This window comes from Acomys russatus, chromosome 30 (genome assembly GCF_903995435.1).
Source record: "Acomys russatus chromosome 30, mAcoRus1.1, whole genome shotgun sequence".
Lineage (NCBI taxonomy): Eukaryota > Metazoa > Chordata > Mammalia > Rodentia > Muridae > Acomys > Acomys russatus.
This window is the reverse complement of record NC_067166.1, coordinates 5814273-5886361: the sequence shown is the minus strand read 5'-3', so window position 1 is coordinate 5886361 and position 72089 is coordinate 5814273. Positions and strand designations below refer to the sequence as shown.

Genomic DNA, 72089 nt, shown 5'->3' with positions numbered 1-72089 from the left:
CTGAGCTCCCAAAGCCCACACTTCCTCCAACAAAGCCACACCCACTTCAGCAAGGCCACACCTCCTAATAGTGCCACTCCCTGTGAACCTATGGGGGCCGTTTTCATTCAAACTACCACAGTAGCCAAACAAAAGAGGACAGGAAATGTAAGGCTTTTCAATTCAGAGCATTCTGGGAGTCAGAACTGACAAGACCCTTGCCTTACCCACTTCACCAGAAGCTGCGCACCCAAGGGGGCATTCTATCCACCTAGGAGGGTTCAGCTCTGCTCTCTGAGCATTACAGTAAGGGAAGGTGCGAGATTTGAAATGTGTCACTAACCTTACAGAAAGTTCAGCTCTTCCCTCAGCAAGTGTCCTTTCCTCCACTGTCTGTGACTGTCTGGCCTTGCTCCTCTAGATCACATTATCTCTACTGCCTTTACTTACCTGGCCTGAGATGATAAGGACAAACTATGCCCCTAGGACCACCTCCATCCCTTATTTCCCCAGGGCACGATCTCATGTGTACTTTTTCCATATTTGGTGGTAAAGAATTTAGTTGATGCATACACGACATTACAACGTAGGAGACACATTTCAAGCCTGGCGTTGTATTTGGTCACTGCCAGAGAGCATTAGAGAGGAAAACCAAATATAGATAATGCACACCCCAGTTCCTCATCCTGCTTCCTGTCTTGAGGGCTGATCCCCATTTTTCTCCCAGACAGGGAACATCAGACAAGTCACCGCTTCAGAAGACTCATCTTTTTCCTACAGGGTTAGACCTGCCTTGGGCCGTAAGCACCTGTCTGTACGCCTCAGGGTGGGCTGATTGTGCAAAAGGAGCATCCAGAAAGGAGCATCCAGCCCAGCAGGTGCTCAGCTAGAAGCTTCCGTGTGGTTTCTCTGTCTATGTTCTTCCACCTTGCCACATGAGTCACTCTGTCTCCTTTTCCCTACCAAGTCCACACAAGTCAGACAAGACGGTGTCAGCTTCAAGGCACCTAATTCCTGGAAAATCCTTGTCTTTCTGTCCAAGTACTCAAAGGCCAGGGGAACAGGCCAATTGGATAGCGTTCAACATACCCTATTAACCCAGAGGTCTCCTGATATACTAGCGATCTGCTCAGCTGTCCCAAGCAGAGGTAGGGAGTTCGTCAGACGTGTAAATCACAATATTATATCTTTGTCTTTCTTTTTATAGTTTATCCACTGAGCAAAGGGCAAAGGACTCAGGCACATGGTCCAAGGTTATGTGTCGACCAAAAAAATTCAGTGCAGAGAAACACCAAAGCATTCCACTGGGCTACCCAGGATAGGCCTTCAAACACTCACTGGCTTTGGTTTTCTTCCAAGACCACCCATCAGTGTGAGACCAGGGTCTTCGTCTCCATCCTCCCAGGGTTAGTGCTGGACCAGGCACACGCCTCCCAGTTTGAAAGAAGAGAAACATCTTAGCTAAATGCTGCACTCTAACAATGCTGCTACCCTCAGTTCACAAGGAGGAGAGCCTCTCTACTGTTGGTTTTAGATCTGAGTTCACAACCATCCTAGGTCTTTGGCGAACAGAAATCTGGCCTGTTACCAATCCTGTCAAGCACAGCCTTGGACACCGACAGCCATGGCCCCCCTCAGGAAAGCCTCATTAAAGTGTTTTCACCTTGCATCAGATTATGTTTTTGTTGAGGTACCTTCCCTATTCATCCCCATAAACATGTTAGATTTAGGGCTCCTCTTGACCCAGGATAAACCTAAACAGTTCACGGAAGTTCTCTAAAAATGATGGCCCCAGGAGCCCAGAACCACTGTGATCGTGATAATGAACCAGGGCCTTGCTTCCCATCGACGATGAATTAGCAGCAGCGGGTCGTGGCAGTAGTAAGATGGCAGCCTGGAACACCCAGCAAGGACCAAAGACCTGAAACTTGACCTTTGACCCTTGAAGAGAGCTCTCTGGAGTCCCCATGTCAGAGGATCCATATGGAAGGAACACAATTGGGGGCCTTCTAATCCCAGCTCCTCAGCTTTCAAGCGGCATATTCTAAGGCCAAAGGAGACGCATTCTTTACATATTTGACTGAGCTCATAGGGTCTACAGTTCTGTATAATTTATTTTATTTAGCTAACAAATGCCAGGACGTTAAGTAATATTTTGATTCCCATTTTATACCCTAGAAAAGTTATGCTCTGGTATAAAGACTTGTGTAATGCTGCCCGGCAAAGCAAGCCCTGGCCTCAGATTTGCTAATCCAAAAGCCAGTGCGCCCTTCTTGCGCCATGGCTATTTGTGGCTCGTTGTTGTTATTTTTGTTTGGTTTGGTTTTTGTGAGACAGGATTTCTCTGCATAGACCTGGCTGGCCCAGAACTCTGTAGACCTGGCTGGTCTCAAACTCAGAGATCTGCCTGCCTCTGCCTCTTGAATTTTAGAATTAAAGGTTTCTGCATCACCATCACCCAACTCTTTTGTGGCTCTTAACAGGTGAGAAATTTCATCACAGCAAAGCTTTTTTTTTTTTGAACATGGTAAGCTCTGGACTGTGCCAACCCTGTGATCTTCCTGCAGTAAACAGAAGGCCAGAGGTAGACCTGGCTCCTAAGATGAGCCTTCAAGCAGGTACACAATGACGTCACTCAATGTTTATCAAGTTCTCATCCATATGCTCAGCCTCTGGGGTAGTGACAAGAGGACAATCTGAGAGCTCACTTTCTATGTCACGTCACCATCATGTGACTAACACATAATAGTGAGTAACACAGGGCAGCACAAAATGAGGGATATGTGGCACAGGACTGTGCGGCTTTTCTGTTTCTGTGATAAGACACCATGGCCAAGGCAACTTAGAGTAGAGAAGAGTTTATTTGGGCTTACGGTTTCAGCGAGTTAGAGCCAATGGTGGTGAGGAGAGCACAGCAGCAGGCAGGCAGGTACGGGGCCAGCACAGGGAGCTGAGAACTCACATCCTTTATGTCAAGCACAAAGCAGAGAGGGCACACCAGCCATGTGACCTTGAAGCCCATCCCCCAGTGATGTCTTTCCTCCATCAAGCCCTAGTAGGGCCACCAACTGGGGACCCAGTGTTCAAATATCCATGCCTGTAGGGGACATTTCTTGTTCAAACCACAATAGGTACTGTCTCCAACTTTCATAGAAGTTAGGGAGGAGGAGGCTATGGGTTGTGCCCATACAGCAAAAGCTTTATAAAGAACAGATCTGACCCTGTTCAGACTCTCAGGAATGAGCAGCATATGAAGAGACTGCATACTTACAAAACCCCTCCTGCCATCGATTACCGTGCTTGGTTGATTTCCCTCAAGGCCAGTGATAATGAGTTCTTCATTGATCTTTGTTTGTCTGTTTTTTCTTTTCTTTTTCCCACATTCCAAACAGATTCTATATTTAGACAAAAATTACATAAACAGAAAAAAAAAAAAAAAAACCCAAAAACATGTTGTCACTGAACGTATCCCCATCAATGCTCATGGGGTTTCCAGTTTGTGCTGTAACAGAGTCCACAGTTTGTTCAGGATGCAGTTGTTGGTCACCACCTGAGAGGTGGCTTAGAAATATAAGAAAGGAAAAAGGATCAAGATGCAAACCAGAACCTGTTATCTTTTCCTTGGAGTTTTACCTGTATACGGCAACGTTCCCCACGCCCTGCTTCTAGGCATCCTCCGACTGAAGAGCTGGGCCAGGATATGAAGACATAATCGATATCCAAACCGACTATGTTGGCACTCAGGTGCCCGCAGATGACGCTCTGCGAAGCGCAGGAAATGGTTACCCTGGAGCTCAGTCTGAAAAACGTGACCCAGCTGGGGAGGGGTACAGATGCCCTGTGTTTGCCCCACCCCCACCCCCACCCTGGCCACCTCTAGATGGGAACACACACTGGTGGTGAAATGTTTTTTCAAAATTGCAATTAGCTGACCAAACATCCGGTTTAATAAAACAGCTCCCACCCACTGTGAGGCATCATTTCCAGGAGGTTCCATCTCCGCAGGAGAGCCCAGAAACCATAAGCTGTCAACTCGCCTAGTGAGCCTTGGCTCTGCTGGCTGCTGGTTGATGTTAACTTAAAAGTTAAAACTTTCAGCCGCTGGGCATGGTGGTGGTGGCGCATGCCTTTAATCCCAGCACTCTGGAGGCAGAGACAGGCAGATCACTGTGAGTTCGAGGACAGCCTGGTTTACAAAGTGAGTCCAGGACAGCTAAGGCTACACAGAGAAACCTTGTCTCGAAAAACCAAAAATAAAAGATTAAAAAAACAACAACAAAAAAGACTTTTAAGTTTCAGTGCCCAAAACAGAAGGAGAGGCCAAATACCTCACTTACTCCCAAGCATGGTTATACTTGTTTTGTTTTTTGTTTGTTTGTTTGTCACATTTCTAAAACTCCCTTACAGCACTATGTTGTTTTGGAATATTTAGCCTCAAAACAATAACAACCCGAGCTCAATTCCTAAAATACTCATCCTCTTCCTAGACAATTTCGTTCTAACTTGGCCTGCCACTACCATTAGCTTCTTCCTTTTTCTTCTTTTCCCACACGGTGAAACTAAATTAATCTTCCCAAATATAACTTGATGTTTATAAAGGATTTTTTTTTCCATGTTACCCCTGACACAGAGTGAACACTGGGGACTAACGTGTAATTCGATGGTATACCACAGTTCGGCCAGCCAGATAGACTCTTTAGTCTGTTTTCCCACAAGGCTCTTGGCCTTACCTTGTGCTTTTTTGGGGCCAGCTTTCCTCCTCTCAGTGTTTTTAAGGCCAGTTCATACCCGGCATCACCATCCAGGCTGGCCTCCTCCAGTAGACTCACCTATATTATCCTTTCCTGAGGAACCCTCGCTTCACCTCATTTACCAGTGTGCTGGTGGGGTTTTGTTTGTTTGTTTGTTTGTTTTTGTCAACATGATACAAGCTAGAGTTATCTGAGAAGACAAATCTCAATTGACAAATTACCTTTGTCTGTAGACAAGTCTGTAAGACATTTTCTTCCTTCCTTCCTTCCTTCCTTCCTTCCTCCCTCTTCTCCTTCTCCTCCTCCCTCTCCTCCTCCTTCTCTTCTTCCTCCTTCTCTTCTTCCTCCTCCCCCCTTCTCCTCCTCCCTCCTCCTCCTTTTCCTTCTCCTCCTTCTTTTCTTTTTTAGTTTTTCAAGACAGGGTTTCTCTGTGTAGCCCTGGCTATCCTGGACTCACTTTGTAGACCAGGCTGGCCTTGAACTCACAGAGATTCGCTTGTCTCTGCCTCATGAGTGCTGGGATTAAAGGCAGTTTCTTGATTAATAATTGATGTGGGAGGGCCCAGCCCAGTACAAGTGGTGGTACCCTTGGGCAAGCAGCCCTGGGGATATGAGAAAGCAAACTGAACAAGCCGCAGGGGCAGGGAGTAAGCAGCATTCTTCCATGGCCTTTGCTGCAGCTCCTGTTCAGACTTCTCTCAGGGATGGACAGCTACCTGGAAGTGTTAGAAGTAAACCCCTCCTTCTCCAAGTTGCTTTTGGTCACGGATTTTATCACAGAAGTGGAAACCAAACTAAGATAACCACTGTGAGTGCTCTCTCAAAAGTTCCCCCAACACAAAGGTGAAACTATCTAAACTATTTCTTACTATGGCTGCAAATTGTTTTGTGTTTTTTAATTTACCCAGGAAACAGCTCAAGTTTCCATCGGGGCAGGAACACCGCTGGTGGACAGAGCTCTGCTGTCAGACCTATGCCTCATTCTGCTTGAACTTATCTTTGACAGGGTATTAAGATGTTTTCAGTGCAGGCCTTTGGGGAAAATAGAAAAAAGGGTGGCCATATTTTCCTGTTCTTTACCTACAATTTGTGCATAAGCCTCTTTATGTACCCTGTAAATGATAGAGAAACTAGCTGAACCCTTTTCACAGTTTCAAAGTGAAGGCTATACATGAATATTCTCAGCAATCTGAAAATAAAAAATATGAATATATATGTGTATATATACACATATATATTCATTTCTAGTCTGTAGCTAAATAGAAGACATGTGTTTTAAATGGCCATCAAATTACTAAACTAACTTAAGAGCAGAACTGCTTGGGCCTGTGGAACTCAGAACAATGCAAGTAAAAGATCAAATTGTGAATGAAAGCATCTACCAAAAACAAAACAAACAAACAAGCAAACGAACAAAAACAGAGAAGGAAGGAGAAACATGTCCTCAGGAAAAGTGCATAAACTCCATAAATTCCGTACTCAAAAAAAAAAGCCACCAAAACACACTTTTCAAGATGCTCTGCTAAATGCCACAAGCCTACAAGAGCACATAAGATACAGCGTAAGCTGGAGCGCGGGAGGGAAAGTGACAGAGGCTCGTGTTTGCTGGGGCAGGCCTTTATAAAACTGCTCCGTAACTGGGTTTTATTGGCCTGTGTTTTACAAGCCCCATCAGGCAAGGGGCTGACTCAGAATTCTTTCTCCCTCTTTCTCATTTTTTTCTTCAAAAACCCTTACTGTGCTTCGGCCGCTGGAACAGCAGTCAGGCTGTATGGATTCACTGCACCTTTTTATGAAATGCAAACACCTGTCTTATTCCTGAGGAAAACAGATTTCTTTCCTTTGGTTTTTTTCACTTTAAGAAATTAACATTTTCTTTTCAAGGACGAGTTCCTTGACAGGGGGAAGATGCATTTTAAGTCACAGCCTCCCAGGACTTTGCCAGGAGCATCCTCTTGGGAACACAAGGAAGCTTCTTCCCCATCTTGGATTAACTTTCTTTTCCAACCGCCAGCATTCCCAATGGCAGCTGTGGCTGAGCTGTTTCAGAAAAGGCCTCCTGTGGGTCCCTCACTCTACACACCAACTTACCAGACCCCTATCTTACCTTCAGTGGGGCCAACTCCAAGTGAACCAAAGACGGATGGAGTAAGTGAAGACGGATGGAGGAGGGAAAAAACTGGTTGGTTCCTTATTTCTATATTTATTTGCTGCTTAAGCATCATGACATAACTTGGCTAAAATACATCTGGTGCTGTCCCAGGTAATGTTAGAAACTGCAAGAAATATACGAACATGCTGAGCTCGCCAGTACAACCAGTCACCAGCAGAAAAAGGTAGCCTTGTGTTCTGAAGGAGTTTAGCAATGATTTCTTCTGCTTTTCTTTCCTTGTTTCCCCCTTTCCTTCCTTTCCTTTTCCTTCCCTTTCCCTCCCGTTGTTGTTTTTGTTGTTTTTCAACACAGGGTTTCTCTGTGAAGCCCTGGCTGTCCTGAAACTCTAGCTGGCCTCTACCTCAGAGATGCCCCTGCCTCTGATGCAAGTGCTGAGATTAAAGGTGTGCGCTACCAAGCCTGGCTTAGCCCCGATTTCTTATCTCGACATCCTAAGGACACCACAATCCCAGCTCTATCTCCGTCAACAGAGCTCTATCTATCTGCTCCTTTCTCCTTCGCTCCTTCTCAAACCATGCCATTTGCTCCTTTGGGGGTCCACACAGAATATATACTATGCACTATACCATCTACTATATAGAATATATATCATATGATATATATGGTGGGGGGAGGGGGTTAAAATTGGCCTTAATAGGATTTAAACACCAATATATTGTGAAATAGAATGTAGCACAGATACACATGTGTGAGAGTATGCGTCAGGTAGAGCATGGGTCATGTCTTGTTGGCAAAAGTTCAGTTTTAGGGTCCAGGTGGACAGCTCAGTAGCTAAATCCCTTGCCTGGCAAGTGTAAGGACCAGAGTTCAAATCCCCAGCACCCATGTAACTGCCAGGTAGGCACGGCAGTCTCAGAAGGTAGACAGAGGAATCCCAGAGCAAGATGGCTAACAAGACCAGCTGTATGTGCAAGTCTAGTTTTGGTTGAGAGACCTCGTCCTTGAATAAGGTGGAAGAACATCAAGGATGAGTCCCATCAACCTAGGTTTCCACACACAAGTGTTCCCCCACACAGGCAAACATGCATGCATACACACATGTGTGTGCTATGTGCATGCATGCACACCATACACACAGGCAAACATGCATGTACACCATACACAAACACACACATTGGCAAACATGCATATATATATACATACACGCATGCATACCATACACACACAGAGGTAAACATGCACACACACACACACACACACACACACACACACGCACGCACGCACGCGCGCGCACACACACACACACACACACACACACACACTACACTTACATACTAGAATAGAAAAAGCAAACCAAACCAAGAAGGAAGGTCAGTTTGGACTAGACGCTAGGGCTACAGCCAGCTACACTTCTAGTGATGGAGGACTTCAGTATAGAATTTGAAAAGCATTCATTCACTGCTTAGGATGACCAAGGGTCAAGAGTAACTTAAACAGCAACAGATGAGAAGTCAGGGAGCTGACTAGTGTTGACTGAGGGCTTTAGACACCAGAGCTTGTGACTGTGAGATGCCTTCAGTAGCTGCCCTGTGGTCACCTCCCGTGAAAATGAGATCATCAGGAGACAATCAATGACCCAGGGCTGAGCCAACATCCTTCATTCTTTCTCGGACCACACCACCCCAGCCATCTCCGCCTTTAAAAATTAAAATAATAAAATAATAAAAATACCAGAGTCCTGGTAACAAAAGGAAAGGACTAGATCTTGGGGAAAGACTATTGGCAGCATCCTTCCTGTTTACCCCAGCTTCATTTTTCTGGACCTACTTTAAAAAAAAAATGTTTGTCGTTTGTTGGGGAGCATAGCTGGCCACGGTGCAGGTGTAGTCTCTAGGAAGCCACGAACCCCCACGCAGTCTCTAGGAAGGGTCCTCCCATCCAGCGGGAAACAACAGAGGCAAAGCAATGGTCCTTCCTGTGCAAACTCAGAGCCAGCTCAGAGGCCAAGATGGCGGCTGTCCACCAGGTGCGGAGCCCATTTCCACTCCCATAGAGAAAGGGCGAGTCTCCGTGAAGGCATTACCATGGACCCAAGCTCCCCAAAACTCAGAAGGCATGAAAATCTCCACCCAGCCCAACAGTCGGCCGTCATTAGCACTTATTCATACCGAAAGGAGAACTGAGAATGCCCTTTAACCGCGTTCTCAACAGCTGTCTAGACAAGTTATTTCAGGGTAGGTAACGAGCCCTAGTAAACGGCCGAAGCGAGACCCGCACGGATCTCAGAGAAAAAGCTCGTTGTATTTTTCCTACAGACTCTTTCACAGTGGCTGCAGAGGGAGCAGTCTGCTGGCTGCCCTGACTTTCCCCACCCTAGGGACTGGGAGAGGCTCCATGGTTTCTCCAGGGCTGCCTCCTCCCACATTGCCTTCTGTGCAGAAAAGGCACAAAGGAGGCCAAGGAAAGAGACTTGCTCTGGAGAAGGAAGACCCAGGGGCCCTCATCCAACCCAACAACAGTAAAGAATGTGACCCAACAACAGTAAAGAATGTGGAGACGGCCGCGAAACACAAGGCCCGCTACACCGTGAGGATGTGCTTCTGACATTTCTGAGTCATTGCTTGACATTCAGAAAAGAAGCTCGGATATTTAAAACTCCGTTTCTCCTGTGCAAATTACATCTGTAAAGCATAGGTTTTAATCTTCTTGTACTATGACCCCCGTGTATTTACAATGGTTGATCACTGTAAGGAATGCTTTTTCAGGCGAAAGTTTTCATGTTCTCCAGAAGTCCCTTAAGCAAGAAGTTTGTGGAAAAGGATGACGGCTTCTTTAAATCCTTAATACCTTGAAGGTTTAGAATCCTTTCCTATAGCACTTGTTGATGACTGGCTTTTGTGTTGCCTAAGTATCGCTTGTGTCTGGTGACAGGCTGGTCAGTATGTACAGAAGGCTCACTCAACCACTGTGATCAGCCCTGTGGAGGAAACAGCGGGGGTCTCTGAGAAATTACGAGGTTTCCGTGCCACTGCAGAGATGATAGTGTCTCTCATGCCATCTCTTGATCTAAGATTGGCTCAGAGGGCTCAGTCTGTGGTCACTTGGCTTCCTGTAGTTGGGCATGTCATGGCAATAGGCCTGTGTGGGGTGGAGGTTGGCTGTTCCTGTCGAGGTAGGAGGCAGAAAATGAGCAGGAAGGGGCTATAGGTAAGAATCCCCCAAAGACTCCCCACCTGTGACCTTGCTTCCTCCAGCCAGTTCATACCTCCCAAAGTTCCCAGAGCCCCTCAAAAGAGCGCCAGCATCTGGAGAGTCGCATTCACGTCCAAACCATAGTGATCCGTTACTACTTCTTTGCTCACTATAACGACAGACGCAAAGGGGATGTCACACAGGGCATCACACAGCTCCCAGCTTGTTCCTGGGACACCCATTTCAGGAGCCTTGAAGCACCACCTAAGTCCAAGCACCCTTAGGCACGTAGGTTACGAAGAAGCCACAGGAAGACACCATAGTCAACATCTGCAGATGAAGCCAGGAATACAAGCACCAACCTACCGTTGTTTCCAGATCTGGAAGACTACTGTCATCTCTATGTTGCAGATAATATATAGGCTATTAATTTTTATTATTAAAAGCTTATAATTATTGTGGTGGTTATTATTAAACCGCTATCATATCAAATAAAAAGCACAGACACCTGTTCTATTTAAATAAGCCTTATTTCACCTGGTGCCGGTTAATCTACCTTGTCATCTCTCAGGCCCACATCCTGTGCCATTTGCTTTAATCTTTCCTATCTGGCTACTTACTATCCACATATAGACTATTTATGGAGTATTTATATCTCTATAAATACTTGTACATGCTCTCCATCCAGGCCACTTCTCTCCACACCTTTCTCAGAGTTCACTCCACTTAGACCACGTGGTTCTTTACGTACCCCCTGGTGGCTCTGGGTCTTTCTCCTCCACCTGTCTCTCCTCCACGCCCTGGAACTTTGGCCACGCCTACCTCTTTTTTTTTTTTTTTTTGCCCAGCCCAGGTGTGTAAGCATTTACTCAGCCAATCAGGGATAATTTGAAAGCAAGGATTCCAAACCTTATTTTGGGGCTGAATAGTCTGCTCCTAAGAGACAGCAAGCAGACCTCAGGAAGCCAAGTAATTAACAATCGAATACAAAGCACTGGGCCACATTGTTACATCTCTACCCACTTGCTTTCCTAGATGAGGCCCTAGACCTCACAGAGCTAATGTGTATTAACGCCCTTTTCTTCATCTCACCTCTCACACATGCAAGGTTTACGTGATAAAAGAAACCGGTTGCTATTTCACCATCCTGAGTTGTCACAGGCCTAGGGGAGAGGAATGGGATGAAAGGGGGGGGGGACAGGAAGATACAAGTGAGGGGACAACAATCGAGATGTAATCTGAATAAATTATTTAAAGAAAAACAAAGAAGTATGAATGTGATTGTTCCCCATTCCCCAACTTGGTTGCTGGAGGCCCTCTGCGCAGCAGCATTGGGTGTGTGAGCCCTGACGTCATCGCCAGTGACGAGCAAAGATGCTGACATGAAGCGTGTCTCTAAGAGCACGTCTTTTGCCTCCAGATTCGGTCCTGCCAAGAGCACAGGCACAGACCTTGGTGTGACAAAGGAGGCTTGGCCCTCGTGACTGACCATCCTTTAGAAACAGAGGGAAAGCAGGGACACGTGAAAAGGGCACAACTGAAAGGGCCAAACCTCGTGACTTGCACAGAAAAAAAAAAGTGTGTGTGGATGAGGCCAAGGCTGAGTTCAGCATTATAGGCATGGTTTCTACGGAAACTCAAAGCAAACAGTGCATCAGTAAGGGAGGTCCTCGTTAAGCAGAACAGAAGCCAGCTCTTCCCCTGCAGAGCATTGCAAAACAGGAGCACAGGCACAGTGGGCACTGGAAAGGTGGCAGAGACCAAGAAGGAAGTGAGTGCCAGTGCTCCCAGCACACCAAGTGGAGGTGAGATCTTTCTGAGTGTCCTCCGGGGCATAAGTCACTCAATTTCTTTCTTTCTTTTTTTGGTTTTTCGAGACAAGGTTTCTCTGTGATAGCTTTGGCTGTCCTAGACTCACTTTGTAGACCAGGCTGGCCTCGAACTCACAGTGATCCACCTGCCTCTGCCTCCCGAGTGCTGGGATTAAAGGCGTGCGCCACTACGCCCGGCTTTGTTTTGTTTTGTTTTGTTTTTCGAGACAGAGTCTCTCTGTGTGGCCTTGGCTGTCCTGTACTCGCTTTGTAGACCAGGCTGGCCTCGAACTCGCAGCAATCCACCTGCCTCTGCCTCCTGAGGGCTGGGATTAAAGGTGCACACCAACACCGCCCGGCAGTCACTCCATTTCTTAAACACATCTCTCAGCTGTGTCTTCTGGGCACACCCCTTGCCTGTTTGAAGTTTACTTCTTACCCGGGTATCAGTTTTCTGGAAGATGAGCAGGTGAAACCGCATCGCCCTCCAGCCAGCGCCTGTATCCCTCCAAGCACCAGATGAAGTGTCAGCTCTCAGGCATCATCGCAAATGCTCTGCCTGGTTTGGGTTCCTCAGCGTCACCTTCACTTGTGTGTGCTCAGTCTGTCACTTTTCTTTGTGCTACACGTCTCTTCAGCTTTTTCTGGGCCAGAAAAAAAACAAAACAAAAAAACCCTGACTCAACATATTTCATGTTGACTCTCATATCCAATTCTTGAGGTTCTGAGCACACCTTTCTTCACACACACACACACACACACACACACACACACACACACACACACACGCATGCACACATACACCTACACATACACATAAATGCACACACATAAGCATGCTGACACATACATATACACACACATATACCTATATACGTACACACATAAATGCACACACATGCTGACACATGCACACACATACACATGTATACACACACACAAACACACGAAAGTTATGCCTCTGCTCCAAATGACTATATTTATCCCTACAAGTAAAGTTATCCTTGCTCCCAAGCCAACAAGGGTTGGTTGTAGCAGCACAAATCTGATAAATCTGATGAAAGAGTGTGAGGTGGGCCAACGCCATCTCAGTTCCCACAAAAGACGTGAGCAAAAGAAGCAGACTGTGGCCGAGTGCCGCCGGTGAGCTGCAGTGGTTTCTGAGGCCAAGACCACACGGCAAACCCTCCCCGGAAGTGGAGATGCATGTGGAACATTTCTAGCTCTGTAGCAAGACCGGGTGGGCGGGAGAAGGCCGCTGTGGACCAACACTACCGCTTTCCTTGCTCCACAATAGTGAGTCACTAGCTGGGCTGGGGGCAGGGCCGAGGCTGGGGCTGGGGGAGCCTCCATTAGCAGGCATCTCTCCACCTAGGTCTGGCCGTGTGTGTGTGTGTGTGTGTGTGTGTGTGTGTGTGTGTGTCTGTCTGTCTGTCTGTCTGTCTGTCTGTCTGTCTGTGTGTTCCTCAATGAAAAGTGAGAGGAAACATCCCAGTTTCTGCCTTACCCTTAAAACAATGCACATGTATTTCACAATCTCCCCTTCCCAGGAATCGGTCCTTAACTTCAGTCTTCAAATGAAGATAACACCCCGTGACAGACGGAGAAGGAAACTTGGATTTCTCAGTGAGCATATGGAACAGAGGAACCTACCAATCTACCTCAAACCACCCATGTTTATTGGTTAATTTTAATAATAATTGTTTAGCTTATTTGATGATCAAAATTTCAAACAGATAAGGATTGTATATAGTTAAAAGTATAAAGTCGCTCCTCACCATGGCTGACCCCAGCTTTCCCACTCCACTGCTGACAAATTCAAGTCCCTACAGTTTCATACATGACTGCTTTTAAAACCAGATTTAAGCCGGGCGTGGTGGCGCACGCCTTTAATCCCAGCACTCGGGAGGCAGAGGCAGGTGGATCACTGTGAGTTCGAGGCCAGCCTGGTCTACAAAGTGAGTCCAGGATGGCCAAGGCTACACAGAGAAACCCTGTCTCAAAAAACCAAAAAAAAAAAAAAAAAACCAGATTTATAGTTTTATATATACAAAACTATGTATCTTTAAAACATGTTATAGAATATTAGCATAAACATACTTAGTATAAGATTATATACTTTTTACTTTTAAAAATTACTTTCTAGTATCCCAGTTTTTACATATAACTACATTTTACCATCAAATGCTTTGAAATTATAAAGAACATTGAAGTACACATCATTTATAACTATCTTTTTTTTTTCTAGCAACTCCTGTTTTTAACAAAAGTAGCCTAGCGAAATATCCTTGCAAGTGTGCAAGGGGTTTGTGAATTTAAATTATGTGCTGACATCTGAAATAAAACAAACTGATAACTTATAAATTTATACTCCTATAAAAGTACATAACTTTATTTCCAGAGCTGTCAAAACTCTATGTGAGGTGGAACTTTATTTCCAGAGGCCAAAACTCTATATGTGTGTGTGTGTGTGCACGTATATATGTAAGTACACTAGCATGTGTGTGTATGCATGTGTATGTGTGTGTGTTGTGTGTGTGTGTGTGTGTATTGTGTATGTGGTAATGTCTCTTTTTATTGCTCAACATCATGTTTTTGAGACAACAGCTTTCGCTGAACCTGGCTCTTACCGTTTCAGCCAGGCTGGGTGGCCAGAGAGCCCCAGAATCCACCGTCCACCCCCGGCACTCGGGTGCAGGTGTGCACTGCTCCATGCTCACCTGTGCATGGTGCTGGGAAGCCAAACTCAGGACTTGACGCTTTCACAGAAGATACATCTTCCCAGTTCTGTGTCCAGGCTTTGACACTGAGACATGTAAATGTATCTTTTGTTTTGGTTTTTGGTTTTTGGTTTTTCAAGACAGGGTCTCTCTGTGTTAGCCTTGGCTGTCCTGGATTCACTTTGTAGACCAGGCTGGCCTCAAACTCACAGCGATCCGCCTGCCTGCCTCCCGAGGGCTGGGATTAAAGGCTAGCACCACGACGGTAAATGTATCTTTTATTTGCCTGATGTAATTATCATCTTTGAGGCTCACTGCTGAATAAGCTCACCCTTTCTAGCTCTTACTGAATTCTGGCTGGTTGGTTCAACTCAGCTCTTCTGGCTCAAACTCCTTTCCAAGCTAATTGATTCAAACTGTCTTCTCTCAGCTTCTGACTTTTTGCTCTGCTTGACTAATTCTAGCAATCTGTTCTAATCTTATGGCTCCTTCTTATTCTCTGGCTTCAGCTGCCTCTGCTGACCCCACTGAACTGCCTGAACTCAACTCGAATCCAAGTAAATGTCCCTTTTCAAACATGGCTGCTTTCTTCTATAAATTAACCTTATGGACATTGTTTGGGGTTAAAAGTGTGTACTAAGGGTGTGCCTGTACTCCAGCCAGAGCAGACATATTGCTAGATTAAATTTTCTCTACAGAGACATGACTCTGTCATCTACAAAGATGTCAGCACTTTGACAGAATCTAGAATCATTTGAGAGACAGGTCCTTAGGCAGGCAGGCATGCGGGGACTTATCTTGATTGTTGAAATGAGGTTGGAAGATTCACCCTGTTTATTTGAATGTAGGAGAACTGGGTTGAATTTACTTCATCCTAGTTTCTTTCTTTCTTTCTTTGTTTTTGTTTTTGTTTTTTCAAGACAGGGTTTCTCTGTATAGCCTTGGCTGTCCTGGACTCGCTTTGTAGACCAGGCTGGCCTCAAACTCACAGCAATCCACCTGCCTCTGCCTCCCGAGGGCTGGGATTAAAGGCGTGCACCACCACTGCCTGGCTTAGTTTGTTTGTTTGTTTGTTTTTTATAACACATCTATTATAGTTGCAGAAGACTATAGTTTCAGAAAGTGATTATTAGCTATGGTGGCCATGCTCTTCTTTGTGAGAGTATGAATTCACAGTGGTGAAATCTGCTTGTCTGCTATATCTTGCATATTTCCATGCTACATTATCTTTTTTTTTTTTTCTCAGCTGGGAGTGGTTAGTCTTCGTGTCACGTAGCATACTATTCAGATTCACCACATAAACACAGTGCTGACCTCTGAGGATGAGGACAGGACGCCTCTCCTGGAGCTGAACTGTTTCAATATGCCTCTATACACTGAAACCCTGCAGCTGTACAATGCAGAGCTTCTTCTGTGTAAGAGATAAGAAAGTCTCTATAGAGTCAAAATGCCTAAAACAAAAAATATGTTAAATCACTGGGGCAGTCTTACGTAGAACTTATAGATGAAAAACGGTATTTGTATTTCCCGCATTAACTGTAAAGGCCTAAAAGCACATCGCTCGCCACGTGTGCTTCTCTGTACGCTGAACATCTCTGCTGACAACCAGGAGCCGTTGTGGAGGAAGTTGGAGAACACAGGTCACGGAGAGGCTTACTTCCCACCGTGTGCTTTTCATGTTCTGAATTTCCTACCACATGAAGACACTGCACTGATATTCTTGCAGGCCAGCAGGGTACTGAGAAACAGTACTGCTCAGTGCTACACAGTAGTGTGGTGGAGATGGCAACTCTTAAACTCCCGAGTGCAATATAAATGGAGAGCTATATTTGACACGGTAGCCTTTAAAGTTCCTCTGTGTCTGCTCCTCTGATTCTTTCTGCAGGTAAGACTGCTAGAAGAATTACTACTGTACGAGGGGTAGAATGGTGCCCCCCCAAGTGGTCCCCAAAATTATGAGCTCCTGTGATCAATGCTATGTCACAGAGTGAGAGGGAGCGAGGGTGCACGGAACTGAGGCTGCCAAGCAAGTGAGTTTGAAATTTGTTATTCATCCTGGATTATCCAAGTAGACCAAACAGAATCACCAAGGAGCTTGTAGGTAGAAAAAGAGGTCAGGAGAGTCAAGATCAGAGGGGTGCACGTGAGACGCACTTAACCAGACTTTGCTCGCTTCGAAGACGAAAGGCGGCCATGGGCCAAGCTGGCAAGCATAGGGAGATTCATTTTCCCATGATCCTGCAGTGGGAGTGTACCCCCACCAACACCTTCATTTCAGCCCAGTGACACCTATACCTGACTTCTGGCCTCTAAAACTAGAAAGCAGTATGTTCATGATGTTTTACACCACTGAGAATTTAGTACTTAAAAGCTAACATTCTATATAAAAAATTACTCATCTATACAAGTATAAATATGGGAAAGCTTAAGTATCCATTTGTAAGAGAATAGAAAGTGATCAATGGCACATTTATATGAATAAATATATGCAGCCAATAGATGCTTCATTTTTAAATTTGTGGAATGTTGATGAGAAAAATTAAAAAATCAAGCACGCAAATAAATATATACACATATATAATCACACATATATAATGTGTATATATACATACATACATAATATAAAATCTCTGATCAATCAGAGTTTAGCTTTAGAAAAGATGAATTACTCAAGCTGTTTCAAAGAGAAAGGATGATATAAAAACTCCAATCACACACGATCATGGGATGGCTGTAGCAATGGCTCTATGGTAATCCTTCTTCTACCTGGACAGAGAGGACTGAGGGTCAGGTTAGAGTCACCAGCCTGAGGACATACGCTAGACAAGGAACAGAGATGAGGTGCCGCCCCTTGCCGAGGCCCTTTCTCACAATCACCAACTGCACTCACAGGTACTGGTAAATCTAACCACTCCCTTTGCTGCCTCCATGTTTGTAACATATTTCCAAGGAAACTCAAGGGGGACACCCCGGAATCCATCCACTGTTAGGTTCGGAGACTACAGGAACTACATTAGACCCACTTCCGCCGCACTTCCTCCTACTTTGACTTTGTGTAAATCACTTCCTTCTTAGTACCCAACAATGGAGAGTGAAATGCTCCCCGCAAAGGGTGTCTGAGGACTAAGAGAGATGGAGGCCACGTACTCAGCAGAGAGTGTCATGAAACAAAATAGTTTAACACCATAGTGATTGATTTTGTGTCACCTGCCTATATTTACCAAGTATTACTTATCATGTATAAATTTTCTCATTAAAAAAAACTCCCCTTTAGAACAATACAAACAGGTTTTTAACTTTACCCCTCCAAGTAAAAATAATCATGATCTGATGAAAAAATCTTCAAATTTTAGAACTCATTTTCTTCTGTCCGTTTCTGTCAGCCATATCTACTTCCTGTTGATAGAAATAATAAAGATGTACAATGTCCACACTGAACTCAAGAGTCCAGAGGCCCTGAATATTCTGATTCTTAAACCATTAACACATCTATACAGTAGACATCCCTGTCACTCTGTCGCATTAAAAAGTACTTTGTCGCTGGGCGTGGTGGTGCTCACCTTTAATCCCAGCACTCGGGAGGCAGAGGCAGGTGAATCATTGTGAGTTCGAGGCCAGCCTGGTCTACAAAGCGAGTCTAGGACAACCAGGGCTACACAGGAAAACACTGTCTCAAAAAAACCAAAAAAAAAAAAAAAAGTACTCTTGTCTGGCGGGCCTGGTGGAGCTCACCTTTAATCCCAGCACTTGAGAGGCAGAGGTGGAGGCAAATGGATCTCTGTGAGTTTGAGGCCAGCTTGGTCTACAAAAAGACTTCCAAGACAGCCAAGGCTACACAAAGAAACCCTGTCTCAAAAAACAAAACAAAGCAAACAAAAACAAAATACAAAAGTACTCTGCCAAGACTTGGCAATAAGATGATACCCTAAAACTTCTGAGGCATAAAAGGAAACATTTATGATAATTAAGGGGGTATTGAAGAATACTGGTCTTCAGTGAATTTGGTTAGCTAGCTTGACTCCTGTGATGTCATCTATTCATAATGGCTGTTTGTAAATACCTCAGCCCTTAGTGATGGCTGCCATTTACAGCTTGATCCTCTTAGGAACATGAACTTCAGGGAAGGAATCTGTTTAATGGTTTGTCACTCAACTCCTAGTTTCTCTTTGGAACAGGCAGCTGTGGATTCTGGTGGCAACGTGGGAATACAAGTCTACTGCTGGACTGGGTGGTGGTGGCACATGCCTTTAATCCCAGCACTTGGGAGGCAGAGGCTGGTGGATCTCCATGAGTTTGAGGCCAGCCTGGGCTACAGAGTGAGTTCCAGGACAGCCAGAGAAAACCTGTCTCAGAAAAAAAATAAAACAAAACAAAACAAAAGTCTACTGCTGCTTTCACTGTCCCTTACTATAAGGAGATCAGCTTCAGAGTGTCACATGGTGATAGAGTTTATAACGACCACTACCCTTTTCAACCAGTTGTAAAACTTCTATACTGTCTGTCAGGACTTGCTTCAAATCTTCAGCAAAGTTGTGGGTTGGAACTACACCCATCAGCAAATGGCAACAGTCTCACTGTTTTTCAGCAGCGTATGTTCTATTTGTCCACTGTCTACATCAAACTACTGTTTTATTTTCCTCCCCAGAGAAGAGAAAACCAGCCAAACACATGACCTTTCAGGGTCATAAGTATAAACCTCAATAGGAAGTGATTGTACGTCTATTCTCAGATCCGACATACAAGAGTAAAGGAAGTGAGACCATTAATTTAGTGAGCATTAGAGATAAGGATCAAGCAGGAAATGACTTTTTGTATGATGTCATCCAGGGCCGGGTAGGAGGAGGAGCAGGAGGGGTGTGTCCTTTGTCTGATCTTGAACAGATCTGTTCCAGCCTTTTGAGCAAGACTCCACTGGTGGAGATAATGTAATTATAAGCCACCTTGATGCACGTTGCCCTGCCATGTGACTACTGCCATGTGACTGCGAGTCTGACAACGCTCTAACCCTGCTAGCAGGAAGGAACTGGAAAGGAAAAAGGGAGAGAAAGAGAAGAGGAAGGAAGAACTTTTTTTTTTTTTAGTAACATGAACTTTCACTGCAGATGTTGACTATTTCCAAGGCTGAGTAAATAAGCTTGTGGCGTTTTGTTGATGTATGTTGGGGAGGAGCCTTTTCCTTTGTGTTGTTTTGGTAGGGTTTTCTTGTTGCTTTGAGCGGCCTGAGGCTCACAATCCTCCCTCCTCCTACGTGAGTACTGAAGTTGGAGGGTTGGGAATTGCTGCACCCCACTCTGGGTACCATCTTCTTGTTGTTGCTCCATTTATCCCAGGCTGGACTCAAGCACACTACAAAGCCAAGGGTGTCCGTGAACTTCCCACCTCCTGCCTACCTCCTACCTCTTAAGCGCCTAGGTCACAGCCACGCATCAACAGGACCAGCTCGATTGTAATACGCTTCTTTCTGGCTTAGAGACCATGAAGGATGAGATTCCGTGTCAATCAGCTGGGCGCCTTTAGTTATTAATACCACAGGAGAAAAGTAAACTGGGATCGGTGCACTGACACGTTCAGGCTGGAGGGCAACAGGAATGGAGCTTGCATACAGCGGTGGTAGAACTCTAGACCTTCATAGGGGCAACTGAAATTTTGTGCAAATCTTCCACAATTCTGCAAGTTCATTTCTAGTTAATTTGTTTGACAGAGATCATCATACAAACACCCAAAGACAGATGATTATAGGAAACTGAATAATGCTGCTCTGAAAGAGGTTTACATCCTACATCTGAGAACCTGCAAATCTTTAACATTCATGGCGGGAGGCAAAGAAGGCTGCATAAGTGAAAACCGTGGCCAACCAGCTTACCTTCCCAAGAGTCTCCTAGACCACACCTGTTGTGCCCAGTGTAGTCCCAAGGGTCTTCTAAATGCGAACAAGGATTAACGAAGGGACTGTGTCACAGTGATTCAAAACAGGAAAGACTCAATCAGTGCGCTCTGTCAAGATGGAAGATGTCTGGAGCCAGGAAATGAAGGCAGTGCCACGACACTAGGAAAAGGCAAGGGAAGAGCCTCTTGTTTTACAGTCTCCAAAGAAAAATGTAATGCTGTTGACGCCTTCATCTCTATAATATCGATTTTGGACTTCTGACACCCAGAACTATAAAGTAATACATTTTTGATAACTTAAGTTGTAGAAAAAAGTTAATTCAGAACATGGCTGTTCTGGTAAGAGATCGCATCCAAAGATCTTCTAGGTTTGTGCGATCTGGCTGGAATACAAACATGCCTTTAATCCAGGAGACAGAAGTGAACAGATCTGAGTTCAAGGTCAGCCTGGTATAGAGCAAGTATCAGGTAAAGAAAAGCTTAGGTCCATGCCTGGTGGTACACACCTTCGATCCCAAACAAGGAAGTTAGTTTGTAGGAAGAGGCACCCATGTTTGAAAGTGGTCTAATTGAGTGGCAGAGAAGATTTGACAGAATAGGACACGCCCAACTCTCATGAGAAAAGAGAGGAAAGAGAAGCTACTTAAGAGGTAGTTTTTCAGAGAGAGGAAGCAGTTTTTAGTAGGACAGTAATAGAGAGATGGGTTGCAGAGAAAGAACTCAGGTAAAGACAGAACAAGCCAGAAAATGAGAAGAAGCCAGAAAATTATTAGAGCAGATTGTTGAGTTAGTCTGGGGCCAAGCGGAGCAATTATTGGCCAAGAGAAGCCAGATTAAATAAGTCAGCTGGGAGAAGAGTTTGAGCCAGAACAGCTGAGTTGAACCAGCCAGCCCAGAGCTCAGAAAGAACAAGTAAGGGTGAACTTATTCAGCAATAAGTCTATTTCTAGGCCTAGAAGCTTCCAGGACTAGGCCTAGGTTAGCAGAAGGAGGCAGTTAGCCTCCCAGATAACAATTGAGCCAGGAGAATAAGATTACTTTTACGTAAGCAACCGAGTTTGTGATGATTTATTGTAGCAACAGTAGGCAACTGATGTAATGAATAAAGGTGCGCCATTTGCAACAAACAAAACTGTAGGCAACTGTACTAGCGGACTTTCTATTGGCCCAACAAAGACTCGGAGCTAGGTGTTTTGTAAGGAAACAGTTTTAGAGAATGAATACTCAAGTCTGGAGCACTCCACCTGTTCAGCTGCTGGTGATGGACAGGGGACGAATGGCATCCCAATGGCAGGAACATGTGTAGAAGAGATCACATGATGAAACCAGGCCCAGGCTCATTGTCTTCATAACAACTGCTCTCATGAAAACCAGTGGCTCCCAAGAACTACAGTTTGCCTTTTCAGAGATCGTACCCTCCGAATGATTTACCCACCTTCTACTAGACCTCATCTCTTGTCGGTACTACCACTTTCAATACCACCAGTGAGGACCAAGCCTCCAGTATACTTAAGCCACAGCTGAACCACATCAGACGCCGGAACCCCCACCCGTAGGAGCCTGGCAAAGCATTGTGTTTTGACAATGGATACTGAGGACCGTGTCCTTTGCTCAAGAGAGGGGGTAACGTTTCTTGCCAACCAATTTGAACCAGAAGGGAGGTAGAGGAAGAAGGAAGGAAGGCTTCTGAGCTTTTAAATCATTCTGCTCACAACTACAAATAAAACCTAAGAGCGAAATTGTAGTATTTCTGAGTCATCCGCTCTTGGCTTCAATCTTATATGCCAGGCACTGGGCTGAACACTAGAAAATAAAGAACACATGAATAAAGGGGAGGTGGATGGGGGAAGCAGGGAAGAGATTCTATCAAGTATGACACATGCCAAAGCAGAGTAGAAGCATCCAAGGGGCGGGACACCTAACCAAGTACGACTCGGGGGACAGGACGGGGATAACCGCCCATGGGAGGTAGTGCCTGAACCCAGTCCCAAAGGAAAAGCAGGGTCCAGCCAGACAAAGAGGACCAGAAGGCCAGAACAGCAGAGGAAACAGCTCACAAAAGGCCAGCTGGCACAAGGTCTAATGTGCCGCGATGGGCGGGGTAGCACAAGGAGACCAGGAAATTCTACAAAGCTGCATGAAGGACCTGAACATAATTAACTTCATAAAACTTCCTGAGCCTCCGTCTTCCACCTTTGTAATAGGAGAAGCACGGACACGGGCCCTACCACTGGGGGAGGGTGCTAAGAGACCTTTCCAGTGTCTTGGGCCCTGGAAAATGATGATCCAAACTTCGGGAAATCTCTGTCTTCCTGGCTGGGTCCACTTCCCAGGCAGGCGAGGGCCACTTCTAGAAGATGAAAACCCCGAATGCACTAAAGGATAAGAAACATTTTGTTGTGATGTGCTGAAATCACCCGTTCTTAGCACCTTATCACCCCAAGCCTGTGCACACGAGCTGTAAGGCAGAATCGTGGTATGCAGGACAGATCCTAGACTGGATCACATTAACTCACAGTACACTCCAGGCCTTGGGTCCTGGTAATGGAATGGAGAGCTGTTTATATAATGAATGTTTTCTTCCGTTAACCCCGTGGTTCTCACCTGTGGGCCTTGACCCCTCTTGCGGGGGGGGGGGGGGGGCAGGGGGCGGGGTAGGGGTTGCATAGCAGGTATCATGCATAGCAGATATTTATATTATGGTTTTTAGCAGTAACAGAATTACAGGTATGAGGTAGCAAGGGAATCATTTCGTGGGGGCGAGGGTCGCCACAACATGAAGGACTGAATGAAAGGGTCATAGCATTAGGAGATTGAGAACCACTGCTCTAATCCCTTCCCCAACAGATTCTCCGTAAGACCTCACATCCAATGAATACTTTCGAGCTGTGGAGAAGTGTAAATAGTTTGTGGGGCCTGGCCGGCCCTGCTCATATTTATTTGAGGAAAGTGAAGTTGTATTCAGAATTATTTGGGAGCTTCACTCAGTACACTGATGGCCTGAGCCCATCCTCAAGATACCTGGTTTGGGCATTACAATATTTTTAAAGACTTCATTATTTTTAATTATGTATATATGCGCGGGTGTCTGTACTCATGACTGTAAGTACCTGTGGAATATGGACACTTCATATGCCCTGGAGCTGGGGTGACAGGTAATTGTGAGCTGTCCAATGTGGGTGGTAGGAACTGAGCTCAAGCCATTTGTAAGAGCCAGCAGTGGGCCATCTTAACCACTGAACCATCTCTCCAGCCCCACAAAATAGTATCTTAAAAAGCCCTTGGGTGATGTTGATGTAAAATCTTGCTTCCAAAACGACCATATCCAAAAGAGGGCACGAAGAGAGAATCTAGTTTTGCTAGCCCATCTGCAGGTAAGTAATGGTAAATACATAAAGAAACGAATAAATAGAGGAACCAAAACTACAGGGAGCCTCACACAGGTCCGTCTGGAGGAGTGGCAGCCTGGCAAGTAAGCAGGCAGCTGCAGCCCAGATGCTGCAAAAAGCTAGGAAACCAATGTCTGTGCACAAGAGCGTAGGAAGGACTCCAAGAGAATCCTGCAAGTTGGCTAATTCAGTTTGCAATGTCAAGTACCAGCATCCTGACCAGGCATTTATAAAGTCCCCTGGGCCGAGGAACATGCCTGGACTTACACTGGAGATCCCAGGGCTGACTGGAGTTTGGCACCTATGACAACTAGGCAGACTCAATTGCACCCAGAAGCAAAGTTCTCAGGAAACTCAATCGAAAGCTGAAAATAGATGTGGCACCTAGAAACCCGGAAGGCAGTTTTCTGAGTTCAGGGTGTACTTGGAGACAGTGGTGGGGTGGTCCTAGGACTTATAAATAGGACAGCCCTCTGGGCTTCCTTATAAAGGCAGTGCATAAGAAATCCTATTTAAGGGAAGGCAAGGCAGTACAATAAATCACAAATAAGTCAACAGTCAAAGACAGGTGGGCACCTATGGTAGGCGCCAAGGGAACTGGGGATATGGTGCCCTGGCCTAGGTACTCAGCTCAGCTGCCATCAGCATCCACTGCCACCATCCTGGTGTGGGCCATGGCCACGTTTGGAGGATCACAAAGCTTTCTGCAGGTCTCCCTGTGTCTGCCTTCCTTCACAGACTTGGCGGTCCTTGTTTCCCATCACACAAAGCAAATCCTGGTCTTTTCCGCTGAACTCTTCAGGGAAGTGTGTCTCATCTTGTGACAGCCATGCCTCTCTCTCCTCTTTCCTCACTCACCTCCAGGCTAATCTCTCACTCAACCCTGCAAGAATACCTCACCTCATGTAGCCACGCAGACCCCCCCCCCCTCATTCCATACCCTTCTTCAGCCATGCTAGGTGCGCTCCTGCCCCACGCGGCCTTTGCTTCTGCTGTGTATGTCTGGTTATCCAAGTGGCTCTCTCTCAAGTCCTTCATGTTGAAGACCTGTCCTCACCAGCTCGGAACAAATCCATCCCTCACTACTGTGGGAGGGGGTGTCTCTTCTCACTTCTGTACTGCTTGCTCTCTTCAAAATAGCACCCTTTATTTCACTCATGGATTTGTCCTCACTCTCCAGACGCTAGGAACGCCCAGGCCGGTGAGTGCTGCCCATTACTGCATCCCCAGTGCTTAGGACAGGGCCTGTAAGACAACAGGCAGTCAATTAGTTATGGTGAATGAATGAAGCACTTCACTGACCCACATCCAAGACGTCTCTACTGTATAGACAGGTGTCTTCATAAGCTTTTTGAAACTGATTTACTTAAACGTGTGGTTCACTGTAGGTAAATGTCCTCAGTGAAAGGGCGGCTTCCCCAAGGGCTTGTCTACAGGAGAGAAGACGTCGGTTTGACGTCTGCTCCACTGGACATTTTACACTAGGTAAAACAAGCAGCACAGCAAGTGAGTTCTTCTGGTGTTTAGGGCTGCCCACTCCAGCATCTCTCTGATGATGCTGCGTCTCCCTGGGCCCCCTCCTCAGAGGCTGCCTTTCTTGCCTGAGTCCTAAAGCCTTTCCCCAGCTCTACACAGCAGCAACTTAGCAGAGGAGGAGGAGGAGGATTAGATAGTCAAAAAACCCAACAGCCACTCACGAATGGCTCAAAAGGTTGTGATGTGTGGAGGATTTGTCACTCTGCAGGGTCACAAATCTGCATCGACAGGCTGGTGCACAGAGGCACTGCCCTGCTGAACAAAGCATCTCTGTGGCCATTCGCTCTGTGGCCAGCCGGCCCACCATTCTTCTGGAAGCTGAACAGAGGCCTGTCTTTGTGAAGGATGGCTCTCACAGGAAGGCGACTGTGTGTGCTGGCATTGCTGGTGCCCAGGGCTCAAATGTCTCCATTTCATTTGTTTCCTAAAGAGCCATTTAGTATCATTCGCCAACCTGGGGGGTCACACTCTGCTTTTCTGTGACTGAGGCTGCCTGTCTGCATTTACTGGCTCACATACAGCTGGGATCTGGGGAAAGTGTGAGACAAGGACAAGGAGGAGACTTGTCTTCAAGACAACAAGACCTCCCTACCATGTCGCATAGGACCATCCAGGTGCTTCTGGGTGAGGTAGACAAGTGATTTAGATCGCTTTGTGAGCTGTGGAGTCCAGCAGCCCTTGTTTGAATCCCAGCTCTGCTTTTCTTTCTTTCTTTCTTTCTTTCTGGTTTTTTGTTTGTTTGTTTGTTTGTTTTGTTTTTTGTTTTTCAAGACACGGTTTCTCTGTGTAGCCTGGGCTGTCCTGGACTCACTTTGCAGACCAGGCTGGCCTCGAACTCACATCTATCTGCCTGCCTCTACCTCCCAAGTGCTGGGATTAAAGGCGTGCGTCACCATGCCCTGCTTGCTTCTTTTCTAAATCTGTTATTTTCTAGGGTGACAACAAGCCCCCAGCTTCTTTGCTCACCAAACTGTTGAGGAGAGTGCTGCAGATAAAACTGGGACGTGACAGCCGGAAGGGGAAGTGTGACAGCTGGGAAAAGTGTGCCCATAGCAGCTACTCCACCTAACAGTTGGTAAAAGGTATTACTCCCAGAATCCCTGGTAACTATTTGCTAAATGCCATCATGAAAGTGCTAAGAGCACAGAGAAGGGGCCACGCAGTGTGGAGAGGACATCGTGATCCACAGGACAGTCAGTCTTGCCCTTGATGCACAACTCAAAGAAGTTACCAGTGAAGATGGATGGATGGACCGTCCTTTAAGACAGAGAGCCACGATCACATGTTTGGAAGCTCTGTGTCTAACCACAAAAACCATGGCGCAGGGACATCAAGGGTGTCAGTGCCTAATTAGAGCTTGTGCGCGCCGGGAAGGCTGTGGCTACAAACCAAACCTAACTTCCCTCCACCTCAGGGTCTGGGATAGAGCCACAGGTCTGGCTTCCACTGTGCAGTTTTCCTGGGTTAACTGTCCACAGTATATTGGCCCAGCACCATCTTCTCATGCTCAACGCCTGAGAACTCTGTTGTTCCCACCTATGTGAGTGACCAAATAGTACAAACATCTTACCCATACTCAGCCCCAGGCCACTCTTAGGAGGCCTATTTGTAGGAGACAGGCACTAGGTGACTTCAGTAAGCTCTGACACCCTTCCCAGTCTGTCAGTCTTCTGCATTAAGACAAAGCTGTTCCACAGACACTCATCCTCCCCGGTGGAAAAGGAGCAGAGCAGATTCTGCGCCTATACAGCACGGCCAAAGATGGCCAGGATTCCTATCCACCCAGCATCGGGGCGCTCAGAAGGCTCAGAGAAGGTTAAAAAGCAGAGAAATGTCACCCCGTGAGACCAGTTAAAATTAAAGGGCTTCAGCTATACTCCAGTATGAGTGTCAGTAGTTGCATAAATGGGAACAGGACGGTCTCCTTGTAGACACCACTTGTGGACCAAGAGATATAGCTCAGGGGGTGGGGGTGGGGCTAGGGGGTGGGTAGGGGTGTGGCGGGGGTGACAGCCATTTCCTGTCTTTCCTTGAAGGCCCTTTAAGAAAGGCAGGCCGGAGAGGGAAGGCAGGTTTGCAATAACGCAGAGATCACACCACAAAGCCCCAAAGGGAGTGAGCTAGTGTAATCCCCTCGGGACTCTGGACCCTTGTGGGATCCACCAGGTAGGTCCCTTACATGCTGTTTCCTGGCATAGGCAGGTTTGAGTTTGCCCCTTTCTGGTAACCAGTGAAGACAGTTTGTAAGGATTTTTATTTCAACACGTACTGTGTGGTCAGAGTTGGATCCACATTAACTATCATCTCAAAAGATCTCAGTTTCCTCTGTGAGAGCCCTCGAATGGCGTATGGCTTGACGTTAATCCAACGAGCCTTCCATGGGTGGTGCAAGTGGCAAGCACAGTGGAACGCTGACAGAGAGCATACGCAGTTTCTCTGTGTCTCATGTTAGAGAACACCTCCTTGATGAATGAGAAAAAGAACACATCCTACTGAGGTTGAGAATGAAGCAACCTTTGTTTATTTTCAGAAAGATAAATGCGCAGGATCCACACTGCCCGTGACATTCTGAAGTAAACAATAGTCAACATGTCTCATCTAAAAATAAATAATACGCCGCTTGACTTACTCTGTTAACCAAAGACAAAGTAGAAACGAGCAAAGAGGATAACGTCCATGGCATGGGAGGCTCAGACAGAGTATTTGATTCCGAGGAAATTAAAACCCGTGAGGGCGGGGGAGGGAAATAGCTATAGCTAGAGCGTAAAGGTTTACATATAAACGTCACATGTTTGATTTGACAAGCTGAAATCTTTTCCAGGCCTTCAGTTATGAAAAGAGCAACACAATGTAAGACAATGAAAACCCAGCGTCGGGAGTCCGCTGTATTGTTAGGAAAGAGCCCTAGTCACCCGGTGACAGTACCCGGGAAGCCTCAGGGATTCTAATCCCCACACTGTTCTAGGCAGCGTGCTTTGATTTAGGTTTCAAGTGTGTCTCCACAGCCCGGGTGTGAACTGTGCCTTCAGATACAACTTTCCTAGAAAACTGCATGGCTGTACAGCCAGTCTTGCTGCACCATGGCGACAGCCCATAAACGACTCACTGCCTGCAATTAAAACAGTAAAGCCAGGCGCAAGAGCCCACACCGTTGTGTTATACACAATCACATACCAAAATCACAAATCCTTCACATAAAAGACAAACGGTGGCTTGAACGGTGTGATAGTTTATTTAAAAACAAAAACAAAAACAACGAAACAACAACAACAAAAGAAAACGGTACCACGCTGATCATGGTGACCAGCAAACACAGAATGGCTTTTCTCTTGGACATTAACATTGCAGTATTTTTAGATACTGACATGTTTCAATAGGACCAAGAACGTTAGGGAAAAAGGATCCTGAACGAAAATGGACACTAGCAAGTCTGGTGCATCAGCCCACGGGACTCATTTTCAGCGCCGCAAATCAGTGGCTCTGTGCTGTGCAGTTAGGGAGAACCGAAGTTCTCTCGAAGGGGCAGCGTGAGCGCCTCCTTCTTTGTCTTTTACTCTTTAGTTTTTTATAACTTAAGCTCTGTCCACCTCGGCTAAAGCACAGTCGTATAAGACACCTCAGGAAATTTCCTTGCTACTATTGCACAAGTTTAGTAATTTTACTTAAAAAAAAAAAAAAAAAAATCAAACCACCATCAAAACAAAGAGGCAAATAGATGTGATTTTCAAATCATGTGAAAAGCAGAGAGCTTGCCTGTTCAACACCAACCCAAACTTAAGTTAAATGCTAGAGTTATAACCTCCAAACTTCTGCAATAAAATTAATTTTTAAATATATATGGGTTTTATTTATCTAACTGTACTTTGCGATCCACAAGAGGAAGTCGCTTTTTTGAGAGAACGTGGCTTTTGGCAACAGTCCCACATGCCTGTAGTAAAGACAACGCCGCCGCATGATGCCAAGTCTGCCTCTAAGTTATAAAGTACAAAGATCTGACCAGACGTCAAAATTATCATAATCTGTTCTTAGAAATTCAACCCATGTGTGATTACTTCAGAGAGAGTTACATGTGCTGTGGAGTAACTGTCCCACTAGCCTCTCCTCTTTTGACCTTTCTGCACGCTGAGCCTTCTGGGTAACTGGCTCACCCCCTGAGGTTGGCCTCTGTTACCCCATGTCACCATTTCAGTACCAGGAGGTTTGTGGTGGCATATGTGTACGTCACAGGAACAGCAGAGGCAGGTCCTCCAGGCTCCAGTGACAGCTTTTACATCTGTAAACTCAAGAATCACATTATTTAGCTCAGCAACTACAAAAAACATTGAGATTTGGCCACTCTGTGCCAGAACCTCTTTGTGCTTTTTAAATGAAGCTGCTTGTGAATCTTTTTGGTATTTATCAGTCATCCGTAGTTCCCTTCTAATAATAAAAGACTATATTTAAAATAATTTTTAAGGTTAAATGTTCTAAGGGGGGGCTTTATCAATATGTATTTTTTTTAAAAACACGGTAAAAATCAGTATTTCTTTTTCCTTCAGTACTGGAATAGGAGAAATTATTTCTGGTCCCTCTTTAAATCAACCATCACCACTCCTCATTGACTATAACACTGAAATTTACAGGCATCCCTGAAATTTTTTGATTAAGTAAACGAGTGAATCACAGTGGAGTCTCATTCGGTTAACAGTGTAGATCCATTTAAAACCAAAACAAAAAGCTGAACATTGAAAATTTCAAGCTTAAAGAAAAAAAAAAAAAAAAAAAAAAAAAGACGACAGACGGAGACCCTCCCCAAAACTAAGATGGAGTATGTGTCATTCACTGTTTCTATACTTTATCCCCGATGGGAAACCTCCTTCCCCACGTGCTAAGGGCATTTCAGAAATCCTCAGGCCTGCGCGACCCTCGAGTCCAGAGGCCATGTACTGTATGTGTAAGGGAATATGGTGCACTGCCTTTTCTCCTGTGAGACTTTACATCCAAAGATAGCATCACGTCTCACTTCTCGGCAACTGCCAGCATCTTACCGGGCCGAGCTTCCTGTGCAAAGTGACGGCCACTGACACTCCCACCCGCCCCCAGAAATGTGAGGTTTTCATCAGTTGTCACCAGTGCACACACTGGCCTTTCATTCTTTCCATCAGAAGAGCTGGGGCTTCAACAGAGGTGGGTCAGAAATGAAAACAACCAGTCTAAAGGCACAAAGTCGCATAGCTGCTCTAGTGGAGTTTGTAAACAGAGAATAGGTTGAATTTAGGTAATCTTGATCTGTGAGACTAAAAAAGGCATCCACAGCAGGCTTTTACCCAGCCAGCTTCTTTGAGACTCTTCATGGGGTTTGAGGTCTACAAAGTATACACTAATATACCCATACTTCAAAAAGCAATAAGGCAAACAGTATAATCATTATCCAAAAGTTACAATGGTAGTGTAGGCATACATAGTATAATTTAGTTACAAAGTGTGATACTGTTTCTGCTACATTAACCATATTAACCGCTCCTCTCCTACGTGATTCCATAGCCAGCTGGGTTTCAGTTGAACGCAAAGCCATCCTCGTACCAGCAGCTAGAGTTGGCAACAGCTCTTTGAAAGCAGTTTTATTCTGCTGTAGAAGTTACCCTCGACCTGAAGACACGCGCAGAGTCCGCGGCCAGTCACTAGACGCTGTCGTATTTGTGAAGCGCCTCTTCCAACTTCTGGGTCACTTTTTGGAAAAATATTATTTGTTGTTGTAAAAAATGCTGCATCTGTGATTTAAAGTCTCGTACTCTGATTTGATGGAAGTGATGAATCTCGGCCAATGTGGCGAAAGAAATAGTGTTACAGCGGTCTTGAATGCCGTCAGCTTTCTGCGCCTCCATCTTCCCCTCCTCCACATGCCGTCTACTCTCCTTTACTTTGGTAAGAGCTCCTGTGGTCAAAGACAGTAAATAATTAAGACACATCGCACACACATATCCCAGTGACACAGCTAAGTACTGCACAGGAACGTAGGGACTGCCAGTGCTTGTCTAAACTATTTCAATGTCCTTTGGAATTCAAAGTGGTGACTGCAAATACCAATTTAAAAAGCAGCCTGGTTTCTCAAAGTTTTACCAATGCTCCAACTTCACTTACCCAAACCAGTGTTCCACACTGATCAAGCCTCTGCAGCATTTCTTGAGATGCTATATCTAACAAAAAGGTGTTTAAAAAAATTGTTCTTTTAAAGATAAGCCCTAAACCCACAGTTTTCACGTTTACACGTATGAGACCATGGTACCCATGCTTACTAAGAGAATTATATTTGAAACAATGACTCATAAAGGGTGAAAGCCCCCTTTCTGAGAAAATCTCACTGAAGAGTAATTGCATAAGGTCAGAACCGGTCCCTGAAGTGGGTCAGTACCAGCTCAAGCTGGATCTGAAAATCAAGCAAAAGGGGGGGGGGGAGGGCGGGGTAGTGGTGCCAGTGTACAATGAGGCTGTCAGGGTACCCAAGCCCACGCTGGGCCCACCCACAGCCTGTGCCCAGATGATGTACGTGCCTGACAACATGGGGTGGTGTATGCACGTGTGCCTAGTCTGACAGTGCCTTCTGGGAGAACACAAGTGGGGCACTAGCATTTTGAATGATTAGAATGTGACATGTTCGCAGAACTACAGGGGCTGCAGGCTTTAAGTCTGCTCTAGTGACTGTTTCGGCAGGTCACCAAAAGAACCACAGCATCTTATCTAGAGCTGTCTCCAGAGTACTGCAGGGTGAGGGTGTGGGAGCGATCCTTTTGGCAGGTGTCACACAAGGGTGGACTCTCCCTCAGAAGCACGCGTCACACAGAAGGCTGCAGAGGCGGGAGATGACAGCACCTTTTGGTTTCCAGGGCTGACCAATGTTGACGCTCACAGGGTCTGGACACATTTTAGCAGCTTGAGAATGAAAGTGTCCAGCAGACCTCACACGGCCAGAGCAATCGAAAGGTGGAGACTACAGAGCAAGGAAGGCAGTGGAGGGCCCCGGCAGTCTGTGAATTCAACATCAGGGGAGAAAGGCAGTCTGTTCGAACCCACAGGGCTCATTCTCACCTGAGAAGGCCACCCTGTTTCTAAATCCCTCTAAATCTGAAAACTCAGAGAATAAACTAGTATTCAGGGTTAAATGGTGTGCTTCTCAAAACGCTATGTTACATTGTGGAATAAAACATGGGAGCTCTGCCACTGAGCTCCGGTGTGGCCCTGCCCCGCCTTCAGCACTATATAAAGTTGAGAAGTGAAAAATCCACCAACAGCAAATGTTATTTAGAGAAATGCATGTCTGTGGAGGAAAGTACATACCCGCACATATTTTTATGTGCTCATTCTAAATGAGATCTTTCACTGAAAAGTGCAGAGTCCCAGAGCAGAAGGGCACAGCACAGCAGGGGCACTGCTCCACCCTGCTACTGAGAAGGATGCCTTGCTGGGCAGAGAGGCAACTAGGACCCCCTCCCCACAAACACACCCCCTCCCCACAAACACGCCCACCCCCAGGCAACACGTGGTTTCAAGACTACCCCTGCCCGGCTAAGCATGATATCTTAAAACATTTCTCCAACCCAGACAGCACCAGTGAAGAATTGACATGTGCCTGCTGTGTATTATTGTTGGTGTATTCTTTCAGACAGGGTCTCGCTATAAACTCCTAGCTGGCTTGGAACTCCCTCTGTAGACTGGGGGAAGGGAGAGTGAACTCAGAGAGACAGGTCTGCCTCTACCACCTGAATGCCAGAATTAACGTGTGCAGCTTGTCTGGCCTGCTTCATATGAGAAAGACCCCATCCACTCACACGCCGTAAAGGCACAGGTGCCTGAACAGGCAAGCAAGGTGGGCGTGGAGGAGCCTGTCCACCTGCAGGTGACAACGCTTCCCGCGGGCCACAGACTGCAGTCTCCTTTCCCACTTTCCTCAATAGCTGCGTGTGTTGGGGGCAGGCGGTATGTGGTGTACACGTATGGTAAATGCACATGTACAGATGGCAGAGGAGCATGTAGGGGCATCCTGTCTTATCATCTCCACCTTGTTCCCTGTAACACCATTAGCTCACTGAACTTGGAGCGAGGCTTGAGGTAGCAAGGCCAACGACCCTCCTGCCTCTGGGCTGGGCTTCAGGCTTAGCACCTTTCCACAAAGAACCATCCCTCCAGTCCTGGACTTCTGCTTTAAGTGTGTAATTCGAAAGGCACTCTGTGTGTGTAAAAGAAACTATTTGTTTATGTTTGAAATTTTTCCTTTTACTAACCTAATTCAATTTGCTAATTGAATTTGTAAAACTTTTTACACTTAAAGAAACATTGAAAAAGCGCACACTACAGTATTTGAAAGTCTAAACACAAACTCAGACTAGGGAGGGAGTCGCCTGTTTTTGCTTTTCTTTTCTCTTTTCTCCATCTACTTAGATGCTATGGAAGATGACATAAATTGTCAACTCCAACCCCAAATATTAACACACTTGCTTTAGGAATATATGGGTTTATTTGCCAGGTAAACTGTACTATTCTGGCAAAACAAAACAAAACAAAACAAAACACAACAACAACAAAACACAAAAAAAAAACCCCAAAAAACCAACCACAAAAAAAACAAACATACAAACAGAAATCCAAATCACTATTGTAAATTCAAAAGGAAAGGACAGGGCATTTGGAAGAATGAATGCCAGAAGCCAATTACACTTGGAATTTCAGTTTGACCCACTTAATGAAATTCAAGTTTGCTGGCGTAGCATGTCAAGCCTGCAACAGAGACACATGAGCAGAAGGTGTGCCTATGAGAAATGTGGCTCCTATACAAGAGCTCAAATCACTTTCCGAGGTAACAAAGTGTACATGCCTGAAACAATTAAGAACATATTAACAGTGCACGAAGGCATTAAAAAGCATACTATGAATGTGCAAACTCAAAGACTAGTGAGAGCTGTGCAGTCAAGGCTCACCTCTAGCATGGCGGCTGAGGCGGGACTGCAGACTCCAGGCTACTTGGGCTACTCAGTAAGACCATCTCAAACTGCACCACTGTCACTCATGATGTACAGCACATCTTTTTAAATGATGTCTTTTAAATGAAATATAGTGAACTTGACTTCTCCTAGAACTACTTTCAAAAGAAAGCAAGATGGTTAAAAATAAAACATACTGCTAGAATTACACTGAGAAATAAAATGAAAGAGAACCACCAGCATTCTGCAACAGGCCTTCGGTGTGGGACCAGCTGCCTGACTCCCCCCCTACTAAGCGTGCAGAATCCTCCAGAATCCTAACTTCAGGGGCCTTCCACATCTGAAGCAACATAAAATGCTTCTTTTTCATAAATGTAATTTTTTTTTGTACAAGAAAGCTGTTAATTTTTTTTTACAACTTCTAACATTTCGACAGGGAGCTGATGTGTTTTCCCCCCTATGAACAAGATTAATTATCACAAAGCTAATTTACTATTTTAGACTAGGAGTAAACAGAACACTGACAGACTTACACAACCCAAGCCACATACATCAAGAGTACATGTCATGTGAGGGGGGCGGAGAACTGCTTTTGAGGATTCCAGAAGCTTCTGCCCCACCTCCACTCACTGAGTTCTCGACAGAGCAAAGCATCAGTGGGAAGTGGAATACCAGCGTCTCTGGGCTGGACTGGGTCTTGTTACAAACTGCTCGTTCCCACAGAGACAGTTCTCAAGCTGAGAACTTTGTGCAGTTCCGACTTCATAACCTTTTGTGTTTAACCCATTAAATAACAAAAGCAAAGCAGAGTTTGCTGGATTGTCCATCAAACCTACCACGTAAGGAGTAGGGAGCCGGAGAGGAAAGCTGGGGTACAGCTAGCTCAATGCAGGCTCGCTCTCTCTAGGTCACTCTGAAAATGCAGGTGCTTTGTAGGACTTCAGGGACAGCTACAGAGGAGCAGACACGGCAGCGGCGACAGCAACAATGGAGCATTCTCTCCAACCCAGAGCAGAGCTACAGAGAGATCACACACATCCACCCGAAAACCAACGGGGAAACAGTGAGGATTTCAGAAGCTCCACTACGTAAGTGGTCCACTCAGGAGGGACCTGGTCCCTCGCATACTGTCACCACAATGCTTTCAAGACCAAACCAGAAAATGTAGGAAGGGGAAAGAGATTGTGGCGAGGTCTAAGGTCAAGAGAGCACTGCTAAACAAAAAGTCCCATAATGACCACGATTAGGGTAACAGTGTCTAAATGAAAGAAAAGACCATACAGGTCAGATCAAAAATTTCAAGTGACTACTTCTCAAACGAACACAGACAGACAAGTTATACATGAGAAAAAAAATTTCTAAGTCATCGGGAAAGCATAAATCCTAACTATAGCGAGAGTCCATCTCACCAGTCGGAATGGATGCCACCAAGTTAAAAAGAAAAAGCAAACGCTGAGAAGGCCTGGTGTTTGGAAGCAGAGCTCACACAGCTTCAGTGGAAGGTACGTTACTGTAGCCACTGTGGAGAAATCGGCATGCAGGGTCCTCCAAAGGCTGCCACACTTCACCTGCGCCATTTCTGGGCATAGGCGAAAGGGATTCTAAGTCAGCACACAATAGACGCCTTCATCCCCACAACTCTACAGCCAAACCTGGGATCAGCCTAGGAACTCATCAATAAATACGTGGATAAAGACAGGGTGGCAGGTGGACAGAGTGGAGTATTACTCTGCCATAAAGAAGTGTAAATTGGGGCTGCAGAGATGGCTCGGTCGGGCGCTGTGCGAGTGTGAGGACCCACATAAAGGCTAGACATAGGGGAGTACTCTTGTAACAGGCCCCCACTGCCGTGCCGGAGGGTCTCCTGGCTGGACAGAGAGAGGGGCAGTCTCCCAAAACTGTGAGCTCCCGATGCAGTAAGAAACCTAGAGGAGGAACACACTAGCACCTACGTGCACACACCCACCCACATGCACACACCCACCTACGTGCACACACCCACCTACGTGCACATACCCACCCACATGCACACACCCACCTACGTGCACACACCCACCCACATGCACACACCCACCTACGTGCACACACCCACCCACATGCACACACCCACCCACGTGCACACACCCACCCACATGCACACACCCACCCACGTGCACACACCCACCCACATGCACACACCCACCTACGTGCACACACCCACCTACGTGCACACACCCACCTACGTGCACACACCCACCCACGTGCACACACCCACCCACGTGCACATACCCACCTACGTGCACACACCCACCCACATGCACACACCCACCTACGTGCACACACCCACCCACATGCACACACCCACCTACGTGCACACACCCACCCACATGCACACACCCACCTACGTGCACACACCCACCCACGTGCACACACCCACCTACGTGCACACACCCACCTACGTGCACACACCCACCCACATGCACACACCCACCTACATGCACACACCCACCTACGTGCACATACCCACCTATGTGCACACACCCACCTACGTGCACACACCCACCTACGTGCACACACCCACCTACGTGCACACACCCACCTACGTGCACACACCCACCCACGTGCACACACCCACCCACATGCACACACCCACCTACGTGCACACACCCACCCACATGCACACACCCACCTACGTGCACACACCCACCTACGTGCACACACCCACCCACATGCACATACCCACCCACATGCACACACCCACCTACGTGCACACACCCACCTACGTGCACATACCCACCCACATGCACACACCCACCTACGTGCACACACCCACCCACATGCACACACCCACCTACGTGCACACACCCACCCACATGCACACACCCACCTACGTGCACACACCCACCTACGTGCACACACCCACCCACATGCACACACCCACCTACATGCACACACCCACCTACGTGCACATACCCACCTATGTGCACACACCCACCTACGTGCACACACCTACCTATGTGCACACACCCACCCACATGCACACACCCACCTACGTGCACACACCCACCCACATGCACATACCCACCTACGTGCACACAGCCACCTACAAGCACACAGCCACCTACATGCACACACAAGATCTGTTGCAGAAAGACATTGCGTTAAGTGAAAGACAAATATCACATTTTTCTTGTGTAGAATTTAGATTTTTTTTTTTTTTTAAAGAAGACATGAAAGGAGAAGGGACACTCTCTGGGAGGATTAGGGAGGGGAGAGCAGGCAGGTGGGAGACCATGCTCAAAGCACACTCTGAAAGTGTACGAAGTCCATAATGAAAGCCACTGTTTCCACATAATGAAGTTGTACTAATAAACAGAAGGAAAATGCTAAGTGACTGACTGGTGGGAAGAATTTCTAATGGGACTTTCCTGGGCCAACAGACAGACATGAGTCACGCCTGGAATAACATGAGCAAAAGAAGTGCTTACTTTAAAGGGTTTGCTCCAGAGCGGGTGTGCCCTTCAGAGGAGATGCGGGAGCACTCAGGGACTTGCTTCTTACAGGAAGGTGGCCCAAACCACTGCGGCCTCCTCAGTCGCCCACAGGAAATGGGCTCCTAACATGGACTTCAAGTGCGGGAAGGGGCCTGACTGAAGTGAGGTGCACACTTAGATGTGGTCCAGGCCCAGGCCTCTAACACATTTGAATGGCTCCTTCCTATGAGGAGCTCTGTGAATAGGGCCAAGGGGCAGGAACAGAACACACAAAAAGCTCACATCATGGCGGTTTGAATAAAAACGGCCCCCACAGGCCCACAGGCCCACAGGGAGCAGCAGTATTAGGAGGCGCAGCTTTGTTGGAGGAAGTGTGTCTCCGATCAAGATGCAGACCTGGTGCAGCTGTAACTGGTGGCTGCGTATGCCTTTTACAGTCATTGGGAGGCAGAGGCAGGCAGATCTTTTGTGACTTAGAGGCCACCTTGGTCTACAGAGTTTCAGGACAGGCAAGGCACACAGAGAAACTCTACCTCAAAAACAAAATTAAAAAAAGATGTAGAACTCTCAGGCACCTCTCTGTCGCCCTCCTGCATGCAGCCATGTGTCCCGCCATGCTGATAAGGGCCTGAACCTCAGAACTGTGAGCCAGCCCCAATCAAACATTTGCCTTTGTGAGAGTTGCCTTGGCATGGTGTCTCGTCACAGCAACAGAAACCCTAACTAAGACCCATGTTGCAAGGGACATTTTTGGTGAGCACTTGGTGGTTTTACTGAATTAGTTTGGCAAATTATCCAGGCTCACTCAACTAGCAATTTGTTTCTAAGGGGGCAGCAGCAGCCCCCAAGCTTCTACAGAAAGCATGGCCAGTCGCCAGCCCCATCACTCGAGGCCTGACAGACTCCGAGAGAGGCGAGCTCAGGCCCAGGTGAGCAGGGTGCTGCTGGTGCCCCGCTTCCTTCATTATTGGAAGCTGAAAGGTGGATGGAGGAGTTTCTGGTATAATTCTAAAATCTTCCAGGAAAGAGGTTGTCATTTGTCCAAAATGTCCCATGGCTACATGCTTCAAAGAATCCACCATTTCCACCTGCTGGCCAGCCTGGCCCTTGCTGCTTTCATACAACACAGGTGTCTATGGGGGATGCTGATAACTTGGGGGGCATCTGTAGACAAGATGCATGCTGAGCATCTCGCGCTAGCACGCAAGCCCGCCCATATCCCAGCACTAGGAAGCAGAAGCAGGAAGCTCAGCACAGTGGATTCCAGACCAGCCTGGGCGACAGAGAGCTCAAAGAACCCTTCACTTTCCACATGTTGAGAGTTAAGAGGAACTAAACCAATGATTTTCCTTTGCTGTTACCCACAAACTCTCCTATGCAAACGCAGACTCTTTGGTTGCAAAATCCGGCAAGGTTCATTCACACCTATGCCCACTGGCGCCCCACATTTCCAACACCAGAGTCAAGATCCCACCCAATCACCCCCAGGTCCTGGGGATGCACTTCCGTCCCCTACTCACCTTTGTGTGTGTATGTCACAAGGGCAGGGCACCTTGCAAGCCTTATCCACCCAAAGCCAGAGAGAGCAGAGTCTTTGTAACTCGCACACCCTCCTTTATCAGGAGAGCGTGTTATTCACGTTTGCAATGAATACAGAACTAAAGAAGTGAATTATTAACAACGCTCATTAACATCACTACGTTAAGGACTCAATTTTTATAAATGAGTAATGATCAAGGCAATCAGCACCACGTGACAGAGCACCACACTGTTTACATACCCCGTCATTAAAATATTTCCCTCTGCTTACCAAGCACTGAGTGCCACATCACTGCCTTTGAGGACAGACCCCATCTGAGCACTGCAGCTCTGGTCTTGGTGCCCACTGACTACCCACCTCAAGCTGTGCCGTGCCTCAGAGCTCTCCTGCTCCACAGGGACAGGCAACTTTCCTGGCATCGCCTGACCCAGCAAAAGAAAGGAACCCCCTCCTCACAGGCTACACAGTGCCTCAGGAGCTGCCCTATCTCTGACTCTGCTTAAATTAAAGTTGCCGGGCTGGTGCAGGGCTCCCTCCCTATGCCCCTCTACGCCCCCCCCCACCCGCCGCCCCTGTACCTCAGCCCTGCCTTCCCATTGGTATCCAAGTATCTTTTCAGCTGATTTTGTCCCTCAAAAGCCATTTACACAAAAAGCCCCGTCACTAAAGCAACGGGATCCAAAGGCTATGTTTTTTTTCCCTTGAAAGAAAAATGGAGAGTGGTGGTAAAAAACTAATTTAGTTTTGAAATACATGAATGTGCCAAAATCATAAAGTAGATTTTTGGTCTTCCTGTGGGCTTTCTCAGGAAACAGAGGCCTTGGTAAGGGACAAAACGTAAGGTCATAAGGGTGGGTAGTCTGGAAGGGTGGCCCTTTTATAGTCACCTTCCTGCACTTCCAATGTTGAAAGAAAATGCTAATTTGGTCAAGGTGACCTACTTCCCTGACCTCCCTCTACAGGTCCCCACACCCTTGCAGGTCCCCTCCTCTCCATCCCCCTGATGCAGAGGTAGGTGGCAGCTGGGACGGCCACTAGGATGGTGGCAATCCCAAGGGCATCAGGGACTCCAGTTCTGTACTCTCTAAGCTGCGGGCTTCTCTCCTCCTCAACCCCCAGGGGAAGTAGTCACCTCCCCAATTTTCAGGAAATGAAGGCTAGCCAGTGGGCTGCCTGTGGATGGGGCAGTTGGCTTCAGCTCTGCCTGCTGGGGCCTCCCTGGCCCCACACCTCAGGTAGCAGCATCCACAAGCCGCCTCAAGAATCCCATGCATTCAAGCCATACTAAGTTTTGAGCACACTTCTACACTCTGCCAGGGAATGCAATCATTTTGTTTACTAGTTCCTGTTTTCGAGACACAGCCCAGACTGCCCACTACCCTTGAATTCACAGCCCTTTAAACACAGCCTCTCAGAGTCCCAGGACAACTACGCCTGGTCCCAAAATAACATTCTGAAGAGTTTAAATGCCACTAAAGCCAAGTACTAAGAATTTAAAGGTGAATTAATTTGAATTCGTTTTCAACTCATAACCACACTGAATGAGGAGAGTATGGAGCTATTTTAAGAGGGTTGGGACAAGGAGAATGAGACAGAAAACCCTGGGTGCTCTCCGGGGGAACAGGAGGGAGGGAGGGAGGAAGGGAGGGAGGGAGGGAAGGAAGGAAGAAAGGAAGGAAGGAAGGAAGTCATTTAAAGCCGAGCATCTTCTTGCAGCCTGTTTGCTAAAAACAGTGTTTGCAGCTAGAACTTCATAAAGGTTCTTGTGGTGCTTCAACTCCTGAGAACCACTAAAGCTGGGTGGGGATTAGCTCAGCGGGCAGCCCGGTCAGCAAGCAGAGACCCGAGGTGGACCTCAGGGGGAGGAGCAGCATATTTTAAAATGCTGTGTGACAACACAGTCCCACCAGGAGCCTGTACGCGTGACTTCAGAAGGCCGGGTATAAGGGGAAATTGCTGAGTGGCCTCCAGCCCAACATGTACAGACTTTAAACATCTGAGCAGAAGAAAGGCAAGAACTCTTTCTTCTCTTAAATGTGAATGCCAGCAAGCCGCCAGCGCAGGCAGGCGGTTAGCAGACCTCAGGAGCCACAGCGGCAAGAGCAGGGCTCAGGGAGCACGGCAAGAGCAGGGCTCGGGGAGCACGGCAAGAGCAGGGCTCAGGGAGCACGTCTAACTGGAGTAAGATAGTCTTGGTCTCTTTTGCTTTCGAAAGATAAAATGGAGGCTCGGGTGAAATCAAGTCTACAGAGGCCGCTAAATAGCGAAGAGCAGCCCACAGGGCAGGGCCAGGCCAGGGGCTGCAGGGTGGTGGCAGAACTGGACAGGCCAACAAGGGTCTGGGAGCCTGGAGCCAAGGCCTTGGGGAGGGCAATGGAGCTCTGAGGGCTCCCAGGAGGGCAGCATTAACCTGGGCCCACAAGAACACTTCCAGAGGATGTATTTTTTGCTGTGTAGTATTTTCCCTAACAGTGTCCAGCTTATAACTGAAATTGTGACTCCCACCTCACGCGAGCCTTCTCAGCTTCCCTTCACTGCACCCGTGCTGCCCGATCACTCGAGTTTTGGGGAGGCAGCCCCTAAGTCGGCCATTTTAGACTGAAACCCCCTCACCACCACCCCACCCTGTGGTCTCCCTTAGTCCCTGAGCTGGCAGGGACCAGGCATCCCGTGCCTTACTCTTTATGCCTCAACTTCTTTGCGTAAGACCGCAGAGCAACCAACCAATCAACCAGAGACAAAGATAAAAGACCTAGAAAATATGGAATTTAAAGGTACACTCAAGACACAAGTCTTGAAGCCTTTAGGAGCCGGCCTAGTGAGCTGTTATCCGTGAGTTGGAAGCACCCTGCTGTGCACAACAGAAACTGAATGCCAGTGATTATAAAGGTCAACTTCAGGCTCCTAGAGGGCCCTGCCAGCCCTCCTCAGGACCGTGTCATTCATTTTGCTAGGGGCTTCTCTGTTGATTTATTTTAGCCAGAGTCTCTTTTTATCTTTGCAGATCAAGAGAACCTCAAGTTTTTCCTTTAATTGAAACAGTGAAGGTGGCCACAGTGGCACGTGCCTATAATACCAGCACTGAAGGTTAAGGCAGGAAGATATTCGGTAATTCGAGGTGAACCTGGGCCACACGTGGGACCTGCAGGAAAGCACAAACAAAACAAACAAAAGGCAGAAGCCTGAGCACGGGATTTCTTAGAGTTCCTCTCAGCCTCTCGCCTGTCTCCCGCAGCTCCTCCTCTCTCCATGTCTGTTTCTACTACCAGCCTCACCATGGCCCACCACCCACACTTAGCACTAAAGGTAGCGCAAGGCAGACGCCATGCTCCTCCTCAAGTGCTGCCGCTCTGGCTAGCAGACGCCTCAAGTTCACCCGCTCCTTTCCAAAGCTGCACACACCTCAGCCCTACCCCACAGCTGCCTCCTCCACAAGCTGCCAGTTGTCAGACGCTGGGTCTACAGTCACTGAGGGCCATGTGGGAACCTCCTGCGACTCAGCTCCCACTGTGAGGTGCCTATCTCAAAAGCTCCCTTGAGGTTTAACTTAGTATAGCGAATATAAAACATTAAGTGCCACGCATGGTGCATGGTAAGCCTTCAAAATACGCCTAGCTACTTAGAAAATGATCAGGATGCCACTATGTAGTTGAAAAACTTCTACCAGCTGCCAACGGAATCAGCTCTAGTTCCTAGCAAGTATTCTTGTAATGAAAAGCACACCAGTTTCAAGGCAAAAGACCAATTCAAATCTTGCCTTAACTCAGTCTGCTGTGTGGTCTAGGGCTCACCCAGTTCTCAGCCTGAGCTGTGAGGGTCACCATCAAGAGGTAATACCCCCATGGGGGAGGTTAGCTAATTGTACTGGACTGAACCACAATCACTCCCATCCGTATCCACCTGGAAACAGGCTTTGCACATGCGGTTAGTGAGTTGGTGTCATGTTGAGGCCATACTGGACAGAGCAAGCAAGCAAGAAGGGCAGATAGAGCCGGCTGGCCAGTCAGTGGGTTACATGCAGGACCGACTGGAGTGACCCCTTGCCGCCAAGCTACTCAGAGCAACCAGGAATGGAAGTGCTCTCTGAGGACAGAGCAACAGTTCTGCCAACACCTTCACTTCAGACAGCCAGTCTGTGGAACTGTAATGGGAACACACTGCTACTGTGTAAATCACCCAGATTACAAGACCTGTTAGAGCAGCCCTAAGTAACTAACACAGGAGCTAATGCCAACGCTTAAGAACAGTAAGTACTAATTCCACCAGACAGACATGAAGCACTTGCTCAAAGAACAATGACGTAATATCCCCCAGTATGCCTGGAACAGTGAAAGCCGCACAGCGAACTCGATAAACTGCAGATCGCCACTCGTACCTGCTTTAATTTGAGGCCTAGACAGTAAATACTTTAAGCTTTGCAGATCAACAGGCAAAACTGGGGTTATTATGCAGGCACTTACACAAACATTAAAATCATAAAAACCATCCTTAGGCTAGGTGCTGTAAACAAGCACCTTCAGACACCTGGCCCACTGGTACGGACCTCTGCTTAAAGCTTTCTCACAGCATCTGCGCTGGGGGCTCCATAGTCAACGCCCCAGAGGTCATTTTATGTCCCCACTCTCCACTTCTACAGACAGAAGTTCCTGTCACCTCTTTCGCATACCACAACACTGCCTCCCGTCAGGATTTTATCATGTCTTGCCTCAAGTATTTCAAAATAATCAGGGACACACCTGTCCAACAGAAGTGCTAACCTAGCCACATTAATACTTTCTAGAACATTCCCTCTGCCACCCCCAGCAGCTGTAAAGCCAGAAGCTTACCAAAAGCACCTTTTGGAGACCACTAGTGTCCAGACAGCATGCATTTGACACTCAGGCTCCAGAGACAGGTGAGCCTCAGCTGATTCTGAGAGGCAGCCAGGACCGGGTTTTGCATACATGGTTCCTTTAGTCTGGGAAGTTCCCTCCCTGCTTGCAAATTTACGATGGTGTTCAAAACTCATCTCGGGGTGAAAGTGCGCAGTCGAGATAGCTTCCCCTGATCTGCTTCCATCAGTGCATGCCGTGGCTGTGTGTGTCACGCTGTGCGCACATTCTATCACGGACTTCAGTGCTGGAACCAACATGTTAGCTGTTATGTGCTAATCACACCTATCCAAGCATGTCCAAGACCTGGTGGGCACTTTTCCATCCATGTTCTTCCAAAGGTCAAATGTGAACACCCTTCAAGTACCCTCCCTCCAGACCTTTGATGTGAGCCGGTGGCCCTCGCCATCCTCTGGACTCTCAGAGGTGAATTTGTCCTTTATCTGGACCCTCCGTACACACACTGTACCCCACAAAACTGTGTTCCACGAGGTACACTCCCTGCACAGCATCTGACCTCTAGGAACCCAAGTCCATCGATCACGTCAAAGAACATACCTAGGTTCTTGTGCCCCAGATTAAATAGAAAGGACCCCAGATAACTACTATGTATGTGTTTGTGAGCTGTATGTAGCTCTCCACATTCCAACCAGTCCATACAAAGAAATGCCACAAGGTACATATTCATTTTCCTCCCTCCAGTGAAGTCTGGAAAGTCCCTTCACAGCCACATAAACCTGAGACTTGAAAATCATTCACATATTAATGACTTCATTCATAAAGTATACACACATTCTATCTTTTAGATACTGTGTACTTCTAAATGGAAAAACAAAAAACATTATGTAAGCCACAGAAGACTTCCTTCTCTCTCAAAGTCTGCCATGTAGTTTATTAATGAGTGTCTGCTTCATTAACTCTACAAACACGCATTAAGCACTTACCACAAACATATAAATCAGTGTGGCTATACAATACGGGGTCACAAAAGGGAGACACCAAACACCAACCTATCACCAAGCCCTATTCGGATGATTGCTTAGAAAAGGACTACCCTGACTAGAAGGCTCCAAATCTGGGGTTTCCGCCTGCGCTTGTGTTGGAGAGGGAGAAAGATATGGAGCCCAGTGTCCCTATGACGCTGAAGCAAAAGTCCCGTACTGGTGGTCAGCCCCGATCTGTGGACTAGACCTTCAGGTGGGCAGGGCCCCGCTCCTCACCACTCCCTCTGCCTCCGCCTGTCTAGGCCACCACCTCTTACTAGTTTCCTGTTTGCACCCCACTCCAATCTCCATGCCGTCCTTTCTTTTTCCCAGCACGACTGGAAGATGTTCAAATGGACGTCATCCCTTCACTCAAAATCCTGCCATAGCGTTCATCCCACTTGAACTTTTAATACAGGTCCTGACAAGCATCACTTTACCAAATCTTACCAAACTAACAGAGCCTTACCAATTTCCTCTTCTGCAATGACCTCTCCTACTAGGCCAGCCTTAGACTCAACTTTGACTTCCTGGCTGTTCGTCAACCTCCCTAGCCCACAGCCACCCAGGGCCTTGCTAAAGGATGTGCCGCCTTCTTGCACAGCCCTTTACTGTAATACCTGCTCTAATAACTCCCCCCTCCTTCAGCGTGAGGCTTAAACCGCCCTCCCTCTCTCAGTGAGGTCTCCATTGACCACAATCCTGCCTCTCCTACGCCCTCCCTCCTCTGCTCCACTCTGAACACGTATCACATATCTGTTATACACCACGGTTTGCTGTGTTTGTCTTTCACTGTGTCTCCACCCTGCTAGAATGTCAGCTCCACAAGGTTGGCAATCACTTGAGTCACTGATGTAATGTTGGCAGTGCTTAGGCTATGATGTCTATTTAAATATTTATGCAATAAAAATCAAGGTTTTTTGTTTTTTTAAAAGAGGCTCCTATGAATAAACTTAATGATTTTGCCTTTCTCCCAACTACCATCACCAGCCCACTAAGTAACATGCACAGGGAAACCAGACCACGTCAAGGGTTACAAAGCTCTAAGAAAAAGGGTAGAAATGACACAACGGTTATTCACACTAAAGTTTAATCAGATTAGACACTCACTGTCATGGGTGATTCTGACTATCGATTTGATTGGATTAAGGGCATTAGTGACACACATCTTTGGGAATGTCTGTGAGGGGCTAATAAGGAAGATAAACTAAGGACGACCCAGAGGCTGGGCGGGGTCTCATGACGAATAAGGAGGGAGCGATGGAGGCCACGCCTCTGCGTCCTGTTCCAGAGTTGGAAGCAGGTGAGGAGAACGAACCGCACACTCCAGCTAGCACATCTTTCTCCCCAGGGTGGGCAGCCAGCCCAGCCTCCGGCAAGCTGCTTGTTTTCAGATGTTCGGGTCACAACATAAAAAGTAAACTACTTAACTGATTTTCTTTTATTTTGGGAAAGGAGACTGACTGTATTTAGAGTTCAAAATAAAGTTCACTTTGCAGGCAGGAAAAAAAAAATTAGCATTCCAACCCATCGCTTTTGTGGCCCTGTTCACCTCATACCTCATCTGGGCCCTAGACTTTGCAGATGCTCACGGGAAGGCAGCGTCACAACTCTGGGAGCCCTCGCAGGCAGCCAGGCGGCCAAGAGGCCAGGCACTTTCCATCTAGAAGCATCTGATGAACTAGGCCAGGGATACATGCTTACTGATCTGAACGTAATGTTTTTAACTTTGTCAGCTGATAAAGGATTCCACACTCCCAGCTTGCCATCACGTGGACAGACAAAACACTATGGAAATCAGCCTGAAACAATGTATAAACATTTACTGCAGCACTGAGTTGTTTTACTTTCAATATTTAAAAAAAAAATAAAAATGTTATTTAACAAAGTAAAAATCGTCTAAAGAAACCTTTATCTAGGGCACCCGGAACATCATCTTTCCAGATGTGCGGAGGGATGCTCAGAAATGCCGAAGCACTCTGTCCCTGCACAGGATTCGGTGTGGGAGGAAGAGGCTGACGGGAGTGTGAGCACTGATGACTCCATATAACGTCTTTCCCTCTGATGCCAGCAGTACTTCTGCTGTTCACTACAGGAGAACCTGATCAAAACAGAACACGCCGGCGTCCCACTGGTGATCCCTCCAGCTTATGTCCCCGCCTGCGATTCTGGTGGTGTCGTGCTGCTGGGAGGCAGGGCATACTTACCAGAATTGTGCTTTAGTGGGAACTGATACCCATTTTCAAAGCACCTTCCTGTTCTCAAGACCAAACATTTAGTAAGCAGCTACTAAGCACAATAAAACTTAATCTTCATGAGGACCCTGAGAAGCGCTCCCTCCTTGGCACTGAAGACTGTGCAGATTCCAACTACTTGTTCAAAGTTGCTCCCACTCACCACGCACCAGCCCACCAGACTCCACCACACTGGTCCACAGCCTGGCCTGGTGCCACAGCCAGGAAGCTGCACACAAGACTTCTTGACCTACCCAGCTCAGTTGTCAGCCTCAAGCTACCCAACCTGCCTTGGGCCACCAGGACACTGAGAGCGTGCCCTGTTCCCATGACCTCCAGGCTCTCAGCGTCCTGGCACACCACCCGCCACACTGCCACAGCTGGATGACCACCTTTCTTTCCATTGGTCCAGGACTCAGTGAGCATTGCAGATGCTGTCTGTGCCTCCAGTAACATGCAGTCTGTGCTGTCTAAGCACCAGCTACCAGACAGCCCAGTCCATGTCTTCTGGACACACTCTCACCGAACACAGCGCAGCCACCACAGCACTCCATTGGTGATAATCAGAAATCAAGGGCTTCAGAGATGATGCAATCCAACCAAACTGTAAACTCTGGTTTAAAAACACTGTTAATAATACGGTAAATTTTTATGCAGCCACCAAAAAGGAGCCTACGTTTAAGGGGAGTTTCCTGCTTCCTAGTGAATCAGAGAATCTCTCATGCTTGGAAATCCTGAAGTGACCAGACAGGGTGTCATTTCCCCACACGAAGGGAAGTCCCATGGAGCCCGGGGGTGTCAAGAGTTCCTGTCGGGGCTGGGATAGAATCAAAGTCCCCTGCCTCCTCTCAGCTTGGCTGTAATTGGCTTCCCACGGGACAGACAGGACTGCAGAGTCTAGAAGCCATCAGCAGGAGGACGAGAAGCATCCACCTAGCTGCTTAAGAAGGACAGACAGACCAGGAAAGGCCCTCGACGGTCACATTTAAGCTTTAACCAAGCAACTGACTCCTCTACTTCCAAAACCCAAAGGTTACCTCAGCGCCACTAAGGAAAGAACAAACTGGGACAAGGGTCACACTGCACATGAAGTCAGCAGCTGAGGTGGAGGTAGGAAAGGAGAGAAATGATCCCAACTGAGACAAAACAGTTAAAACGAAAAGAACAACTGGCTTCGATTTCCTGCGCTTTCTTTTTATTCCTGGCATCCTCTTCTTCAGGCTATTTTTAGCACAGGAGAAGGGGTGGGGGGGCCACTGAATGAAAGCTGGGGCAGCGAGGCCTCACCTTGCCTGCCCTGCTGGGACTCTGGTTATCTTTAATTAATGTCTGAGGGACACAAGCCCAACCCTCCTCAGAGTGGTGAGAGGCAGCACAATGGGAAACCCTCCCTAGCCAGCAGGACTGACAGGACAGCTTGGGCCACCCAGCCTCAGGCCCTGGGCTATGTTGTCGTTGTTGAAAAGGCAGTGCCATCTGGAACATTTAGAGAGCAAAGAAATCGGGTCTGCAGCTTCTCGCGAACAGGCCTCTACTTACCTAGTGCCACCTCACAGGGTGCAAGTTAGGTTTCACCAACAGCCATTTCTGTCACTGTGTACCGCTCCCTCGATTAGCACCGCCTAGGAGGCTGTAGCTTTGGAGACCCCTTTCCTAAGATGCTCCTGAAAATTAGCTCTCTTCAGGTGTGTTCCGGGGCTTGACACCTTTTCTTTGGAATAAAGAAACTGCTCTGTATGGCTGCCTCCAGTTCTCCACTCCAAATGTACAAGCAAAGATGAAAGCGTGAGCCCTACCATCTTACTCCCATGGCCTTTCTCTCTCGTAATCCCCTAGGGATAGATAAATGTAAAACTTTTAAACCACGAGCAGTCCAGATGTGGCTTTATGTTGGAGAGGCCAATCACATCCTTGGAAACCAGACCGAGCCCGCTGTGGCTCCCGTCACAGTAACACACGCTCTCCCATGTGCTGCCTCACAGTCACTGGCTTCAGCACTACCAAAGCACACTGCAGGCAAGAGTTATAAACAGAGAGCTTGGAAGACGCTACCACAGGGGAACAAAATCAGAGCCACAGGGTTTCCAGGTCAGTGACACACCTGAGCACACACGTTGCCTTCAGAGGGTCTGGAGAGCTGAAAAGGACTCCTGTTACATCCTGTTACATCAAGAAAGATACGGCTACAACCAGAGCACATTCTAAATTCCCACCAACATCACTACAGACCACAGCAGCTCCCTGCACCCTCCACTCCACTCCATTACACTAAGTAAGGTCTATTTATCTAAGAGTCCATTAGTTGATTTAAAAATACAATTCTAGAATTATCTCTTAGCTGATGGAACCATATGGCTCTCTCCTCTTTTGCTCCAAGTGCTAAACTAAAACCTTTATCAGCCTAGGCAAAAGCCAGCCCATTGCACTGCAGAGTCTCTGCCAGGATGGCTCAGATCCTAGAGGAGGCCAGGGCGTGCTCTCACACACAATGCTCACAGGGCGAATGAGACTGCAACAGGCACCAGCAGAACCTGTTGCCCTCCCAGGTTTTATTAACTAAGCTTAGAAGGGAAGAAAAGTGTTGCCACAAAATCACAAAACACAAACAAACAAACAAACCAACCCAGCAGGAAAACACAATGACCTACAGCTAATCTGAAGGAAGGACCTTAGGAAAGGGGCTGCTGAAGCCCCAGCAAATTAGGGAGTGCTGTTTGGCAGGAACTTAGATAGAGGACGGCAATGTCAGTGTTTCAGCACTTGTTACTTAATCACCATTTGCGTGAGGAACTGCGGTTTTCATCAAATTTAATTTTAATTAACCAGTTTGTAAAATGCAAACTACCTTTCCCTTAAAAAAACAAACAGACAAAAAACCGAGAACACCGGAGATAAGACAAATGTTTTGAATTTCTCAATTATAAAATTTCTTCCTAAATTGAAGTAAGTATAAGCTTTGGATCACCTACAACAAAACACTGGGAAGCTGCGTGAGTTTTTGTTTGTTTTGTTCTTTTGGCTTTTGCTATTCTCAGATCTGCTGAACTGTTCGATGTAATTATACAAGGGGTTGGGGGGTCAGGGGGGGCTAAAGCAGTAAACAAACTCAAGGCTCAGCTGAGAAAGAGTCCAAGAGGAACTACATTAGATGAAGACAAGGAGGGTAAGCTGCCCTTTACAAGTCCCCAAGCATGCTCAAAAAGCTCTCCCAGGCTTGGGGGGAAGGAGGGGGCGACAGGACATTAACCTCATCCATACTTGTAATGCTGGCATCCTTAACAGACAGTGCTTGTAAGCCAAGGGTCTTTGCATCATATGCACGGCCCACTGCAGCTTTAAGTGGCGGCATTCTAAAGACAGGTCAGCCAGAGACTCAGGCTCCCTGCATATCACACACCCAAGGCAACAGTGGAAACAAACTCCCGCGACCAATAGTGTTCCCGCAGTAACTCTGCAGATGGTGGATCTCTAGAACTGTTTGACCCACATAAAAAAAAAAAAAAAAAACAGCACCAGTTTTGAAAAGGGAGGATTTCCAGGTCCCAAGCAACAGGAGAGAATCCAAGTATTAGGATTTAGGAGGAGGGGAAAAAAAAAAAAAAAGAAAGAAAAAAAGAAAGGCTTAATGGCTGACTAGACTTAAAGGGCCAGAGCACATTTAAACAGTCCCTAGGACAAACACAGCTTTTCTGATACACGGTTTTCATAGCACGGCATGCGAAAGGCCTGAACCACAGTAAAACCAGTGAATGACCCGACCCCACACAGAGGTGGGGCGGACAGACACCTGCCTACCCCACCAGTGTCGGTGCTTGGTTCTGCCTTTGCTCAGCTATTGCCAACACTCTGCACCAAGAGACTCGTAAGTAGGCAGCTAGCATGTGACCTGGCTGAAGCAATACGTACCTGGCATTAAAGGCTCAAAACATCAGGTTCACTAGCCCAGAAGGTAAGGGCTTATAACAACTTAGAAATAAAAACATAAAGACTGCAGGTGCAGGCTTAATTCAGGCCAGCAGCAACACTACTGCTCAAAGAGCTAATTACGTCTCAGACTGTATTTATGAAATGCAAATTGTCAAGAAAGTTGCTATTCGCTAGGAAATTAGTACAACAGTTATCCACAGCACGGTGCTCGGCAGCATGGAGACCGGACTCAGGACCTTTGAACTTCCCCCATCCCCCACCCTATTTAAGAGTCAGAGGCCCTGTCACACGGAGAAGGGGAAGGAAAAGAACAGAGGGGGAGGTGATGGTAATATCTCCAGCCAAGGGCCTGACACAGATTTGTTCTGTTCGCTTTCAGCGAACCAGAAAAACATCCAAAAAGGAAGAATTTGGTTGAATACAAGAAGGAGGAAGAAAAAGGTCAAAAATCAGGGATGTTCTCAAATGTTGTGTCCCACTTGGCAAGGAAGTGGACAGGTCACCACCCCCCAACCCCCACCCACCCACCCACACCCTGGGTAAGCCAAACCTGGTGACCCAAGCAGCCTTCCACACAGCCTAGGATGCTACAGGAGTTGGCTGCCTGCTGCCACCCTCCCCCACACTGGACCTCCAGAGGCAAGGCCACATTCCTAATGGCAACACCTCCCAGCTCTCTCAGTCAATAGAGCCATTATAAGTGAAGGCCGGCCTAGTGAGCAACCTCAGGTCAGGCAGGCGTGGCTGCTGTACTTAAAAAAAAAAAAAAAAAAAAAAAAAAAAAAATCCTTTGGGAAGCCAGTGCTTTAAGGAAAGACAGTAACACCATCACCTACTAAGGGCACACCAACACTGGCACAGCTCTCGGACACAACACTCCCACTTTGCCCCAACCAGTCCCCCTACATCATTGTACTGAAGACCAGCCCAAGTCTGGGTTGGACAAGAAATGCCAAACTCAGAGAAAGGAGAGCTGAGTTCCTGAGGATGGAGAGCCTTTCAAGGGCTGACACAGGAAGCTCCAGTGCTAACCGGAGCACACCCCCACACCTCAGCCCCCAACCCCGTGAACAGGGCTGGCCAAAAGCCCCTGTCACAGCAGGAACCGAGGGGCCTGACTTACCTCTACCCCCAGGGACCCACTCTTTCTATGGTTCCTCCTATCTCTGCCAGCTCTGCAGTGCCTGGCTCAGGTCCCCTGCTAATTGTGCCCAGGTCCAGAAGCTTAACAGACCAGAGCAGCTGATCGCCCTGTCTATTCAAATGACAACACAGTGGGGTGGGGTGGGGGGGCACTACTTCTCTGAAAAGTGGCAGTGCCTGACTAGAAAACTCTCAGCTCCACCCCCCACACACACACACAAGACATGTTGGACGAACAGCAAAACCAGAAACCAGAGAGAGCGGTACATCTATGGAAGTCACCACTTTCAGCCTGACCGAAGAAGCATCCCGTGCCACCTGCTCCACAGGCCGGGCTTTACCTTTCTGAACATGGATGATGTCTGGGAAGTTGGCCAGGTGGCCCTGGTACAGCGCTAACAGGTCCATGACGGGGTCCAGGTCCTGCCTGGGCTGTTCAGCAAAGAGTTCGCCGATGGCGTCGTAGGCGTCTCCGGTGAAGGCGATGGCCTGGTTCAGACCCACCGAGAAGGCCTGCTGATCCAGCTCAAAGGCTTGGCTGAGGCCCCGGAAGGACTGGCCCACTTTCTGGTACTCCTTCTTGAAGCCAGTCACCTGCTTGCGGGCAAACTCGTTGGCAGTGTGGTTGAGCTGCAGCGCGCTGTCGTCCATCTTCTTGGTGAAGCACTTGAAGCCATCAATCTTGCTCTCCACCTCCTGAAGGTCCAGGGCGGCGGCAGGGGGTGTGCTCAGAGTGAGGAAGAAGTTGGCGCCAACCATCTCATCCTTCTCGGCCTTCCGCTTACCCTGTTTCCAGGCCTTCTCGTCTGTGCTGCTGGGGCAGGTCAGGAAATGCTGGAAGACATCGCACTGGGCCAGCACAGGATGGCTCGCCATGTGGTTCATCCACCAGATCAGGCCCTTCCTGCGCTTGGAGATGAAGTCCTCCTCGAAGCGCCCGGTGGCCTGCTTCTCCGGCAGGTGGGGCACCGAGATGACAGGGAACTTCTCGGCCAGGCGCGCATACAGCCAGTCGAAGTGCTTGTAACGCCTGTGCACGGGCACCTGGGTATGCGTGGGCACCAGCTTGTAAGAGATGTAGCTCTTCATGCCCTTGAACTTGGTCTGCTTGGTGGGGTCGTCGATGGTGCACTGGAAGGGGTAGGGGTTCTCCTGCCACTCGGGGCCGTAGGGTCCCAGCACCACACACAGCTTGTCCCCATCCTTCACGAAGCCCGACGCCTCGCCCAGCACGAAGGCCTCCCCGCCCGACTTGACGAAGGTGGAGAAGCGATTGAGGTTACGGCTCACCGTGGCCGAGCTCTTGGCTCCCGACGCCTGGTGCGGCGGCGGCGCCGAGCCACCGCGTGAGCCCAGCGACAGGTCCGAGCGTGTGGACAGGCGGTAGCGGCCGGCCGCGCCTCCGCCCGCCGACGACGAGCCGTCGAGGTCCGGGTACGCGCCGCTGCCCAGCGCGCCCGGCTCGTCGGCCACCGTGGAGCTGTCGTCCCACTCGTCGTCCCAGTCATCGTCGCTGCCCTGGCTGGCCTGATAGCCACCGCCGTACAGCTGCTGCGGCGACGGCTGCAGGGCGCCCCCGCCGTACGGGAAGCCGGAGCCGAGAGGCTGGAAGGAACTCGGCGGCGCCTGTGGTTGCAGCAGCGGCTGGAAGGCGGCGGGCGGCGCGGCGGGCAGAGGCTCGAAGCCGCCGGGCGGCACGTTGGCGTAGCGGGCCGGAGCTCCGGAGCCGCCGTCCGCCGGAGGGCCAGGCTCGGGCGCACGGATCACCTGCACGTACGAGGCCGGGAAGAGGCCGCGGTCACCACGGCTGTTGACCCCTTCGAGCCAGCCCTCGATGTCCTGCTCGCTGCACAGGCTCAACACCTCGTGCTCCCGCAGCGAGATCTCGCCGGGGTTCTCGGACCTGAAGTCGTAGAGCGCCCGGGCGCGCAGCGCCATGGTCCGGAGCCCGGCGCACCGGGCCGGCCCGTGGGCCCCGCGGTCAGTACCCGCGCCCCTGTATACGCCGAAGGGAGCTCTGAGAGCAGCGCGCGGTCCGCCTCCCGCTCCGCTCGGCTCGCGCCCTCCGTGCAGATCCACTCTGCTTGCAGCCGAGACTGCAGCTCCGGGGCGCCGCTGGCCGGGGGGGCGGGGCCCGGGCCTCCCACGTCCCCAGCGGCGCTAAATCCATTGCCGAGAGGCGGCCTGCCAGGCAAGAGCAAGCGATGGCCGAGCAGCGACTCCGGCGTCGACTCCGCGGCCGCCGCTGCCCCCTCGAGGCGTCTGCGGGAAAGTGGCGAGCTTGGGTGACCACGAGGCTGGTTGGGTTTATTGTTTTCTTTTCCAGAGGTGAATTATCTGAAATCGTTTAGATTTTTTTTTAAGTTAAAAAACTTTTTTTTTTTTTTAAAGAAAGTAAGTGTTTGTATCCATGATCCCTTTCTGACTGCTTGGAGTGGGTGCTCCTAAAAGGACTTAACCCCACGCTGAAATACAGGCTTTCACAATAGAGATTAGCTTTTGCACTGATAAGGATGTCCTTGCAGGGGTGTGATCACCGAAGGCACAGCTTCTTTCCTTCCAGCACTCTCTGATCTTATTGGCAATGAGAGGACACTGACAAGAGCGAAGATTCGGGAAGATCCTTGTTGGACCAGAGGCAAGGGTGGTGTGGGAGAGAGAAGCTGAGAAGTTTCCAGTAAATGCACAGGGAGCAGGCATTCGACGACACGTGCAGCGAATGAGAGAGCTCAGGCTGCGGGGCTTTGTAGCCTGTTCCAGTTCGTGTTCTGACACATGACCTTGAGCGAGTCGTTTGCACTGTACTTACCAACCTCGAGTTGTGTGGATTACGTGATAACGTCATCCTTATCTTAAGGTGAAGGAAATGAACTGCTAATGCACGCGGTTAGCACAGTTCAGTTGTTTGATGTCGCTGTTATTGTTATTTGGGGAAGCACAATCTCTGGCCTTTTTCCTAAGGAGAATAAGGGTCCTAAAACTGCAGTTACAGGTGTGGCACACAGTAGGGAAGGGCCTCATGTTTAGACCTTTTCCTTTCCTCCTAGGTTATTGGACCATGACTCTCCTTTTTAATAAATTTATGTTAAGGAGATCAAAACTCTCTTCCTGAGATTTTAATTAGCTTCAAATCTTGTAATGCCTTGTTTCATATCTTTTCCTTCAATATATAATTTGCCCAAGGCTTATTTTCACATCCTCTCTTTCCTGAGCCTAGCCTAATCCTTTGAAGACACCTCTAATTAGAGTTGTTGCAGTCATATGTCATTAATTTCAGCCTGTCCTCTGACCCTTGCAGTGACAATCTGGGGACCAGATCAGAACAGTATTCCATTATCTCAAGCACTGTGGTTAGCTAAGCATCCTATTTAAAGTCACTAGCCCAGGACGCCACACCTGATCCCACACCGTACATCCTAAGGCAACAGCTTAACTCAACCTCAGGAGCTATTTCTGAGCATTTTCAGCCCCAAATTCTGAAGACGATGACGATTCCCGTGGAGTAAGATTCTACTTCATCGCTTGACATGGTCAGAAACACAAAGCCCACGCTAACTAAACAGCGTGTACTGTGTAGAAACTTACGAGATAGTCCTCTAGGGTGTTCCATAGTGGATTTCCTCCACTCCTTAGTTAGCAGTACACTTTAGATTCAAGAGTTAGTTACAGTAGCTTCAGGCTTATCTCAGGTACAGTAATTCCAGGAGTATTCAGGAAGGGTCTTTCAGAAGGGTTGAGCAACTGTGTGAAGCAATAACTAAGGACCTCCAGGGCGATGCGTCTGTTGACACCCCAAGTGCGTATGCGTCTGTCAGAGCTCAGCTTGTGAGAGCAAGGCTAAGGACTTCACGCTTCGCAGGCATCAGACTTTTGGTGGGTAGGGGAGCAAATGGCTGTGGTGCTTGGCCCTGCGGTCAGAATGGTAGGAAATACAACTCCCCTCGAGGGTCTTGGATATGGAGGAAATGTGCTTATGCATGAATAACTTACAATCGCTCACCCAGGGAAGTAAATATAGCAGTGCATGTGTAAAAGGTTTATCTAGAATACTGCTTCTTATAAAGGCCACATAACTGAGTGTGAGCGTCATGAAAAAAATTAGAAATAGTGAAAATTTCTGGAACAGGCAACAAACAACCACAATGAATCTGGAATCAAATACATAACAGGCCTGAGGTGCTTGTGCCAGTGCTCAACTGTGTTGCATGGCCAACTTCACTGCAGCCTACAAAATAAGAACACCTAGCAGGATGCGTCTTAACAGACGTGCAATGCCAGTGAATGCTGCCCCGTGTGTCCCAACTCTGATCTAAGACCATTGCCTGTTATGAGGGAATAGTTTCCTGCTGGTCTTCCTTAACCAGGTGGTGTCAAATCATCTATAGACTGTATTCAAGTGTTTGATTGTACAGCTCTTGCTTGAGTTGCTCATTTAAGTTTGTAAAAAATTTGTTAAGTGAGTTTTTGGCAGCTAGGCACAGTGGTGCATGCTTTTAATCCCAGCACTGGGGAGGTAGAGACAGGCGGATCGCTGAGTTCGAGGCTAGCCTGGTCTATAGAGCGAGTTCCAGGGCAGCCAGAGATACACAGAGAAACCCTGTATTGAAAAACAAAAAACAAACAACAAAAAAAAAGAGGTGAATTTTGGCTTGAGATTAAGATAGGGTTTGCTAGTGATTTATGAAATGACCCTCAATATATTTCCCAGGATTTGTAATATATATTTATGTAAAATATATAGGTCTCAAGCCTTGATGATTATAAAAACAAATGTCAATCAGCTCTGAAAAACATTGACGATGTGTGCCCTCAAGTAACAAACATTCACCCATGATGTAATACTTATGTAAAGTAAACAGGCATGCTTATCTCATTAGTATGCAATTTTATCTTTAATAACTGGTAAAATTATATGCCTATAAGAGAATTGTTTGAAATACTTGATTTGATACTTGATTTTCATATTGATTTTTTAATAGCTATATACCTAAGGTTATATAAGTTTTTCTTGGGATTAAAAAGGTCACAAGTGGGAAAATGTTGAGAAGGCTTATTCTAGCATAGTGGTTCTCAACCTTCCTAATACTGCGACCCTTTATGGCTGTAGTGACCCCCAACCATAAAATTATTTCATTGCCACTTCATAACTGTAATTTTGCTACTGTTATGAATCATAATTACAGTTATGTATTCACTGTAGCTATCAACAATTTCTATTTTGTTATGTTTTTATAGTAAAGATACTTTTTTTGTTGTTTTTTATTGTTTGTTGGTTTTTTGTTTTTTCAAGACAAGGTTTCTCTGTGTAGCCTTGGCAGTCCTGAACTGGCTTTGTAAACCAGGTTGGCTTCAAACTCACAGAGACCTGCCTGCCTCTGCCTCCTGGAGTGCTGGGATTAAAAGCATGAGCCAACACCCTGTTTATATTTAAAAGTCTTTAAGGGACACTAGGTGGTCCTAAGGGAACACCTGTATTTCCTCAATTTCTCCCATAGCTGGAGAGGCCTAATGTGCCTGGCTCTTGGCTGCCTCTTCCATGGGGCAGAGGGCACACTGGTTTCTTCACTCTTCTGGGACTGCCTGGGATTTTGCCTTTGCTGTCCTTATGCCTGGACCTCCCATACCCTAGAGGTCACCATATTGCACCTTTCCCTCTTTCACAATCAGCATCCCTCTACCAAGCTAGAGAGTGCCTGAGGGCCTGGGTCCCTGAGCCTCCGCTCCCTGTCCTTCAGGAGAGAAAGCCTTTGCTGGGCTAAGCCACTGAAACAGCAGCTTTTGGTTGTTGAGGCAGCTGGCATTAATTATCGCCACTAACACAGTCTCTCTCCCTTCGTCCGACCATTCGAAGCCCCATCACATTTTTCTTTGTAGCGCTTACTACTTAACATAAACACATCTCTATATGTTAATCTCCCCCTATTAGATCGTAAACCACTTCGGGCAGTGGTGTTATTCTCGACACCAAGGGCACAGCAATGAACAAAACAGAGTAGGCAACCAGCAAATATTTGTTTAATAAATGAAATGAAAATGCTCGCTTATTTCCTCCCCGAATGATGTCAGCCCTGAGAAGTGACTCTTCCTGGGTCTGGGTCTACTGGTTTGGGCCCTCCTGCCTCCCTCCAGCTAAAACTAAATGTTTCAAAGGGCAACTGAACAATACTTCTTGTCAAGTCAACAAACTTACTGCTGACTCATCCACCCAGAACAGGACTGAAAATTTTCTGAGATCGCTGGAAATGTCATGGCACTGGCTAAAAGGGCCATTTTTTTTTTTTTTAAAGAGCACTCTATTTATATAATTACCTGAAACCATGCATATAATATGTCAGGCATTACACTAATGATTTTATAAGCACTTCCACCTGCATTGTGTTAGTCCCTGCTGTTTTCAGAGTGGCTCCTCCCGGCACAGACCTGACACTGCTGTCAGCCACAGACTGGGTGTTTGGCTAAGGCATGTGGTTGGTGAGTGTGGCCTCGGGCGACTCAGCTGTCTTGAGAACTTCCAGTCCCTGAGTCATGGGTCTGTACTTTGCTGGTTCCTCAAAATTACTGCTATTATTAAAACAGTAATGGCAACCTACTAGAAACTGTCTGAGGTCTACTAGGAGGCTTGGATTCAAAGCAAAGCCGTGCGGACAGAAGGCCTCTGACTCTGTCCCTGGATCTATTTGGTGACAGCTGGAATTTGAACTTTACTGGGACAATTTTATTTTTTTAAAGTCATCTTTCTTCACTATGGTGTACGCCCTGCATCCTAAGTTAAATACTCATCAAATGGGTAAATAAATGAACAAAGTTTTCCAACCCTTACTCCTCAAAAATAGAAATTAAAAAAAAAACAAAATCCACGTCAGAGCCAGGCATGGTAGTACATGCCTTTAATCCCAGCATTCAGGAGGTTGGGCAACCAGATCTCTGTGGATTCTAGGCAGCCTGGTCTACATAGTGAGTTCCAGGACAGCCAAGGCTGTAGAGAGAGACTTTGTCTTTAAAAAAAAAAAAAAAAAAAAGTATCAACCTCAGGGCTGGAGAGCACTGGCTACTCTTTCAGAGGTCCTAAGTTGGAGTCCCAGCACCCACATGTCTGCCCACAACTGTCTGTAATGTCAGTTCTATTGGATCTGATGCTTGTTGGCCTCTCTGCACACCAGGCAGGCAAGTGACGCACGTACGTACCTGTAGGCAAAATACCTATATACATATGGAGAGCCATGCTAAATTCTGCCATATTAGAAATCCTGTGCTTAGGCTGCATGCTGTGGCCTTCAAGTTGTTGACCTTTGCTGAAGGAGGTCTTGTGTTCTAGGCTATCCTTGGATTGTTTACCCAGAGAAATAGGGAAGTTCTTACAGGGGGCTACGCAGAGGATTAAGGATTAAGGAAGGGAGCTATTCAGGGGATTGTATTCTTGCCTAGGGGCTGGGGGGAAGTGAGATTACAATAGATCCTGTTGACCTTGCTATATAAAGCCTTACTCCTCTGCATTAAAGAGAGTCTTGATCAGAAATCTCCAGACTTGACTCAATTTTCTTACGCCTCTGTCCCCACTTTCAATCCGCACCCCCTCTTTCAGGTAAACCCTGGTTACAAAGTTGATTCATATAGGCCGATTACAAGGAAGAAAGTATTTTTGGCAAAGAACCTGATTTTATTATTCAGCCATATTCTAAGGAACAACAAAATTGGCTGTTTTCTCAAACTGATGATTGGCCATTGGCTTGTGCACAATTTTGTGGATATATAGATAACCATTTTCCCTCTAATAGGCTTCTCCAGTTTTTAATTAAACATCCAGTTATTTTTCCTACGATAACTCAATTTCAGCCTGTGACAGATGGTTTGCTGATTTTTACCGATGGGTCTTCTAATGGAAAAGACAGTTACTTAGTAGAAGGACAGACATGTTATTTGTACTACTGCTAAGTCTGCTCAAATTGCTGAGCTGCAAATGGTAGCTACTGTTTTCCAACATTATGCCTTTTGTTCCTTTAACTTATATTCAGATAGTGGCTATGTAGCAGGGGCACTTCCTTGCCTAGAAACTACAGGATAAATCCAACCCCAATCACGGGCTAGTGGATTATTTTCTCAAATCCAGACAGCTATTCTAAAGAGAAAACATCCTTTTTCTATAGGACATTTAAGAGCTCACACTGATTTACCTGGACCTTTGGCTACAAGTAATGCATTAGCAGATGCAGCTACCCAAAAAAAAAAAAAAAAAAAAAAAAAAAAAAAAAAATTGGTATGCCTTACAAATGTTGAAAAGGCTCATTAAGCTCATGATTTACATCATATTAATAGCCGGAATTCTAACACTTCAATATAGGATTACTAAAGAGCGAACTCGAGCCATTGTGAAGGCATGCTCCACATGCCCTCAGTTTCTTTCTGTACCACATCTGGGAGTTAATCCCAAAGGACTGGTCCCTAACCAACTTTGGCAAATGGATGTTACTCATACCTGAATTTGGAAAGTTAAAATATGTTCATGTGTCTATAGATACATATTCTGGATATTTAATTGCTTCTCTCCAATTCAGAGAAGCCACAAAGAATGTAATTGCTCACTGTCTGTCTGCCTTTTCTCACATTGGTGTGCTTAAGGCTATCAAGATAGATAATGGCTCAGGATATGTTAGCAAAGCTTTTCAAAAATTCTGTGACTCTTTTCCCATTAAGGTATTCCTACAGATATTCCTTATAATCCTCAAGGACAAGGTATGGTGGAATGAGCTCATTCTACCATAAAAACCTATTTACAAAAAGTAAAGATGGGGAAACTTTACCCCCAATCACCTAAAAATGCTTTTTGTCATGTTCTCTTTATTTTAAATTTTTTACTGCTTGATGCCAAAGGAAATTCTGCAGCCGATCGATTCTGGCACAAAAGCACTCAGTCATCCTTCGCTAGAGTGACATGGAAAGATCCTTTACATGGACAGCGGAATGGACCCAACCCTGTATTAACATAGGGTCGAGGCTCTGTTCGTGTTTTCTCACAGGAACATGACGCTGCTGGTTATATTTCCTTATTTTCCCTCCAGCTGTCTGTGAATTGTGGCTTCTAGTTTTCTTCCACTGTTACATATTCACATTTCTGTAGTCTAAAAGGGACAGCCCATATTTTATCCCCAAAGGAAAGTCACAAATTTTTAAACCAAGACATGAATCTGGTCTAGTGTTTGGCTTGATTGACATGTCTCTATCCTGACATACCACTGTTTGACCCAGAGATATCGTGTGTGTGTGTGTGTGTGTGTGTGTGTGTGTGTGGTGTGTCTGTGTGTGTGTGTATGTGTGTGTGTTTGACTATTTTCTCTTTATGTTTGTTTGTTTGTTTAACAAATTGTCTCACGTTGCCCAGAACAACCTCAAATTCCTGATCTCCTACCTCTACCCCCTATGTGCCAGGATTACAGGCATGTACCGCCATGTTTGGCCTGACTTGCACATTTAGTTGTGCAAAGAAACACACATCCAGTAGAACCAGGCTTTGCATTTAAACATTGATCTTTCCTGATCTTCTTGGCAAGCTGGGCAACAGCAGGGAGTCAGGGTGCTAGGTCAGACATGTGTCCACAAGGGGAAACTACCCAGCCTGGGCTCTAAGGTTGGCTGGGCTGCTGAGCTATGATGTTGCATGGATACACATACTAAATACATTTCTAACTTAACATTCCCAATTTATGATCATCTTAAGCAGTGGTGACACCTGAATATGTTGAGAAGCATCTGTGTGGGAAATTGTTAACTCAAAAGCACAATTCTATCTTCCTAGGCTAAGTGAGCATTAGAAGACGGAGCCACAGGAAGCCAGCATACTTGCACACTGGTTATTCGCTTGTCCCCATGCCTAGGGTATGTTCTCTCTAGAGAATCGCAGGCTCCACTTATCCTCAGTGTCTTTTGCCCAAGACTATCTTCTACCGCCATGGATGGAGAGCAGTCATCTTCAGCATCACTATGGATGCAGAGCAGTCATCTTCAGCATCACTATGGATGCAGAGCAGTCATCTTCAGCATCACTATGGATGCAGAGCAGTCATCTTCAGCATCACTATGGATGGAGAACAGTCATCTTCAGCATCACTATGGATGCAGAGCAGTCATCTTCAGCATCACTATGGATGCAGAGCAGTCATCTTCAGCATCACTATGGATGCAGAGCAGTGATCTACAGCATCACTATGGATGCAGAGCAGTCATCTTCAGCATCTATGGATGGAGAGCAGTCATCTTCAGCATCACTATGGATGGAGAACAGTCATCTTCAGCATCACTATGGATGCAGAGCAGTGATCTTCAGCATCACTATGGAAGCAGAGCAGTGATCTACAGCACCACCACGATTACTTCACATCTGTCTCTGCCACAGCCCTCTTCTGACCTCTACACTCACGCCCCAACATCTCCCAGATACCTCTCCCAGGATATCAGTCCTGCCTTCTACCAAGTAAGGGTGCAATATGATAAGAATATAGTGTCTTCTTCTTCCCTCTGCCTGCTGGTGTGTGTAGCTGGCGTAGCGACCCTATGCTGTGGGTGCAGGAAATTCTGGGCCTTGGAAAGCCGAGGAGCGGGGAGGGGTGTAGTCGGTGAAGGTTTTATGAAGGAATGGAGGCCTTATTTGATTAGTGTAGGCTACAGATGGAGGGAGAAAAAGAACCCGGTGCTTTTAGTCCCTGAGGAGGGTTGATGCAAATTACAAACTCAAGGCCTATTCTTCGTCTTTCATTTATTGCAGCAGGATTTGAGTGTCTGCTATGTGTCTTGTTATGCTAGAAGCAACTGTGACAGGAGTAGTCTCTGTTCCAATGGACATAGAGTCCAGAATATTCTCTGCCACCAGTGGATCAAGGTCACTGCTGAGGTGAGGTGTGTGTGGAAGGGAGTAGGTTTGGCTAAGGCAGCAGTTCTCAGCTTGGGGCTGCAACCCCTCTGGGGATCCAACAATCCTTTCACAGGGGCCGCATTTCCTGCATATCAGATAGTTACATTATGATTCATAACAGTAGCAAAATTACAGTCAACAATTAGCAACAACAAAACAATTGTGGTTGTGGTGGGGGGGGTCACTATAACATGAGAAACTGTATTACAAGGGTCACAGCATTAGGAACGTGGAGAACCGCTGGGCTAAGATAAGTAGATACAGTTTATGGTGCCTGCAGGACACCAGGAAGAAAACCTTCACTAGGCAGTTGCCCAGAAACGAACCCTTGAGGTGTGCATGTACCTTGCGCTGGAGGTCAGCAGTTCACAGCCGGCAGCTAAAGACTGGAGGGTGGGGAGTCGTCTGTGAATGAGCACACAGACAAGAACGACCAGCACAGCCAGGGCAGGAACATTAGGAAATGGCCCCCTCCCCTTCCATGCCTGGGAGATCCAAGGAATGTTCCTAGGTGTTCACTCTACTGGACTGTGGCCTCAAGAGAGATGTGGAGATTCCTTACAACTGCTAAGCAAGCAATTAATTATGCAGCAGCGGACACCAGGCAGGTGCGCCTCTAAATTAATTTTATGCGGACACTACCTTAGTAGTAGATCCCCCACCTTGAAGCCTCTATCTCAGGACTGACCCCCACTCTAGAGTGGAACCACAACCCTCCCGCTGTGCCCTGTGTTTTGTTGGTTGGTTGGTTGTGTTCCTTCCGATCAGAGCCAGGGTACTCTGTGTTCTTGCTTAGCTACACCAGAGCCTGGCCTGTACTCCTGACCAGCTATAACTCCAAGTACCCACCCTTCCCTACTAGCGGGCGGTCATGCATTTTTTTTTTCAAGAGGCTCACAGGTCCTCCCAGAGTCTAGGGGTTCAGACTGGAATCCCAGCCCTATAAATCAGCCGGTCTTATCAGTGTCTAGTCCTTATCTGGATGCTAGGGCCCAGCAGCCATTGAGCCACTTATGAGCATAGACACAGTCTGTCCTTCAATCAACCTTCAGGATAGAAACTGATGTGTTTCTGGTTACCATGGAGTTGGGGCAGGTTAGAGGGGACCTCCCATGGTGTAGCAGCTGTTGGACTTCCCAGCACTTCAGAATGTCCTCATTCCGGGGTTCGTTTACCCCCACACTACTCAGGTGTTCTGAAGAACTGGGCGGATTCACTTCTTCAACAATTCAGCAACTATTTCTTAAGTGCCTGCGATGGGTCAGTAGTAGAGTTAACATGCATTCCAATCGTAGCTGTCTACGGCACCTGGATGGAAGCAGGAAAAGTTGAGCACTTGAGTAGGCATGGGGGAAATAGACATGAAAATTTGACCATTTACAATGTGCTTTTTAATCGTGCGCATGTATAACACACACAGCCACGTGTGTTAAAAACACACAGGCCAGCCGGGCGTGGTGGCGCACGCCTTTAATGCCGGCACTGGGGAGGCAGAGGTAGGCGGATCTCTGAGTTCGAGGCCAGCCTGGTCTACAGAGTGAGTCCAGGACAGCCAAGGCTACACAGAGAAACTCTGTCTTGAAAACAAACAAACAAACAAAAAATCCCCCCCCCAAAACAACCAAAAAACAAACAAACAAACACAGGCAAACATGTATGGAGTAGTTAATCTTGGTGGTCAACTTGCTGCCCCTGGGAAGAGGATAGGGCAACTGAAGACTAGCCTAGATCAGATGAGCCTGCGGCCATGCCTGTGGAGACGTTTTCTTGATTGCTAATTGATGATGAAGGTCCTGACACACTAAGGGGTGGTGCCACAGTGAGGCAGGTGGTGGCGTATCATATAAAGGAAAAGAGCTGAGCAGAACTGCAGAATGGACGGAGGTTGAGATGTGTGAGCCAAATAAACCCTTTCCTCCCCTGGCCGCTTCTAGTCATGATTTTATCACGGCAACAGAAACCAAATTAAGTCAGCATGCACGTACATCAGATGAGTATATAAAACGCCAACTGCTAATTTTATAAAAAAATCATTTCCCTAAGGCCAAGAGCTGGTCAGTGGAAGCCTGGGATTGTGGTTCCCAGGTCTACCAGATGACGAGCTTCTGTTTGTGGCTCCCATTGCTCTCCCCTCCCTTTGCAAGAGACATGACATCCCTCAGGATTTGAGGCTTAACACCAAAACCAGAGTGCGGAAAGTCTCTCACCAATTCTACCTGCAGCTTGCAAATGTGACTCAAGGAAGGGTTGATTTTTGCCTCACAGCCCGCAGTTCATCATAGCAGGGGGGCCAGGTGGCAGGGACGTCAATCAGCCAGTCACACCGTATCCACCGTCAGGAAGCAGAGAGAGAGAGGAACTCAGAGGTGGACTCTGGTGCGTAGCCTCTCGCTTTCTTATTGTTCAGTCTGTGACCCTAACCTGTGGGATGGTGCCACCCACATCAAGGAAATGTTGTCCCACCTTGATTAATCCAGTCTAGAAACTCCTCCATGGTCATGCCCAGATGTCTGTTTCCAGTCTAGAAACTCCTCCGTGGTCATGCCCAGATGTTAGTTTTTTTGGTTTTTTGGTTTTGGTTTTTCGAGACCGGGTTTCTGTGTGTTTTTGGCTGCCCTGGACTCACTTTGTAGACCAGGCTGGCCTTGAACTTATAGAGATCCACCTGCCTCTGCATCCTGAGTGCTGGGATTAAAGGCATGCACCACCACTGCCCGGCTCCAGATGTTAGGTTTTTTTTTTTTTTTTTTTTTTAATGACTGTAAACCTAGTCAAACTGACAGAATTAACCATCACACTCTCCTTTATTCTAAAATTAGCACATTATACATTGCTCTGGAATTCACTCTTTAAATCTGTGATATGTCTTAACAATTCCATGTCAGCATACAGTGTAGGGGAAGAAAGATAGTTTTCTCTTAATCCTCAATAATGCCTACTTTCAGGGAGCTTTATACTGAAAGAGTAAGAGGAGAAAAGGAACAGTTTTTTGATATGTTTACTTCCTATGTTCATGGAAGATAACCCACAGGAATGCGGAAGTGTCCAGAGTAGATCTGAAAAGCTGTTTTGGCGTCAAGGTTAAATAATACCATTTGCTAAAACAAAGGATGAGCTGTGTGCTGTACCACAGGATGAAGCACCATTGATGATGACTCTAGTGACTTAATGGTCCTTCACTTCGCCGAGACCGCATTTACAGGCAGAAACAAACCACAATTTATCAAACCATTATATGTCTATTAATGGGCATTTCTATTCTCTCGAGCCAGCTATTTTTCTGAATTGTTTTATTGTTCATGTTAATGGAAGAGAGTAATTATGGTGACAATGCTACAACAAGACCTACACAGCACGCCATCTCTGTTTTACCACTAGGATATCGCGGCTTTCTAGGTTCCCCATAACAGTTCCAGTATCCAGGTCCCTGCTCGATCTGGGTGTCAGTCATTTTGTTGGCTCTAATCCGTGGCTTTATCTCCACACTACTGTAGGAAAGCTCAACCTTCCAGTAATCGAATCTGCTGAAACAACTAATCATAGGCAAATTAGCAGACAAGGCATACACTTTCACCAGCAGAGCATGGTGGTATAGACCTGTAACCCCAGCTACGGGGGAGCTAAAACAAAGGACTTGTGAATGTGAGGCCAGCCTGAGCAACACAGCCAGACCCAGTCTCAAACAAAGCAAAACACACCAACATGCACACAGACTCGAGCGCCACATAAAATACGAGACTCAGGGAGAAGCCCAAAGGTTGCTTAGATCTCCCCGAACACTAGGCTGCCTTGGTGCCCACTTAACGACTCGTGTGCATTATGTCATTCAAGTGGAGTAATGATTTCTGCTTTCCTGCATGGAACCTGACTGATGCAAACATTTTCTCAAAGCTATAATCACACTGTTTATATGAGGCAGATTCTACATGGCTGATGCAGCACAAGCTGGGTGGGGCACTCTGTGAAGTGCTCCTATCTTTTAAAAAGAGCTTTGGAAAGTCTCCTGCCTGTCCAGACTTCTATCACCAAGCCTCTCCAAAGTGCCTCTATTCTTGGCTTTCCATCGCTGTGCACAGCTCGTCCTTTCCAAAGCATGGCCTGCTCTGAGCTCAGAGTTTCCTACAGTGGAAAGCATCTGGCCATGGCATCCTAGGGCTACATGGGGCCAGCTGGATGGTGTACTCATCTAGAGGCCCGAGCGAGGAGAAGCCAGCTCCTACTTCTGATCTCTTTCAGTGTTGACAGGGGCACCAAGGCCCCTGTTTTCCTACTAGCTCTTGGTTTGGGGCCCCTGTCATCTGGAAGAAGCCATCTCCAGTCTCTTGGTCTATGGCTCTCCCACAACACGGAATCTTCGAAGCCACACAAAAAGTCTTTCCATCCAGCTAAGGCAGTCTTTTATAACAAAACATGATCAACAGGGTGACATCTGATTGTACGTTCCATTGCTTTACAGTTTAGAAGCAAGTCACAGGTTCTACCAGCACCCAGAGGGCAGGATGGTACAAGGGGCATGGCTCACTGGGGTTTCTCTATTATGTCTACCACACAGGGGACCAGATGACCACCCAATGACTAAAACAACATGTCCAAGCACAACGGATTCTTTTCAAGATAATCTGGTCATGGCAGATTAGGTCTTAGGAACAAGAAGAGCAGAGAGTCTAGCTAGTCCTCTCTTGATGATATATAGATATATTAACAGAATGTTCCAGGCTGAAGCAGGATGGAGACTCATAGAAGCCTCATGGGTGTTCACGGGAGGAGCCTTCCTTTGAAGGCACAATTGGTCAGAAGCAAGTGAACTGCACACAGTAGGCCTATCAAATCACCGGGAGGACTGGAGCTATGCAGGTGGCGCCAAGAACACACGCTGAGTGTTGAAAAATAAGTATTCCAGTTTTAAACATGAGGTCTTTGTACCTCCCCCCCACCTCCTTCTGTACACTTCTCCATCCTAGCTGACTTCGAAGGGGCCCTCCACGCTGGCAATGCTTGGAGGACACTAAGGAGCCACTCCTTGCTTCACTCCATCAGTGTGGTCAGGGCGGAAGCCACATTAGGTTTCTTCCCTTCCGTGCTCCAGAGTTCCTTGTTAAACTTCCTAGCTGCGTCCAACTTCTCCTCCTCTCTCCTCTTTGAAGCGGCCAGCCGGGGCACTCTGAAATTGTGCAGACCGGATAAATTCCACAGTGGCAGGAGGTCCTTAGTCCCAGGTTCTGTGGTTCCTCTTGTGCCTCTTCAACAGCCCCTCTTTCCCAGGGAGCTTTACACTCTGTAGTTTCAGCTTTCCAGTATAGATAAAATCTCCAATTCGTGTCTCCATCCTTGATTAGAGACAAAGGATGAAAGAGCAAAGTTCTACTTTCGGCCACGCCCCTTCCCATCAGTGGCCTGGCCAAGGTCAAGTTCCAGTTTTATCCTACTGGCCTTTCATGTCTCTCTAATGTCTAGTCTATGAAACAGGAGCCAACGAAGTGTTCCTTGAAATAAATCAGCAACTAACACAGAATCATGACAGTCTGATCATTCTTCTCTTTATACCCAAACTCCTGGCTGGCTTTGCTTGTATGTTTTGTGTGCACTATGCAGCTCAAGCAGACTCCAAACTCACAGCTCTCCTGCCGTTCTTTCCAGAATGTTAGGATTATATGTGTGTGGCATCATACCTGGCTCAGCATGTCTAGCTTTTCCAACCAACCTTCCATCAATCAGCCTTCCTGGTCTCCCAACCTCCCATACACAGCAGCCTAAGGCCATCTGAGCCTTCACTGTGCTCAGCTTGTCCGTTCACTGGCTCCTTTCACAAGAGATCCCACCTGACCCTGCGTCACTCTGGACTGAGAAATTGCAAAGGAGATTGATGTGATGGGATAGGGATCAGGTTGGCTGGATTCAAACCCAGCTAATCTACGTCTCACTATCTGACTGCATGAGCTGTGATTCTCATTGCTATGATTGGAAAACATGGCTAGAGCATCTTCACAGATGAAAGCTTTATTCTGGCCCACAGCGTAAGGGGATATGGTCCATCATGGTCTGGAAAGCATGATGGCGGGTCACACTGCATCCACAACCAGGAAGCACAGAGAGTGAACGCTGGCTCTCAGCTCGCTCTCTCCTTCCTATTCAGTCCGAGATCCCAGGCCACAGAGCGGTGCTGCTCATGTTTTAAGTGGATCTTCCCACCTCTGATTAAGTCAGTCTAGAAACTCTCCCAAGGACATGCCCCGAGATTTGTTCCCCAGGTAACTGGAGAGCCTGTCAAGTTGACAATCAATACCAGCCATGAGGCCACAGTGGGCAAATTGCTACTTCCTGTGTTTCAGCATCATCAGGTGCAAAATGAAGGAAATAAAGTTTAAAGAGCTAGTACACACACACACACACACAGCACACACACACCACACATATCACACAAACCATACTACACACCACACACACACCACACCACAAATCACACACACACACACAAATGTGCCTACAGCATTCTTGGTAATTATGCCTCACAGTTAGAAAAACAGATGTTGAGGAATTGTTCACCAGTTTCACTGCCCTAGCTTAGTCATGACACCATAGCTCATCAAATAGGATTAAGAGTTACTCATTTTGACCAGTGTTTTACACTTTACTATAATTGTATATTATTTTGTCATTATGATATTAGAAAACAATCTGTTTCCAAAAAAATCTTTTTTTTCCCTATTTTTCTCCCCAGCCAAATTCTATGCCAGTCTTTAAGAACCAGGTGAAGTGCAACCTCTTTGAAGCTCTTTTCTGTCACTTTGACCAACACCAAACTCTCCTTCCTGAAAGATGGTTGTGCAGTAGGTCCACACTCTACAAGGTCCACACTGTACAAGTCCACACTCTATAAATCCACACTGTACAAGATCCACACTGTACGAGTTCACACCATATGAGAGCCACACTGAACAAGTTCACACCATACAATGTCCACACTGTACAAGTTCACACCGTAGGAGAGCCACACTGTACAAGTCCACACTGTACAAGCCGCTCCTGTAGGTCAGCATGTCTACTGGGGTCTCCAATGGTCTCCATCTATAAATAGCTGTTTGCTTCCAGGACTGAGTTCTGGCCAGGGAAAGGGCCATAGCATAACACTGGTGGTGGAACACAGAGACGTCCCTTACTACTGACAGAGTGGAAGTGTGGAGGCTTACTACGGAGTGTGTGTGTGATGTGTGTGGTGTGTGTGTGTAGTGTGTGGAGTACCGAGTGAGGGGCTTTGCCCTCTCTTCATGGGATGCACTCAAAGTCCATCTGCTGTAAGCACACCACCTTGCTTCTCTAGGAAGAATAAGAACAGAGAGAGAGGAGAAGCCAGAGGACTGTAGGGAAAATTCTCTCTCTGAAAACCAACACTTAGGGCGCGGGCCCATTCCCGCAAGGACTCCTGCCCACATGGGCTATAACCTCTTGAGTCTACAGTACACAGAAGGCCCTTAACAGTCGCTTGATGATAAGCCCCTGATCTAATCACCCAGGAAAGGACACACACTGGGGAGCAGCTGGCATCAACACTGCTGTTTTATACTGAAGAACACAGCTCCCACTGTCAATAAATGCTAAACCTGAAACCAAAATCCAGTCTGGACTCAGAGTGCCTGCTTTCGGACACCAACTTTACACTGTCCCGACTGAATTTTAGTGTAAGACTCAGAAGCTTGCTGCAAACCAGCCCCATAATACCCCATTAAAGGGAAGAGTTCTAAGTAACAGCTGGAGCATAGACAATGTCATTAGAGATGGTCCCGAGACAAGTTCCTTTTGGACAGAAGGGACAGGGTCTCATAGTGTAAACCAGGCAGCCCTCAGATTCTCAATCCTCCTGCCTCAATCTCCTATGTGCCAGGGATTACAAGAACACACCATTAGGCCAGACATACCAGCTCTCAGAGATGACCAGGAATCCTGTGAGTGAGCGGTTGGGTAGGACTGCAATTGGACAGAAGGAAGTCTTCCCTCCTCCCTTACGCTACGCTGAAATCTTTCTCTGGAGGAGCAGGCGGGATCTTAACAGCTGAGCCACCGCTCCAACGCTGAAATCTTTCTCAAGTAGTGGATATTGAGTTTAGAACCTCACACATGCTGGGCAAGTGCTGTACTCAATTGCCCGGCCCATTCTCACTTTTTTTTTTTTTTAATCTTGAGAGACTCTAAGTTGCCCAGACTGGCCTTGAATTTAGCATCCATCTGTCTCAGTGACCAGAGAGGTTGGGAAACACAATCATGGCCAGCCAAAGTGATTTTATTGTGTAAAGCCTAATCATTTGGGCAAAAATAATCTCAGTGGCTCATGTTTATTTGGAAAAAAAAAAAGGTGTTTGAGTCTCTTATTCTTACATGGCTCTTGTAAATGCTTGTCTAATGAAAGGGTAAGAACCTTTCCTGCACTTCATTGTTTTATGAGGTAAGAAAAATTTATTAAAACACTGTCTAGATATTAATAGTTGGCTTCATAGCTTTATATTGCATTTTTGTGATTAATTTTAGTTGGAGTTCCAGACAGGAAATTCTAAGAAGAAATAGCTGTCTCTAAGTTGTCTTATCTGTTGTCCACTAGAGGGCACTATATCTTCTTTTATCTTTTAACGGAGCCCAGCGTGCGCTGTTTCCCAAGGGTCTGACCGGTAGGGACCAGATCTGAAGGCTGTTAC

At 47.1% G+C, this 72089-nt stretch overlaps 1 protein-coding gene across 1 annotated transcript; it reads right to left on the bottom strand.

Moving 5' to 3' along the window:
• Nucleotides 1-29447: 29447 nt before the first annotated feature.
• Snx18 (sorting nexin 18) lies at nucleotides 29448-54564 on the bottom strand. Its single transcript, XM_051172288.1, has 2 exons — nucleotides 52844-54564; nucleotides 29448-31291 (listed from the first exon to the last, which is right to left on the bottom strand). Exons 1-2 carry the CDS (start codon nucleotides 54438-54440, stop codon nucleotides 31038-31040), a joined length of 1851 nt encoding a protein of 616 aa, XP_051028245.1. The 5' UTR covers nucleotides 54441-54564; the 3' UTR covers nucleotides 29448-31037.
• Between the last annotated feature and the right edge of the window lie 17525 nt (nucleotides 54565-72089).

What these genes read in the sequence shown, in the direction of transcription:
- Snx18 (XM_051172288.1), bottom strand. Translation starts at nt 54,440, where the DNA reads ATGGCGCTGCGCGCCCGGGCGCTCTACGACTTCAGGTCCGAGAACCCC. An exon ending in CATCATCCATGTTCAGAAAG is followed by an intron (nt 31,292 to 52,843) that starts GTAAAGCCCGGC and finishes CTTTGACCACAG; the next exon opens with GAGCTCTTACCAAAGTAAAG.